Source organism: Oncorhynchus masou, chromosome 20 (genome assembly GCF_036934945.1).
Source record: "Oncorhynchus masou masou isolate Uvic2021 chromosome 20, UVic_Omas_1.1, whole genome shotgun sequence".
NCBI classification, from domain to species: Eukaryota; Metazoa; Chordata; class Actinopteri; order Salmoniformes; family Salmonidae; genus Oncorhynchus; species Oncorhynchus masou.
This window is the reverse complement of record NC_088231.1, coordinates 12,540,395-12,612,483: the sequence shown is the minus strand read 5'-3', so window position 1 is coordinate 12,612,483 and position 72,089 is coordinate 12,540,395. Positions and strand designations below refer to the sequence as shown.

Here is a 72,089-nt window from a genome sequence, read left to right as displayed (position 1 = left end):
GGCGTCGTGATGAGTCCGGTCGGTCCATTTTCTCCCTCAGAGAGGTGGAAACGGCTAGTTAGAGTGCTTAATCTCCAGAGATGCCTCAACACTCCCCTCCCCTGCTTTTAAGTAGAACCTTCTGCCCTGCAGTCAGCCCTCAGAGCTTACATAGCCCTGGAAAGCGTGGACACACACACACACACACACCGCCCTGGAAAGCGGGCAGCACCAGGGGCAGTCATAGGCAGCTGGAGTTTGTCAAGCATGGCCAGGGACATTCTTGTTAGTGTAGTGTAACCTTTTCTCCACTCACACAGATAACACTGGCACCTAGCTGGCCCTCTAATCTCCTACCACTGCCAGTGGGTTGGGAGTTGGGAGCTGGGACTGGGAGCTCCATAACTCCAGGGGCAAGAGGGGGTTAACTTATTCCACAAGCCCAGCAGTGGGCCACCGTGGTTGGGGTAGCAGGGGGTGGCAGAGGGTGGCCTGGGAAGGGGGGGGGGGGCTGGAAGCCTGACGAACTCACGGTTCTGGTGACCTCACTAAGAATGGAAAGTGTCTGGCTGCTGGGATAGGGAGATTATTTATTGCTTATCTTGTGAGATCCTTAGCGTGGCTCTTTGGTGGAAGGACAACATTGGTTACTGTTCCTAGCTAGTTGACTTGACTCTTGTATCTCTGCTGTAGCCCAGTGATTCATGGCTGTAGTGTGTTTCATAATGGGGACAGTGTTTGACCTCATTCTTTTTTAGGGTATCTTATTGCAACTTGTTACAGAAAATAATTATACATTCTGATGTAATTATTAAGTTTAATTTCCTTGATTGTATTAACAATGGAGTTTGATTGACTTTATTTGTGCATTGGCTACTTATGGCATATGAATGTGTGTCTGTTTAAAGAAATGAATCTACATTTTCTGTACCTGAGTTTGTAAATACTAAAGGTAGTAAAGTCAAAGCTGAAAAGACTTCATTCCTGTCACAATCCCAGGAATATTCCTCCACCCTACTCTGGGTTCAAGGGCCTTACTACCGTATGGGGAGAGAGGGTGGAAGGGGGAAGGGGTGTAGGGTGTAAAGGTAGTGGGGAACACAGGGGGTGGTAGTTTGGTGGTGGGGGGGTGGGAGGGCTGTAGGAGAGCCTAACATGTGTAGTCCAGATGCCCAGTGTAGCGGAGGTGGGCGTGAGGCGGTCTAGCGCTAGCTGACAACGTCTGCGTCCCTATTCCCTACATAGTACACTACTTTTGATCAGAGCCCTATTGGCCCGAGTGAATTATATAGGGATTAGGGTACCATTTGGGACTGGGACAATAATGCAGGGGACAGCGGGTGTCAACCAGAGAGAGAGAGGCCTACTACACCTCATCACCCCGCGCCGCCGGCTAATTGATTTCACAATTATACCCCCCTCCCTCCACTCCTCCACCACCTCCCAGACGGTATTTCTGAACAGTAATCTTTAAAGGCGGCCGTAAAAATATCCAGGGATACAGGGTGTGCCAGGCTTTCATCCAACAAAATCTCCTCTCTCTCTTTCTCTTTTGTTCGTTCTCTCGCTCTCGTTTGTTCATTCTCTCTCTCTCTCGTTCGTTTGCTCTCTCTCTTTCTCGTTTTGTTCATTCTCTCTCTCTCGTTTCGTTTTATGCATTCAAAGCTGGCACACCTGAACTTTTGGCATGCGTAATCCTCCCTCACCCACCACCCCCAAACCCTATTTTATCCATCCTTCCTCGCCAACCCACACCCTTGTAAAAAATGTTTTTAATGAACCGAAAAAGAAAAAACTCAAAATAGGAACCATATTGTTAATTCCCTTTTCTCAGTCCCTTCCCTCAGTCCCTTTTCTCAGTCCCTTCCCTCAGTCCCTTCCCTCAGTCCCTTTTCTCAGTCCCTTCCCTCAGTCCCTTTTCTCAGTCCCTTCCCTCAGTCCCTTTTCTCAGTCCCTTCTCTCAGTCCCTTTTCTCAGTCCCTTTTCTCAGTCCCTTCCCTCAGTCCCTTTTCTCAGTCCACATAAGGATTCCAACCTTAACCGTAACTGAACACGGATCGAAGAATTCCGACATTCTGCATCATCATAATCAAATGAGGTGTGTTCACGTGGGTCCCGACCGGAGAGGATAAATCACGGGTTGTGCCGGGCGCCGTGACACGTCCGATCGCTCTGCGCTCCCTGCCTCTCAGGGTCTTCCTTCTCCCAGGGCCCCAGAGTGGAAATCAAAGCCACGGGAAAGAGATGGAGATGACCAGAGAGTCTGGCTGTCTCTGACTACTCAATCGCCTCTCCACTCCTCCACCTTTTGAACCCGAAGGCAGAGTGCAGACTAGAGCCCCTCTAACTGCCGGGAGTCTGGGGGCCTGGCTGGCTGACTTCTGTGTGAGCGAGGACTTACTGACTGAGAAGGAGGAGAGATAAAAGTAATCTGCCATGAATATGAATGGGGTTTGGATGGAATGAAGTTATTCTCAGGATAGAAATAGAATCACAGTGGTCTACGTTTTTTTTCAACTGTTCTAGTGATGATATTTCTATGGTTCTCAGTGTATTTGTGGTGACGAGTGAGTTGAATGCGGAGGTCCTGGTCTGCTCCAGCATGATTGCCTATCTATCTCTGAGAAGACAGGAAGTTATTATCAGTACTGTGTGGAAACAAGACAAACAAACCCAAAAGGGCTGATGATGGGACACAAGCGTTTCCATTGATGTTCTGCATGAGAGCAGAGAGGCTTATGATGCTGAGAAGGAGTCTTTCTTTTATCTTCACATTTTGTGTCATCTGACATTTTAGTGTCTGCTTTTTGATATAGAGATACAGAACAGCACAGTCTGAAACAGATAAGTAAAATTGAAGGAACAATATGAATTGGTTATACACCTTAGCCAAATACATTTAAACTCAGTTGTTCACAATTCCTGACATTTAATCCTAGTAAAAATCCCCTGTCTTAGGTCAGTTAGGACCTAAGACACTTTATTTTAAGAATGTGAAATGTCAGAAAAATAGTAGAGAGAATGATTTATTTCAGCTTTTATTTCTTTCATCACATTCCCAGTGGGTCAGAAGTTTACGAACACTCAATTAGTATTTGGTAGCATTGCCTTTAAATTGTTTAACTTGGGTCAAACATTCTGGGTAGCCTTCCACAAGCTTCCCACAATAAGTTGGGTGAATTTTGGCCCATTCCTCCTGACAAAGCTGGTGTAACTGAGTCAGGTTTGTAGGTCTCCTTGCTCGCATACGCTTTTTCAGTTCTGCCCACAGATTTTCTATGGGATTGAGGTCAGGGCTTTGGGATGGCCACTCCAATACCTTGACTTTGTTGTCCTTAAGCCATTTTGCCACAACTTTGGAAGTATGCTTGGGGTCATTGAAGACCCATTTGCGACCAAGCTTTAACTTCCTGACTGATGTCTTGAGATGTTGCTCCAATACATCCACATAATTTTCCTCCTTCATGGTGCCATCTATTTTGTGAAGTGCACCAGTCCCTCCTGCAGCAAAGCACCCCCACAACATGATTCTGCCACCCCCGTGCTTCACGGTTGGGATGGTGTTGTTCGGCTTGCAAGCCTCCCCCTTTTTCCTCCAAACATAACGATGGTCAATTTGGCCAAACAGATCTATTTTTGTTTCATCAGACCAGAGGACATTTCTCCAAAAATTACGATCTTTGTCCCCATGTGCAGTTGCAAACCGTAGTCTGGCTTTTTAATGGTGGTTTTGGAGCCTTGGCTTCTTTCTTGCTGAGCGGCCTTTTGGGTTATGTCGATATATGACTCGTTTTACTGTGGATATAGATACTTTTGCACTTGTTTCCTCCAGCATCTCCACAAGGTCCTTTGCTGTTGTTCTGGGATTGATTTGCACTTTTCACCCCAAAGTACGTTCATCTCTAGGAGACAAAACACGTCTCCTTCCTGAGCGGTATGACGGCTGCATGGTCCCATGGTGTTTATACTTGCGCACTATTGTTTGTACAGATGAACGTGGTACCTTCAGGCGTTTGGAAATTGTTCCCAAGGATGAACCAGAATTGTGGAGGTCTACAATTGTTTTTCTGAGGTCTTGGCTGATTTCTTTTGATTTTCCCATGATGTCAAGCAATGAGGCACTGAGTTTGAAGGTAGGCCTTGAAATACATCCACAGGTACACCTCCAATTGACTCAAATTATGTCAATTATCCTATCAGAAGCTTCTAAAGCAATGACATCCTTTTCTGGAATTTTCCAAGATGTTTGAAGGCACAGTCAACTTAGTGTATGTAAACTTCTGACCCACTGGAATTGTGAGACAGTGAATTATAAGTTAAATAATCTGTCTGTAAACAATTGTTGGAAACGTGACTTGTGTCAGGCACAAAGTAGATGTCCTAACCGACTTGCCGAAACTATAGTTTGTTAACAAGACATTTGTGGAGTGGTTGAAAAACAGTTTTAATGACTCCAACCTAAGTGTATGTAAACTTCTGACTTCAACTGTAGCTTTAAGCTAAGTTCAAATATGGAGCTTGCCTACCACCACTGTAGTGTTGAATGCAGCAACAGAGCACTTGCCATTGCAGTTGTAAGAACTATCTATCATGATTAGTTAGTGACACATTTTTCTCGCTCCCCGTGGCTAATGCAGGGAAAATGGGCAGGGACCCCCCCCCCCCCCCCCCACACACACACACACACACACACACACAAATACACACAGATGAGCGCCATTTGACCTTGGCACAGTCGATTGGCACAATGCCCCTCTCCATATTAGCCTGGTCCATGTGTAAATATTTCCCCTGGTTACACAGCCTGTTGGTCTTTCCATATTGATATTGTTTTCAAAACGTTTATTATCGGGTCAGGTGCAAGTTGTGAATGGAAAGCAGCGCGACGTGGAATAAAAGTGTTGCACCATTCCATCATCCATTAAATATCGCCATGATTTATCCACATTCTGTGAATCTCAAAACAAACAGTGACAATAGTATTCTCTCCACAATGTACAGGAGTGACTGAATCATTGTAATCAAAGACGTGTGCCCTGGCGCTGTGCATTTCCTGTTTGGTGTGTGTGTCCGCGTGTGTGTGTGTGTGTGACAGGGACGTACACAGTCCAGGCCAGCCCTATGCAGCCACTACCAATAATACGGAGCTCTCTGACGCTCTGGGAGAAACCTCATCAAACAACTCCACCATAAAAAGACAAGAGGAAGAACATTTAAAAAAAGGAAAAGAAGAAAAGAACCCAGAGAATTAGATGAATTAACCGTCAGAGCAGAACCACTGTGCTGTGCAAAACAGAGGAAGTTTAACCCGTGTACAGACATATGAGTGGGAGACTCATTCATCTGCCGCGGTCAACTCTCCTTCTGATTTACGGCCTGTTCGCCTTGATTAAAAGTCATTTCAAAGATCGATTGCAATAGTGCTATTTATTAAATCAATGAAATAATAGCGGTTGCGAGATAGCGTCATAGAGCTCATCACTATAAATCACATTCTTTAACCCTTTAGTTGGATAATGGGCTATGTGCACAACGATTCTGAAGCTATTATAATGTATTGCAGAGACGTATGTTGGTGGCTGTTGTCGGTGGTAACCCTGTTGCTAAGGAAATCATCACCTTAAAACCACAAAATGACCTATGACCTTTCTGCTCCCTTCCCTACACAGAGCAGAGGCCTACACTCGGATACCCCACACCACCGACTTTAATGGAGGCTTCTTTTTCTATCAGTAAAATGATAGATGCCAGAAAAATATTTTCTTAGTAATATATTAGGTAGTCAAAATAGTTTGACAGACGATATGAAAGTAAGATATGACAGGCCAAATGTGTCAGAGTGCTCCATATATTTTGACATTGCAATGCCTTGATACAGCTGACAAAAGACATGCAATATACCGGGTGATCGAATATATTTCTCATGTACCAGTGACTCATTCCCAGTCAGAGCCACGTCGTCCAACGTCAGCTAAATAAATCACAGCGTTAACTACGACAGTGGATCTGTTTCATGTTAGCATGTAAATCAACGATATCCCCGACGTTATAATCTGGATATAACCACGTTATCAAACCCTTCTCTCCATCTCCATGTCCACTTCCAAGAGCAACCATGCACACGAACACACACACACACACACACACACACACACACACACACACACACACACACACACACACACACACACACACACACACACACACACACACACACACACACACACACACACACACACACACACACACGTGCATTAAGCATCAATTACACATCGCTCAAATCCAGTTAACCCTGTGGTAATAAACCCAAACCCTTGCCCAGGGGCGAGTCAGGTCCCAGAACCACATAGGGGACAGGGTTAAGTGAATTAAAGCAGGGCCAGCAAGGTATCTGGTGAGTGTCAGAGGGCCAGGGGGCCGTCTGGTCAGGCAGCGCTGATTTCACTACACAGTGATTTGGCCCCCCTCTAGTGTTGTTGATAGTGATGGTGATAGTCTGCCTTCACTGATATCCTGTCCCGTTCCTGTGTTCCCCCGCCGTTGGCTGGTTGGGGTCAGTTCCATATCAATTCAGTCAGTTCAAGGAATATACTGAACTTCCGATTCTAATTTCAATTTTCCTCAATGTGTTTGAATTTAAAAGGAACTGACCCCAACCCTGCTGGACACAGACGACAGACGGACATACGGACAATGGTCAGATAAGGGTCTGTGTGTTTGTGTGTTTTTGGCCGGGGTGGAAATGGGGTTTGAGAGCCGACTGCACCGAGCAGCACTCTGATTCAATTAACAGCACACAGCAATCAGTCGTTGGCTCTTTTCTGATTTATAGTTTCCTGTTTCCCCCTTCTCTCTCTTTCTCTCTGTCTCTCTCTCTCTCTCTGTGCAGTCTCTTTCTGTCCTTCACTCTCTCCCTGTGCCCTCTCTCTCTTTCTGTGCCCTTTCTGTCTCTCTCTCTTTCTCTGCTCTGCCCGCTGCCTTCTCTGATAATGTGTAAAAAGGTTTCAGAGTCCAACTGACCCAAACAGTCCTAACCCTCCTTATCAGTCAGCAGCCCAGGGCTTATAGGCTGCTAACTGGCAGGTCATTACTAACTGTATTTATTTAAACATGAGAAACACTTCCTTCAGGGCAATTAGGGAAATCCTCAATGGCTCGTTGAAGAGGACTAAGGCTTTGGAACTCTTTGCAGGGAAAAGAAAAGGGGATATTTTGCATTTGAAGAGGATGAGGGTATATGATACCACACACTCTGGGCGGACAAGAAAATCATTTATAACTGAGCAGGCGGGAGACGGGGCAGCATAATGGGGGCCTTTGAGCGGCGGCAGTGCCACCCGCAGTCACAGAGGGTTGCCGTGCTGCTTACATGAAAGCTGGCACGCGGGTAACCCCTGGGTTGCAGAGAGATGCTTCCTCTAATGGCTAATGACTGGTATATGTCCCATATAGAAAAACACAAAGGGGATTCAGAAATAAGTATGGCTATACATGGTGTCGTTTCAATTTCTCTACTGTAGGGACATTCTCTCTCTCTCGTTCTCTCACTCACTCACTCACTCACTCACTCACTCACACACACACACACACACACACACACACACACACACACACACACACACACACACACACACACACACACACGCACACACACACACACACACACACACACACACACACACACACACACACACACACACACACACACACACACACACACACACACTGTAATGGTTCCCTATTCAAATGAAACCTCGAAAGGAGACACAAAGGTAACGAGATGGCAAACGAAATTGTAGTTATCAGTGTGTTTCAGTGTCAGTCTGTATTCGATGGAGTGTGCGCTTGTTGTTTTTGTGGGAGTCTGCGCTCGTTGGAGTGTGTGTGTTGTTTTCGTGGTAGTGTGCACTCGTTGGAGTGAGTCCACCAAACTACCCACGACCAGGATATCCAGCAAGCATCCTCTTGCAGTGTTCTGGCAAACCTCACTTTACCCTAAGCGCTTTACATGAGCCCTTTAAAACAGCTGATGGTAAATGACTTTGTTGTGCTTTCATTAACAGCACATGGGAATATTCAGAATGTATATCACTGTGGCAACTATAGTATTATATTATTATTATATATTATTTTTCATTCTCTCCTTTGGAAAGATACAGATGATTTAGCAGAGACGTGTTTCATTTCCATAACCTTTCCAGAAAAAGAAATGCAGAATGCAGTAGAAATGATTTAATCGTAAGTAATGCATACGCAATTAAACAGTGTGATACTTTCATATGCATTTAACTGGATATTTTCTAGCTGATTATCTTGTGCTTTAGTGAAATCTGAGTCTAACCCTTCTCAAGTCTACCTTTGAAAAAGCTCTTTGTGCAGTTGCAGCAACATTTACAGTATGTTCATTACATGAATCCAATTATGAAACGACATCGGCCTGTTAGGAAACAGTCCTTTCAGACCTCCCTATCAGGAACAGGAACAAGTGCCGGCCAATCGGTGGTCCAGCTGTGACCCCCTGGGGGCCAGGTCATCCTGACAGTCTTGTTAATGTCCCCCCATCAGGCTGGTCAGGCGTCTAGCAGCTGGTCTATACAGCCACCGGCCCCAACCTGGACTCGTCCACTAAAGCAGCTGATTTAAGGCCGTTTGTGACATCAAGGCTACTGCAGTTACCATTCAGGCTCCTAATCATGTTAGCCCCCCTCAACGACCAGACGCCCCTCCATCCTCCTTTCTCTCTGATGACTAATCAAAGGCCAAAGGGGTGACTGGGACCACGGTCTGCGCATGGTTGGCCTGGTCCACGTACTGTCGACTCAGGGATGACCGACCGACCGGCTGGTGTGATCACAGTGATCAGATAAGGGAGCAGAGCTTCTGATAGCAGCAGGCTCAACGAGCCACAATCTCACAGAACCCAGCCAGCCCAACAGTCACTAAATAGGGCCTGGGTTCAATCAATCAGTCACAAGTGGTGGCTCTTAGTTTTCTGCTATCTTGATATTATCTAGAAATCTCCCCTGTGCGTAATGGTGAAACGATTGGACACTTCACTAATGCTGTAAAATGACTGAGTGAAAGCGAGATACAAATTCAGAGGACTTTTTATTGTGTTCTAAAACACCAGTAAATAATCTAGCCTTTGTAGGCTAATCATGTAAATACAGTTTGTAGCCTTGTATATCCATACTGGTAAACGATGTGCATAATTATAATGACATGTAACCTTGGGAGATGTGCTTCAAAATGTTATACAAGACACAACAAACTGTAGCCTTCACATCTTGTATGTATAAAACCCCTGACATTACATGTATTGGGTTACTAAGGAGTTATCCCCCATCACATAAAATTATAACACAATCAACAGAATGAATCTGTGTACACCTTACACATGGCAATGCAGCCATATTATAAACCTCTGAGAGTATAATAAATAAATACATTACAAAAACTCTTAACACACCTCACTCTGAGAGAGACAGGGTCAGAGAAGGAGGGTCAGAGAAGGAGGGTCAGAGAAGGAGGGTCAGAGAAGGTGAAAGGCCTTCCCTCCCATCTCTCCATGGGGAAATCCATCACTACAGATTCTAGCGTCTCTCTCGCACGCACGTACGCACGCACGCACGCACGCACGCACGCACACACACACACACACACACACACACACACACACACACACACACACACACACACACACACACACACACACACACACACACACACACACACACACACACACACACACACACACATATTTACCTGGTACACGTGCGCACATGTTCCTGCGCATGCAATGGAACACGTGCACAAACTGGCATGCACACACACACACGGACCTTTGACATTATAATAGTAATGGACAACACTTTGATATTTAAATATATGAAAAAAATCTCAGGTGAGATGTCTGTTTCCCTGTAAGCTGCTCTGTTCTAGGTTGAATTAAAAGCCTGTCAGACAGACATGGCTCCTTCCTCTCCTTTGGTAGAGAGGATGTCCTACATACACATAAAATGACTAGAATGGATATTCTCATTCAAATCAAATCAAACTGTATTTGCCACATGCGCCGAATACATCAAGTGTGCAGTCGTGGCCAAAAGTTTGGAGAATGACACAAATATACATTTTCACAACGTTTGCTGCTTCAGTGTCTTCAGATATTTTTGTCAGATGTTACTATGGAATACTGAAGTATAATTACAAGCATCTCTGTCACGCCCTGGTCAAAATATATTATGTTTATTCTTCATTTATTCCGTCAGGCCAGGGTGTGACATGGGTTTTTGTGGTGTGTTTTTGTCTTGGGGTTTTGTGGGATGTCTAGCGTTAGTCTATGGCTACCTGAGGCGGTTCTCAATCAGAGTCAGGTGATTATCGTTGTCTCTGATTGGGAACCATATTTAGGCAGCCATATTCTTTGTGTGTTTCGTGGGTGATTGTCCTTAGTGTCCTTGTTCCTGTCTCATGTTAGTTTACACAAGTATAGCCTGTTTCGGTTTTCGTTACGTTCATTACGTTCTGTGTTTTGTAGTATTTGTATTTGATTCGTGTTTACGTTTGTTCATTAAACATGGATCGCAATCTACACGCTGCATTTTGGTCCGACTCTCTTTCACCACATGAAGACCGTTACAATTTCATTGCTGTCAAAGGTCTTTATTGACAATTACATGAAGTTGATGCAAAGAGTCAATATTTGCAGTGTTGACCCTTCTTTTTCAAGACCTCTGCAATCCGCTCTGGCATGCTGTCAATTAACCTCTGGGCCACATCCTGACTGATGGCAGCCCATTCTTGCATAATCAATGCTTGGAGTTTGTCAGAATTTGTGGGTTTTTGTTTGTCCACCCGCCTCTTGAGCATTGACCACAAGTTCTCAATGGGATTAAGGTCTGGGGAGTTTCCTGGCCATGGAGCCAAAATATTGATGTTTTGTTCCCTGAGCCACTTAGTTATCACTTTTGCCTTATGGCAAGGTGCTCCATGCTGGAAAAGGCATTGTTTTTCACCAAACTGTTCCTGGATGGTTGGGAGAATGTAACGGTTTTCTATATGCGAAGGACAGTCGGACCAAAATGCGGCGTGGCTATTGAGATTCATGTTTAATGAAAAAACACACTAAACACAAACACTACAAAACAATAAACGTAATGTGAAAATCGAAACAGCCTAAACTAGTGCAAACTAACACAAGACAGGAACATAAGGACAATCACCCACGAAACACTCAAAGAATATGGCTGCCTAAATATGGTTCCCAATCAGAGACAACGAAAAACACCTGCCTCTGATTGAGAACCACTTCAGACAGCCATAGATTAACCTAGAACACCCCACTAAGCTACCATCCCAATACATGTGAAAAAAAACCAAGAAAAAACACACCACATACAAAAACCCATGTCACACCCTGGCCTGATCAAATAGATAAAGAAAACTCAAAATACTAAGACCAGGGCGTGACAGAGAAGTTGCTCTCGGAGGATGTGTTGGTACCATTTATTCATGGCTGTGTTCTGAGGCAAAATTGTGAGTGAGCCCACTCCCTTGGCTGAGAAGCAACCCCACACATGAATGGTATCATGATGCTTTACTGTTGGCATGACACAGGACTGATGGTAGCTCTCACCTTGTCTTCTCCGGACAAGCTTTTTTCCGGATGCCCTAATCAATCGGAAAGGGGATTCATCAGAGAAAATTACTTTACCCCAGTCCTCAGCAATCCAATCGCTGTACCTTTTGCAGAATATCAGTCTGTCCCTAATGCTTCTCCTGGAGAGAAGTGGCTGCTTTGCTGCCCTTCTTGACACCAGGCCATCCTCCAAAAGTCTTCACCTCGCTGTGCGTGCAGATGCACTCACACCTGCCTGCTACCATTCCTGAGCAAGATCTGTACTGGTGGTGCCCCGATCCTGCAACTGAATCAACTTTAGGAGACGGTCCTGGCACTTGCTGGACTTTCTTGGGTGCCCTAAAGCCTTCTTCACAACAATTGAACCACTCTCCTTGATGATCTGATAAATGGTTGATTTAGGTGCAATCTTACTGGCAGCAATATCCTTGCCTGTGAAGCCCTTTTTGTGCAAATCACGTGTTTCCTTGCAGTTAACCATGATTGACAGAGGAAGAACAATGTTTCCAAGCACCACCCTCCTTTTGAAGCTTCCAGTCTGTTATTCAAACTCAATCAGCATGACAGAGTGATCTCCAGCCTTGTCCTCGTCAACACTCACACCAGTGTTAACGAGAGAATCCCTGACATGATGTCAGCTGGTACTTTTGTGGCAGGGCTGAAATGCAGTGGAAATGTTTTTGGGGATTCCGTTAATTTGCATGGCAAAGAGGGACTGTGCAATTATTTCCAATTCATCTGATCACTCTTCATAACATTCTGAAGTATATGCAAATTGCCATCATACAAACTGAGGCAGCAGACATTGAAAATTAATATTTGTGTCATTCTCAAAACTTTTGGCCACGACTGTACAAACACTGAGTATTCAAAACAGAACACCTGCTCTTTCCATGACATAGACATATTGAGGTCACTTGTTAAATCAACTTCCAATCAGTGTAGATGAAGGGGAGGAGACCGGTTAAAGAAGGATTTTAAGCCCTGAGACAATTGAGTCATGGATTGTGTATTTGTGCCATTCCGAAGGTGAATGGGCAAGACAACATATTTCAGTTCCTTTTAACGGGGTATGTTAGTAGGTGCCAGGCACACCAGTTTTTGTTAAGGGCTGCAACCCTGCTGGGTTGTTTACACTCAACAGTTTCCTGTGTGTATCAAGACAACATGGGCCAGCATCCCTGTGAAATGCTTGACACCTTGTAGAGTCATGCCCCGATGAACTGATGCTCTGAGGGCAACTCATTATTAGGAAGGTGTTCTTAATGTTTGGTATACTCCATGTATACAGCAGACTTTGTGAAAATGAATATCTGTGTCATTCTCAAAACTTTTGGCCACGATGTAGACATTACTGTGAAATGCATGTCAATATTCCGGTGATGAGGGCCAATTCATTTCCAGCAATATGGTCCGTGTCTGTCTGTGTTTTTAAAAATCTGATTTTTTTAGGGCCCACCTTAGAGTTGTTTATTAACCCTTATTTTGCTAGGTATATTTACAGAAAACATAGTGTACAAGAGAATATAGTGCACTAAGGACCCGGGGAAGAGTTGCAAGGTCTATAGCCTTCTGATATAAATGTAATACTAGAGGCACCAGACCTCAGACACACAAATTGGTTGGAATCAGCCCCACAGCGAGGAAGAAATGCTGAATAGAGAAAGAAAATGTGACTTTAAATAGTAAAAAAAATAGAGTAAAAATGAAACACAGGAGGATGGGAAGCAGATACGGTCACAGGAAATTACAAACTCATAGTTTACACACATGCAGAGGTGAGGTAAAAAGAAGGTCTATTTTATCATTTTAACAGGCCTGTAAAAGTTGTCTTTCGACTAACAAGGTGGGTTAACGCGCAAAGTACACTCACTCTGTCATGAAGTTCTCTTTATGAGAGAGAGAGAGAGAGAGAGAGAGAGAGAGAGAGAGAGAGAGAGAGAGAGAGAGAGAGAGAGAGAGAGAGAGAGAGAGAGAGAGAGAGAGAGAGAGAGAGAGAGAGAGAGAGAGAGAGAGAGAGAGAGAGAGAGAGAGAGAGAGAGAGAGACTTTCGTTGGTCTCCGCACAACTATCTCTACCAGGCTGCAACAGGACTAGTTTCACCTTCTTTTGAATTTCTTCATTTTTGTTTGTTTTCGTCCTGCCCTCATCATAATTAATCATTTTCCAATTGACTAATGGTCATTATGTAACCAGAACATAAAGCAATACTTATGCTTTTCTTCACTCAACAGAGATTTTTTTTTTCATTTGAGTGTTTTGTATTTTTTTCTTCTTTTGCTCTAAGGTTACTTTAAATGATGTCTGACAATTCCAACAATGGCTCAGCCATGAAGTGGTAGGCCACAAGCTCACAGAACGGGATTGACAAGTGCAGAAGCACGTAACATGTAAAAATGGTCTATTCTCGATTGCAGCACTCACCACAGAAGCAACGTCAGAACAAGAACTGTTCGTCGGGAGCTTCATGAAATGGATTTCCAATGCCAAGCAGTGGCTGGAGTGGTGTGAAGTTCGCCACCATTGGACTCTGGAGCAGTGGAAACACATTCTCTGGAGTGGTGTGAAGCTCGCCACCATTGGACTCTGGAGCAGTGGAAACACATTCTCTGGAGTGGTGTGAAGCTCGCCACCATTGGTTCGGGAGCAGTGGCAACACATTCTCTGGAGTGGTGTGAAGCTTGCCACCATTGGACTCTGGAGCAGTGGAAACACATTCTCTGGAGTGGTGTGAAGCTCGCCACCATTGGACTCTGGTGCAGTGGAAACACATTCTCTGGAGTGGTGTGAAGCTCGCTACCATTGGACTCTGGAGCAGTGGAAACACATTCTCTGGAGTGGTGTGAAGCTCGCCACCATTGGTTCGGGAGCAGTGGAAACACATTCTCTGGAGTGGTGTGAAGCTTGCCACCATTGGACTCTGGAGCAGTGGAAACACATTCTCTGGAGTGGTGTGAAGCTCGCCACCATTGGACTCTGGTGCAGTGGAAACACATTCTCTGGAGTGGTGTGAAGCTCGCTACCATTGGACTCTGGAGCAGTGGAAACACATTCTCTGGAGTGGTGTGAAGCTCGCCACCATTGAACTCTGGTGCAGTGGAAACACATTCTCTGGAGTGGTGTGAAGCTCGCCACCATTGGACTCTGGAGCAGTGGAAACACATTCTCTGGAGTGGTGTGAAGCTCGCCACCATTGGACTCTGGTGCAGTGGAAACACATTCTCTGGAGTGGTGTGAAGCTCGCTACCATTGGACTCTGGAGCAGTGGAAACACATTCTCTGGAGTGGTGTGAAGCTCGCCACCATTGAACTCTGGTGCAGTGGAAACACATTCTCTGGAGTGGTGTGAAGCTCGCCACCATTGGACTCTGGAGCAGTGGAAACACATTCTCTGGAGTGGTGTGAAGCTCGCCACCATTGGACTCTGGAGCAGTGGAAACACATTCTCTGGAGTGGTGTGAAGCTCGCCACCATTGGACTCTGGAGCAGTGGAAACACATTCTCTGGAGTGGTGTGAAGCTCGCCACCATTGGACTCTGGAGCAGTGGAAACACATTCTCTGGAGTGGTGTAAAGTTCGCCACCATTGGACTCTGGAGCAGTGGAAACACATTCTCTGGAGTGGTGTAAAGTTCGCCACCATTGGACTCTGGAGCAGTGGAAACACATTCTCTGGAGTGGTGTGAAGCTCGCCACCATTGGACTCTGGTGCAGTGGAAACACATTCTCTGGAGTGGTGTGAAGTTCGCCACCATTGGACTCTGGAGCAGTGGAAACACATTCTCTGGAGTGGTGTGAAGCTCGCCACCATTGGACTCTGGAGCAGTGGAAACACATTGTCTGGAGTGATGAATCACGCTTCACCATTTGGCAGTCCGACGGGCGAATCTGGGTTTGGAGGATGCCAGGAGAACGCTACCTGCCCTAATGCATAGTGCCAACCGTAAAGTTTGGCGGAGGAGGAATAATGATCTGGGGCTGTTTTTCATGATTCGGGCTGGGCCGCTTAGTTCCAGTGAAGGGAAATCTTAACACTACAGCATACAAAGACATTCTAGACGATTCTGTGCTTCCAACTTTGTGGCAACAGTTTTGTGGAAGGCCCTTTCCTTTTTCAACATGACAATGCCCCTCTGCACAAAGCGAGGTTCATACAGAAATGGTTTGTCGAGATCAGTGTGGAAGAACTTGACTAGCCTGCACAGAGCCCTGATCTCAACCCCATCGAACACCTTTGCTCTTGTGGCTAAATGTAAGCAAGTCCCTGCAGCAATGTCCCAACATCTAGTGTAAAGTCTTTCCAGAAGAGTGTAGGCTGTTATAGCAGCAAAGTGGGGACCAACTCCATGTTAATGGCCATTATTTTGGAATGAAAATTTCAACAAGCAGGTGTCCATATACTTTTGGTCATTTCATTTACTTCAGGCCCATTCAGAAGGGTTTAGCAAGTGGGTTAGAGGGTTGAATTCTGATGTGTGCGACTGATTTCCATGATTTCAAAATGTCCATACAGGGCACCAGGATAATGTTTAGACGCCTGGGAAAACATCCTCTCCGCAGGCCGTTGAGTAAAGTAGTGTTGTTGTTATGAAGAGGCACCACCTACTTGTCCCTGTCACGTAGGCGTCACGCCACGACACACGGACATGAACGCAAACCCCGGCTATCGCAGAACAGTCGATCTCATTCACATATTCTCACTAATGCGACACTATTTCAAGTATTTTACAGGGCGTGTAATCGCTGTGACAGGAATGGCGAGGGCCGACTTTGACATGGGAAAGTTGCCTGCCCACCCAGGTGCTAACACCATGGGACCAGCTCTGTTTAGTATTGGCCGCTCCTCCACCACAGTTTATGATGAAGCCACTACAGAGGATCATGGGAGGTGTAGTTTCATCAAGTTTGGTGATTGGAAACTCAATCCGGGTTGATTTGCAGTCTGACAAGTAAAAAACAGGAACTTAATTTTCCTTATTTGATTTGATTCCGCAAATATTAGTGTATGTTTTGTCCTTATGGTCAAAAATTTCATGTTTTGTGGCCAACATTTGTTTGTTTTTAAATGCAAGACTCCCAAACACTCAAGACGGTTGTGGCTTAAGCTTCTATTGGATTTTGCGACTGGAGCTGTGAAGAGGAATGATAAAATGCTAGGCTCTCCCTTGCTGTGGCTGAGTGGTGAAGGAGGGCAAGCATCTGTTACGTCTCACTCTATGCCACCGCTAACCCAGAGGGACGTGAGGGAGGCCCGTGATTGGCCGCTGGCATCCTGTTGCTCTGAGGTCATACCAGGTCTGACCCATGTATCTATGGTAATGACCCGTTTCTATGGTAGCCAGCTCGAAGGAGGAAGGGGTGTTTGGTAGTGGTACATGGGCGGCCATTTTGGAGAGAGTAACGGATCAGGACGGGTGGAGATAAAGGGTTCTTTAGGCTCTCTGTTTTACTTCTCTCTCTCTCTCTCTCTCTCTCTCTCTCTGTCTCTCTCTCTCTCTCTCTCTCTCACGTTCTCTCTCTCTCTCTCTCTCTCTCACGTTCTCTCTGTCTCTCTCTCTGGTACAGACAGGGCAACCCAAGCCTATTGTCTCAGAAAAAAAACGAATTAACAGCGGAAAAGTGGATTAAGATCTCCCATTCTATATCGCTTTGAAGCATGTGTCTTTGCGGAGAACGAAAAACAAGACTTCTGCCTTATAAGTGCCCCTTTTCAGTCTCATTTCTACTATTTCGAACTTAAATTGAAACTGGATACTCACTCATCCATTCACATCAGCAGGCAAGGCAAGCACCTAGTAAAAATGGAGTATGGGACTCCTAGGATTTACAACGCATCGAGCCACCCCTGAGGGAAGAAGGCCATTATCCAACTGTTCACTTCCATTGCTGAAATGGTTTCCCAGCTAGCTACTAGCCTACCCCGGCCCCTCAACCCCCTCAGCCCAGCCCCAACCTAGGTCATAAAAGCCGGCCCCAGCCCTGGCTCTCCCTGGCTGTTGGTGGTCCCACTCTAGCCCCTTTAAACTGGGAAGGGGGCCCAATTTGATTATGTCTTTCCACTGAAGGGCCCATCTGAGAGGGAGAAACTTCAAACGGCTACATAATCCAGGTACAGGCCCTCCACTTTTAGCTTCTCCGGCCCCGCACGTCTGTAGCAGCCGTAAAACTGTGGCCGCTGAAACCGGAGGATGATTGATTTTATACCGTGCTTGATTGGAATGGGGGTTCCAGTTCTCTAGCTGACTGTATCAATACAATTTTACGATAAAATAATCAAGATCTTTAATGAGGGAAATGTCTCACTAATAGATTACTCGATGGAGTGTAATCAAAATGCGTGACATGTTGTCGTGTCCTTCCGTCGGTTTATAATTGAATGAATCTTTTGCAAGATGACCTTCTTCCCCCCATTGTTTTGTGTATGGAATGTTATTTTAGATACACTGTTCAATTGACAGTGTTTTCCATACTGTGTGCGGCGTTGCAACCCTCTTACCGTGCATCTCCCTTGCCAGTCAGGCAACAAATATCCACACATGTCTCTGTCTGGGACGGACTAGGTTGTCCAGGCTGGCTTTGGGGTTGACTAGATGTCAGTCAGTTTGGGGTTGAGGAGGAACAACGTGTGGAGGAATGTGGGGAAAGTGCACAGTGTGTCTGGACGGTCTGAGCCAGAGGACTGAGTGTATGCCAACAGCTGTGAGTAAAGGCCTGGAGCCGGGGGCATTCCTGTGGCAGTCCAGGCCAGCCTTATGACCCGCGGCCGCCCACAGGGCCACGCAGGCGGTCGGAGCAGGTGAGAGGGGCACCCTGGGTCACCTCGGGCCCCATGATGAGGGAGAGAGGGAGGGGGGGAGGAGGAGAGGAGATTAGATGAGATGGAGAGAGAGAGAGAGACTAAATAAAATAAGAGAACTGGAGTGAGAGATTGTTTGATGTGACTGGCTCACCATTCTAGAGAAAAGAGGTGTAGAGAGATGGGGAGAGTGAAAGACAGATGAGAGACTGGTAGCGCAGCCAAGAGAGGCACAGAGAGAGAGAGACTCAAGAGCACAACAGTGGGGATTAGAACTGTCTCCCTCACTGTTCAGCTAGATGCGGCCATGTCTAGATGGGATTCAGTTTATGTCAAATTGATGTCAAAAGTAGATTTGTTTTGTATTTTAGCTAACCCTGACCTAATTATCCTAACCTGCTACGTAAATTCTTCTAACCTGCTACGAAAAGTCAACTTGAACATAAACTGTAAGCTTTCTAGTCACTCGCCCCAGGTGTTGATGGGGTTGATGGATGGTTGATATCCCACTGGGCACAGACATCTACTCAATGTCTAGTCCACGTTTGTTCAACATATTTTCATTGAAATGACATGGAAACAACATTGATTCAACCAGTGTGTTCCCAGTGGGATCTGATTGGAGGACCAGGTGGAATAGGCCTGCAAGTTAACTACAGAGCATGAACTCATGTTTTAGAGAAAAACAGTAATTGATGTTGTTTATTAGGGAGGTTGTGTTCTTTCTGAATGCTGCTTACACTTGGGACATGTTTTTGTTTTGGTTGTTTCGACTGAGGCGAAAAGTTGGCAGGTATCTCTGAAACCACGTTGTGTTTTAGTGGGGGTTTCTATCGCCACCTAGTGATCCTGGACAATGCCTTGGTGCAGAGAGACAGAGTGTGGTCAACCTTACGGGTAGCAATGATGGTTTTTCCACATTCGATGAGAAGATGGTCGACTTCAGAAGAAAAAAGTCCCAGTAGTGATTGTATCATTTTGGCATAAACGAAACATACACTCTTTAAAAAAAAATCCGGACAGAACAAAAAAGGGTTATATTGCTTGCTTCATACATGGCGCCATAAAGAACCTTTAAGAGGTGCCCTATATGAAGCCCTAGAAGCATTTTGGATCTATCTGAAACTTTTTTTCCTAAGAATGCATATTGTTCGTTTATGCGAATATGGTGCAATCACTACTGGGACTTTTTTCTAAGAGTGCAGGCCAATTTTACGTGAATCTATTTCTTATTTGAATTATTATTTGGTCTAAAATCGTTGTGACCAGCTCTTGTAATGTGTCCTTGACGCATCGAAGGCTAGAACAGCAAATAGCGTAGAGCATCAATATTGTGTGCAGATTTGCTCTTTATTAAATGAATTCATATGTCAGGCAAGTGTATAATGAAAACATCTGAAAACGAAACACAAAAACTAATGGAGAGAAATTCATGCTCTCATTGAAGAAATGCTTTTTTATTCAATACCAAATGTGATCAGGAATTAATTAAGTAATTCTTCCTGTCTGTTTTGTGTCAAAAGGCCTTGCTCATGGTGTGTAGAATTTCCTTTCGCATGCAAATATGAGATATATAGAGTAAAATATGCTACAATCCATTATTTTCTAAATGAATCAGCCAACCGTTCGTTTTTATTTTACCCTAGTGAAAAATATGTCGTTCATTTATTGAAAATAATAACATGATTCATTATTCGGCCTATAACATCATTTAAAAGATGTGGCATGCATACGTCATCTTATAAGAACACAACTCGAAGCAATGTATAAAGTTCTAGGAATGTTATTGTGTATGACGTATTCTAAGCCTATGTCGTGCCTTTGCTTTGTCTGGCCTTATTGCCAAGTTAAATAAGGGAAAAGAAATAGCCAAAACTGCATACAATTCGCTCACTGAACCTGAATGCAACTGTAAAATGTTTTAATCTAATTGTTGAACCCATCATTGTTGTCTATGTGAATTTATTCCTCATCGTCGTTATTTTGAAAGCATGATTTTTTCACTTTCAATTCTTAATGGACCTATCCACTATCGAATGATTTTGAATCGTTTAATTATTTTTATTATTATTATTTATTATGTATTCATTGGTTTCGTGGCAATGTAATCCTTGTTTGAAAAGAATGCCATACTCATGGTCACTTTGAATCAAATAATTCGCTTTTTCTGGCTATGTAAAGAGGATGCTTGACTGGCCCATATAGCCGATTACTCCTCTTCCAACAACCGGGGGAAGAGTCTGCATTGCACCGATGATTGTGAAGGGACACCTCAATCTTCAATATACGATAGGCCTATAGATTTTCTATTATAGGAAAAGTACAGCATTATACATTACACACACACACACGGAAACTGATACATTCATTCAATCTCTTACAAGCTGTATCTAAAAAAACAACGTAAATGTCTTCATTCCAACGTTTGTTACCCATATTTTTTTTAAACGAAAATCGCCGATCACCCACTATATTGTTTTCTAACAGTCGACCCAAATACATAACGTTCTTGATTTTGACCCACTTCAACATGTAAGAAAAATGTAGCAAAATCTACTTAAGTAAGCCTCGCCCAGGTAAATGAATATGTTTGCTCTGAAGTGAAACGCAATAAGGCTATATTAATATTGCGTATATATATATATATATATATATATATATATATTAAAATATACGTATCGCATTAATCATTACAAAGAATAACTGGATAAATGTCACCTTGTTTAAAAAAAATCTGGCCTAGATTTAGTTCCAATGTCGTCTACAAGATCAATAAAGCCTTATTGCATTGCATTTCAAAGCAAACATTCATTTACCGAGGCTAGGCGTACTTATGTAGAGTTTGCTATATTTTTCTTGCATGTTGAGTTGGTCAAAATCAAGGATGTTTTCATTTCTATGTAAAGGACATAATGATAAACCAGGCGGTCAAATGTTCCTCTAGGCTTTCTTAAAGCACTAATTCATCCCCTCAATGTGATTATTTACCTCTGATTAAGATAATTATGATGAAACGAATCGATTACAAATCAAAACCCGTTACAAATCATTCTGAAAAACAAACATAATCGGTTGTCATAGTAATGATAATTATGTCTCACCGCTTTGATGGCTCGGGAATACAAATGATGTGTGTTTTATAATTACACAGCGCTCACCTCTGCCTTTTATTAACGCACCTAGACTTTTTACAATGTAGTAATGTGTGAAAACAAGGACAGCCCAGTCAATAAAGCAAATCACTCTGCAGTCCGTCACCGATAAGAGGGAAAATTACCCTGGTAATTGCACGATTAATCACGCGCCTTTTTATGTTTTTCAGTAGGCAGACACCGAGCCACTATACCACCAGTGCTCATAGGCACAGCAGCAAAACATGGTACACAGACGACGCTGGACTTGTACAAATCACAAACAAGCAAAACGTCCATGCTTCATTAAGCTATAATGAAGAGGCAGCATGCAGGCACAGCACAGAGCAGCTATAGGCCTACAGAAATGAGGTCATTTGAATGATCTTAAAACCCCACACGTATATAACGGATAGCTTACATCTAAAAACTAGAGCTGAATAATTATTTGACATATAAAAAATATTGATTTATAAGCAACACATCTTGAACACATGCCCATAGTATTTATTTCTTACTAAAAGTGTATAAACATAATGCATGATTATCTGTGCGTGTGTCTCTCTCTCTATGCGTGTAAACGTGCACAGTTGTGTGTGTAGTATGCCTCGCATGTCCCAGTCTGTGATGAAGGTGGATACCTGCAAACAATAGGAACTAGGTAGAAGACAAAAATACATCTCTTCGGCCTTTCCCCTCTCCTCTCTCTCTTGATACGTTTCTCTCAGCAATATTACCCTCAGAGATCAAACAGCTTGACATTGGCGAAATGTGGCTGTTTAGAAGCCTATAGAAGCCCTGCCCTGATTGGTTGGCTGGCAATGGCTGGGGTAATGTTATGACCAGGTAATTGCAGACCTTGGACAGATGCATTAACCAGGCTCAGTGACTGGAGCCACTGGATATTATTTTAGCCTGAGGGCCAAAGGAACCTGGAAGAACTGGGCCCTTAGAGAGGCTGAGGGCTGGACCTTGGAGGCCCCAGGAGGGCCCGGTACCCTGGCTCTGGTGCCCTCCATACCCACAGAGGGCTGCTCCCAACCGAGGTCTCGTTGGATCTCTGGGTCTCCCTCCTGGTGCTTTGAAGCAGGGGAGCATTGGAGTTGATGAGCTCTTGTGGAGAGTGGGAACATTGGCACCCACCCCACTACAACTAACGCCATTCATAACAACTCTCACAACATGTGGTTGACCACTCTGTTGGTCTGTGTTTGACTGTGCCACCCCATCTATGTATTGGATGTACACACCTTATGGTAGCTTTCCCACCCTTGCTTTAATATGCCAGGGTACCCAGCCTTTATACTGCATACTTTGGACGATTCACTGAATGTCACTTCCCCACTTTCCCACCAACCTATTGCCTCTTCATTCAGTACAGAAACTAGACCCTCGCAAGGCCAGAAAACAGCTTTAACCGAAGATTGGGTGTCAATGGTTTCCATCACATTTTCTGTCGGATCTTTTAGGAACCCCTTGCTGGAAACCAGCCCAGCAGATCCTGTTTAGATTTGACGCTTGATACAATGTAACTCTTATGGAATTCACTGGTTTGCGTCCCAAATGTCACCGTATTCCCTACACAGTGTGCTACTTTTATCCAGAGCCCTGTGGGTCCTGGTCAAAAGTAGTGCACTATGTAGGGAATAGGATACATTTTAAGACATAGACACTGAGGTGAGACACAAGGGGGCTTTCTGTAAACGAAACCTTTGTGGGTTATTATATAGATTACGCTCCTACGCCTTGTGGGCTTTTATTGTTCAATAGCATAGCCAGTAAAGCCTGGGCCACACTTCCTGAGATGTACTCAGGATCTAATAACACTGTCATAGTGCTGCTGAATGGTCTGGTGTTGTACAGCAGTATGTCAGAAGAGAGCCTTTGAATAAGTTGACCCTCGCCATCCGGAAAGGAACTGCCTCCTTCCATAAAAGCTTATTGCCAAATTTACAGCAGAGTTCATTTCCAAATGTTGGACATGTACTCCAGTGTGTTATAATGTGTGGGCTACGTTGGACAAATGAGTGAATATTCTGGTGTTTTATTTTCTATCTCCTTCTATCCAATTCTATTCCATTCCATTCCAGCCCATTCTATTCTATTCTCCATCTCTCAGTGCCAATCTAGTAACAGTAGCAGAGCAGCGATATGATGGGGATGTATAAGCAGATAGATTAAAGCAGTAGTTCCACCCAACAGCTCAACAGCCTATAGACTGATCACTGATCTCCCCTCCTTGTAATCTGACAAGTGTCAGACACCCCAGCCTGTCACGTCTGGGCAGGGCGGCTCTCCCTAGTATATCTTTATGTCGTTTGGGGAAGGGGAGGCAGTAATGTAATGTAAGTTGTCAGAGAGATATGGTCTCATGAAAAACAACATCCCATAAAACATATCCCCGGCACTTACGTCACCTAACGGCTTATTCAGGACTCGCCTTAGAATCAGGAACTCACCTTTGAGTATTCGACTCAGAAACGAGAACCATAAGGAGAGAGAACGGACTGCAACAGTCAACTAGGTTATGTACATGGCTATGACAGTACTGTCCTGGTGCTGAAAATTATTGTCATGTCATATCGCGGCCATATTCCTTCCCAATCTGAATTAAAAATAAATCAAATACGAAATATTATATCGTACCGCTGAGCGCCAGACCGAGGTTTTGAAAAGTACCCTGTCCAATAGGATATGAAGTCTCCTTCCTTCTTCTCTGTATGAAACAGAAGACAACTGTTCCCGAACCCCTTCATCAGAGCATAGCCATGACAGGACAGGTATAGAGAATCAGCCTATGGGCCGTGTCTGTGATGGGATGTCTATGATAGGTATAGAGACTTGGTCACTGAACGCTCCCCACAGCTGGACAACAGCTGGCCAGAGCTGTTGGATGTCCAGAAGACTCTCTGTCCACTCCAGAAAATAAGGGACACTTTAGGCTGCAAGATAAGTGTGTGTGTGTGTGTGTGTGTGTGTGTGTGTGTGTGTGTGTGTGTGTGTGTGTGTGTGTGTGTGTGTGTGTGTGTGTGTGTGTGTGTGTGTGTGTGTGTGTGTGTGTGTGTGTGTGTGTGTGTGTGTGTGTGTGTGTGTGTGTGTGTGTGTGTGTGTGTGTGTGTGTGTGTGTGTGTGTGTGTGTGTGTGTGTGTGTGTGTGTAGAGAATGACCCTGTTTGAAGATGGGGCTATGTTTATGGTATATACTGGACTTATATTATACAATTAGTTGCTTCACTGGCTTGGTTTCATTGCCAGTATACTATACAGATGCTATACCTGGACATATTGTAATTCATTATGAGAACATACATTTACATTATCATTAGAAGATTTCAGATTTTTGCTAACTTTTTATACCATTTTGTTTTTAAGATGGACTGTGACAATAGTATCAATTGCGACCAACTTTCTGCTGCTCTGTCAGGTCAGAAAAAGGGTAGGATATTGTTTCAATTTCCCCCACCCAACAACAACATGTATCCATGTAACCCTATAGCAAATGTAGGATTCATTCATTTATATAAATAAACATTCAGTGGATTACAATACTCCTCCATCTTCCTTGAAAGGACTTCCCCATGCATGACTTAACGGCCATAAAAATCAAGTCCTCTTGCGTCTTTCATTTGTTACCTTAATTACAAAATAAGGCAGCCCATTTTCAATTAGAAGGCCATCTGGAGATTACAGTTCTTTTAAACCTCTGACAGAACGAAAGTCCGTTATCTCTTGTACAGTTCCTTGATCAAATCAAATGTGACATTTCAGCGGACTAACAAACAATTATATCAGGTAATCATATCAGTATAATATCGTATCATGATTATTTATGATATGGCCAATAAGGCTACTTGATAAGTGCGAGGGGAAATATTGTTGTGAAAATGTTTCTGCTTTTAATTTATTTACGTGAACTGACGTATTTCATAAGGATAATGGAACGTATTTCTGAAATATTTTCATCATAGAGAATCATGTTGAAAGAATGATCATAAGGACATCTCGTTATGTATCACGTAAATTGCTTTATTCCCTACAACCAATATACGTTGTTTAAGTATTGAGAACTTATTAGATAGATCTTATAAGGATGCTATTGCAAATAATTATATTATTATTAGGCCATGTAACTCCCTAAAATAATCGCAATTCGAGGCTTTTTCGATAGGAAATAGAGTTCTCAAGAGCACCAAAGAAGACCCGGAGACAGAGAGGGCAGCTACAAGCACCATCATTGCGGGACTGCCGATGGGTAATTCATTTCTTTCAAAGGACTACCCCTAGTTAACGTGTTTTCTTGAAATTACGTTCACCATCATTTTCAGTTTTATTAATACGCGTTTAAAACCTTATTGACACATCCCCTTGTGCGCAGGGTTGTTATGGGGCCGAGTGGATCCAACCAAAACTTCCGTAACGTAATCAGTGCACGTTTGCAATCAGATTGAGTTATTGGCATGCTTTTGAAAACTGCAGACAATATAGGCCTATACTCATGGATCAAATCGGTAAACAAAACAAACACTCAAAACTCCTGCCTTTCTATAACTGCTGTCTGTTGACATGTCACATTGATTGAGATCTATTTTAGGACTTAAAAAAGAGCAGAAAATCCTTAAAAACCCAATAATCCTAAACCATAAATTGTAAAATGACACACAAAAAAAGAATAAAGGCTATGGGAACCGAATTTTCAATTTCCAAGAGCGTTGGGTTTGGGCTTTGAATTGGGAGGTGCGGTTTCAGATTGTTAAGAACATCCCCAACTTTGGCATCTGCTTGACATTTGGACCCGAGGAAGCCTTGCGTGAGAGTAACGCCAATAAAGATGCCAAAGCACATTTAAAACCTTGGGCAGAAAACATTATTGGTGGTTCAATACCAAAATAATGAAAGGAGATGCATGCGGTGCATTTCTCCCTCTTGCCTCTTTTCAAACTGTGATGTCATGGATAGCGTTGCAAAAATGCCGGTTGCTGTGTTTCGGATGAACATAATTAGTCCAGCATGATCGCGTTTAGAGTTTGATGGTCAGTTCGCCAAAGTGTACGAGACTAGTGAAAGTAGGCCTATCATGCTGGCGTCAACTAGACGAAATAGTAGATAGGCCTATTTCCAGAATCGAAATATTCTTATCCAACCATATTCTTCTTCTTTTCATTTTATTTTATTTTTCTTGGGGGGGGGGGTGTATTTGACTATAATAATGACAATGATATTTGTATTGCTTTTATTATACCTGTGCAGTATAGGCCTGGCTTCTTTCAGATTAGCTTCCGTTTTTGATTTACACGACCAAAAGTCTGGTAAATGGAACTCAACATTCGCCGTAACCTATCCAGAAAGATATCATACGTTTGCTACAATATTCGTAAACTTAGGTAGATTTTATCTTGAACTCTCAAACTGTATTTTGTATATGGCCTATTCTGAGGGTTAATTTTAGAATAGGCCTACTGTTCCTCAATAATGTACAATATGAATGTTGGTAAATGCTATATTACAATTATTATTGTTGTTATTATTAGTAAAATTACAGCGATAGTTTTATAATATAGGCTTGGCTATGGGATCGAAGCCTACCCAAATTCTCCCTGCTTTCATCCAGAGACCGCGCGTCTCAGCAGCGACAGCGTGGCGTCCCGCTCTCTCAGCAGGTAGTTGTGTTGACAAACTGCAGAATATGGAGAACCGTAAGGACTTCATCAATCATTCCAAATGAAAGGCAACCTCGGTGTCAGCCACCCCGAAAAAAAATGTTACCTGTATAAACAGCATCAACTATCGGAAACCCTGATTAGGCTATGGGAACAGAGCAGAATCAAATACAGCCTGTTTATTGGAAGGTAAGAAAGAAACATCTCATTTCATCATACATTTCAGTTTCAGATGCACCTAGACTAAATTAAATGAACGGTATGGTCCAATAAATGAACATGTATGAGCTAGGCTAATAAGTTATGTGTAATAAAAAAAATTAGTGCAGAATAATAAACATTCACACTTTCCATTTAATGTTGCAAATTACTACAAAGTGCATAAAGAATAATAAGACACCTACATGTAACTATATTAATGTTGCATGTACAATTTGATGGTCAGTGTGTTGAACTAACTGTAATCCTTATTTGTATATCTTATGTCCCATCCTTCCTCCCTATGCGCATAATCGATTGTTTGGCACAAATCTTCATCGACTGATTTACAAGGTCAACTCGTGCGTTCTCGCTTTACTCAAGTTAAGAATATGCCTTATCAGAAAGTAATTGAATGAATGAACTAATGTAACTTGCATGTAGGATTCTCTTAAATAGTATTGCTTTTATATAATAAGAGTAATGGAAGGCGCTTGGAGCACCTTTTGGCACAGTTGTAGTTATAGGTCCTCAATGTAGAATAACCCCGTGGTTGTTGCAACAATGATAGGTAGGCTATTAATCATATCTTAATTAGTACGAACATGTGTTTTACTGAAAAAGCTGGTACTAAATGAATGATTAAGCCAATGGATCGTGTCATCTAAAGTAGGTTACCAACCATTCAATCATGAACCATTTCAGTTCTCCATCCAATTTAGCTTAGTATTTGGCATTGCTATGTTTTTTTTTCCATAGGCCCTGAAAGGAGTCTTTGAGGAAGACAGATAAAGTTGAGTTATATATTCTCCCTTCTTGACATGGTACCTTGTCTCCCTGCGCTATGGAGAGCTAAAAATGGGTCAGGGTACACATTGCATCACCACTCTCTAAACTTTCTCAGATTGACCCCTCTCCCATGCAGCTCCAAGGGCCCTGTATCTCTCTGCTGACGGCCCCTGTGATGCTCTCCCTTTTCATTTACAGCACATAAAGCACACTCCGCTAGAGGTCGAGGGTCATGTTGTGTCTGGAGTCGATTTACTCCTGTCTATCTATACACTGACAGGCTCAGAGGAACTCTATAGTTAATATGTACACTATGGATTGGGGCTTTGAAAATGGGGTTTGGTAGTTTCGAGAGCCGTGTTGAGAGGTTTATATAGGTGACTTAATTCGTAAATATAGTGTACATAGTCGAAGGGTGAATCAGTAAAGGTCACGATCTTGAATATATAAAAACATTATGATCACTGTAGAAATAGTCACAGCTCAACACAAGGGGAATATTTTCTCAGAGTTTAATTTGTATACAATCTAGACAGGTTTTTATTTCCAGTGTTGTCATTCAGCAACCTATCTCAGATGTAAATGGTTTCATTAGGCTGTTGAAAAGGGAATCGTCTATAAAAATCTCAATCCATAAATCCCTACAGGAAACTAAAAAGTACATGGAATTGAAGAAAATAAAAGTCTGTACTGTCATTTGCTGTTGTTAAACTAAGTGTAATTAACATTTCATAAATATTACAATAATAATCTCAATTCACTTAAATTGATCATGGTAGTGGAGAACATGAACTGTGCAAAGACTCAGTTCTCTGCATGCAGTCCAGTGCTGATACAAAATGTCAGTGCAAAAACAGGTCTACTTATGAGGAAAAAAAATCTGTTAAAATACGTCAAAATAAAATGTTTCTTATATAAATCTCTATACTTAAATATATACATGTGCAAATCAAATCTGGGTTTTAATCAATTGTATGCAAACATTTACCACAGTTGTTATTCTGCTCAGGTTCACATGTCAGTGTGGTCGTCATTTTCAACATTTTGTTTATTGGCACTAGAACTAATAATAAAGACTGCATGGCTAAGACAACAGATATAAACCAAACAGTGCTTCAGATATGTGAGAACTAAATAGTGTGATATATATATATATATGAATCAGAAGACAGCAGTGTGGAGAGAAAACACCCCCTGGTTAAAGTGCTCACTAGTTAGTAATCATTAAAAGAAACAATCTGGTAGTCCTGGGTCACGTGCAATACTGAACACTGCATAAAGAAATGTCACGAATAGAGCGGACTTGATTCCTTATTCTACATGTCAGAGGTATGTCTGATCTATATGACATATTTCTGGACATTTGTAGCAAATAGAATCAAGCCCTTCGAGTCACTGGGAAGAGTTAGGGAGAGAAAGAGTGAGAGGTTGCAGTCATAGAATAGAGATTGACAGGAAGATTTAAACATGATAGAGGCATCAGTTCAGTCACACACACAAAACAAATCACAAGATAAAATGTTGTCCGCAAAGGATGGTGGGAAAGATTAACGTTCATATCTGTGGTGTCACTTATGCTGTTTACACAGGCAGCCCAATTCTGATATTTTTCTTCACTAATTGGTCTTTTGACCAATCAGATCTGGACGTGAAAAGATCAGATTTGATTGGTCAAAAGACCAATGAGTGGAAAAAATAATCAGAATTGGGCTGCCTGTGTAAACGCAGGCATCGGTGCTAGAGTCAGTGCCGGAATGTGTCCCAAATGCCACCCTATTCCCTATATAGTGCACTGCTTATGACACGAGCCCTATGGGCCCTGTTCAACTGTAGTGCAACACATAAGGAATAGGATGTCATTTGGGATTCAACCTGTTTTGAAGGGGTAGAATGCTTGTCAACACAAAAGGATAAAGTAACATAGATACCTTCATTTACCAACATTACCTATCCCAGCTTGGGCCGAGGTAAAAACTCACTGAACAATTGTCCTCAACTTTGACACATATTTTTCCATCAACAATCAAGAGCTGTATTACCAGTGTTGTGTTCATTCGGCACCAAATAGAATAAAATGAATTGCAACATTGAGAAACAAATTGGACTTGTCCAATAAGAACCATTTATTTTCGTCTTCCGGAGGCGAAAAACGTCTTCAATTTTGCACACTAATTAATACGACCCAGCCGAGATGCATGCAGATGAGAGTTCACATTACAAACTCAAAATTGGATGCTCTGAGATTCTCATGGACATTCTACTCATCCACATACATCAATTCAGAGTATGACCCATGGCGATTACTTTACAACTCATAAAATACTTGGAATGGACGCAAATAGTCCCTTGAAGTTCTCTGATAAAAATAAAAGGATTCCATGTTGTAAATGTGGTTGGATTAATTATTGTTGTGCCTCTTGGAAATTCATATTAATTCCATCCAATTTAATCCCGCTTACAAAGTTAAGGACAAAAATGCAGTGGAGTTTCTGCCAGCCCATTAGTCATTCTTTTAAGTTCCTCTAATTGTAAAAAAAAACAAACATTCCAACAAAAACATTAATTTAAAAAAGAAAACCAGAATATTAAACTCAAAACTCAAGAGTAAATCACAAAACAAAAACAGAGTATAATGTGAACCACAACTGCTAATTGTTGCTATAATAATATTCAGTCCTTGTTCATGGCATATGTTTAACTTCTTCTTGACTTCGTTAACATACTGGAGCTACACTTCTGCGTGGTTAAGCTGGAAGTAGTTGGTTATATTGTCGTATGCTACTTGTGTGCTGAATATACGTCTAGCCTGTCTGAGGCTATATCTCACACCTTAAGATGCCACTTCATGTGGGCGGGCCAAATCTCTACGCTACTTGGTCTCCATTGGCTCTACAGCCAGAGAACAGATCGCCTCCCACCCAGTATGGAAACAAGCATCATTGCTAGCAGTACAGGACCCTATATTAAGAATGACCAGCAACAACTATTGTCCAAAGTAGTATCTTGCATCAGTGCAATCACTGGTTCATGTATTCACTGACTTCCACTCCTCGTCACTTCCCGGTTAGGCCGCCACGTGGCCGATGAGATAGATGTTGTCGTAAAGATGGCCGACAAAGTCCTCGCTGATGTTCTGGGCAGCGTGGCGCGTGTTGCGGATGAACTCGCGTTTGGACATCTTGTTCTTGACGTGCGGGCTGGTCAAGTCTATAGACAGCAGGATGAGCGAGTAGCAGAGCACATACACCGCATCTGGAGAGGAGAGATGGACAGAATGTGAGAGACGTCAAACAAGTCCCAGCACCAAGCATCCAATGAAGATTAAGTTGTATATGGAGCTGTGAGGTGGCAGCTAGCCTAGCGGTTAAGAGCGTTGGGCCAGTAACCCAAAGGTCGCTGGTTTGAATCCTGGGCCGACAAGGTGAAAAATCTGCCGATGTGACCTTGAGCAAGGCACTTCGTCACCCTGGATAATAGCGTCTGCTAAATTATAAATATATAAATAAATAATAAAAAAAGTGATGGTGTTTACCTAAAAAATGATTTCAGACTCAAGATAAATAATGGCAATGGGGCACACACACCAACAAATTTTTTTTTTTTTAAATCTTGCTTAGTAATATACATGTATTCAATATATTAGCCAGCCCCAATGTTTTAGTTGATGTCTTTCTCAGTCCAGCAATACTTTCTCTGTTCATTGTGTGGTCATCACTTGGCTGAGAGGGTGGGTGGGAGTTTAAGAATAAACGACATGGAGACAGAGCGAAGGGAGGACCAGAACAGAAAAGAGCATCAGAACAAGAGAAGGGCAGATAAAGAAAAATAGCTTCATAATGACGTGTCTACAAAAAAACACATTCTGAAGGGTGAATAATATTCCTTTACAGGACACATAACAGGGAAGGAAAGAGACATGTCGACTCATATTCTCAGACCTTACAGTGTGGGTATCAGCCCTGGTTCTGGGGAGACTAAGAGGGGTTGAACAGGGGGTCTCTTTAGAGTGGGAGAGAGCGAGAGAAAGTGTGAGAGCGTACATCTCCGCTCCTCTTTTACTGCTCTGCCAATTCTATCGCCAGTAAGTTTATAATAAATCAGCCCGGCTTCTCCTCCAGGACGACGCAGAGCGGCCGAGAACCGCGCCAGATGTTATTACAACACCGTTCTGTGATAGGAGAGTGAGGGCAGCGTTCCAGCCAAACACTTTAAACCCGTGGGATTATTGTGGCTTTAGGGACCAATGACAGTGTTAGTACAAAGATTTCTCACACATTTGAATCATGCAACAAGGACAGGACAACTTGGGTCAAAAGTGCAACATCAGAGCCCTTTGTAAATCACAGAGGCATTGTGGGGAGATCGACAAACGAGAGAAGACCTAAAGCCTGTGGGATTTGTTGAGCATGGACCCCGAGTTAGGAGCTGTTCGACTGTGGCAGAAACTGGCAGGTGGTTGCAGGCGCTGTTGACAAGACCAGACAGACGCATGATGTCAGGTGTTTACAGTGACATCACCTATTCCTTTTAGCTCCTAGGGAGTAAAGGGCCTTTTACAGTACTTGGGTCTTCTAGGGCTCGGTCCTCTAAAGCAGACCTACGTCTAGACTGGTTGAATCCATCTGTCACTGCGGCCACAGTCAGCCCAAACCATCTCACTTGGGTTGAGGTCGGGTGATTGTGGAGGCCAGGTCATCTGATGCAGCACTCCATCACTCTCCTTCTTGGTCAAATAGCCCTTACACAGCCTGGAGGTGTGTGTTGGGTCATTGTCCTGTAGAAAAACAAATGATAGTCCCACTAAGCCCAAACCAGATGGGATGGCGTGTTGCTGCAAAATGCTGTGGTAGCCATGCTGGCTAAGTATGCCTTGAATTCTAAAGTGTCACCAGCAAAGCACACCCACCCACCTCCTCCATGCTTCACGCTGGGAACCACACATGCAGAGATCATCCGTTCACCTACTCTGCTTCTCACGGCGGTTGGAACCAAACTCTCAATTTCACGGCGGTTAGAACCAAAAATAAAAAATGTGGATTCAAATGTCCATTGCTCGTGTTTCTTGGCCCAAGCAAGTCTTGTCTTCTTATTGGTGTCCTTTAGTAGTGGTTTCTTTGCAGTGATTAGACCATGAAGGCCTGATTCACACAGTCTCCTCTGAACCGTTGTTGTTGAGATGTGTCTGTTACTTGAACTCTGAAGCATTTATTTGGGCTACAATTTCTGAGGCTGGTAACGCTAATGAACTTATCCTCTGCAGCAGAGGTAATTCTGGGTATTCCTTTCCTGTGGCAGTCCTCATGAAAGCCAGTTTCATCATTGCGCTTGATGGTTTTTGCAATTGCACTTGAAGAAACGTTCAAAGTTAACATTTTCCAGATTTATAAGACCTGAAGGGCAGTCATTCTTGTCAAAATATGGACTTGGTCTTTTACCAAATAGGGCAATCTTTCTGTACACCACACCACCCCTACCTTGTCACAACAACTGATTGGCTCAAACGCATTAAGGAAAGAAATTCCACAAATTAACAAGGCACACCTGATCATTGAAATGCATTCCAGGTGATTACCTCATGAAGCTGGTTGAGAGAATGCCAAGCATGTGCAAAGCTGTCATCAAGGCAAGGGGTGGCTACTTTGAAGAATCTCAAATATATTTATCTGTTTAACACTTTTTCGGTTACTACATGATTCCACATGCCATTTCATAGTTTGGATGTCTTCACTATGTAGAAAATAGTAAAAATAAAGACAAACAATCAAGATGTGCTTTAAGTGTAGATTTATACTTAAATTTAACGGTTTTGTAAAAATTATTGTATGAACCATTTAGGAATTACAACCATTTTTTATACATACTTGGACAAACTGACAATCAAATTAAATTACTTAATACTTGGTTGCAAATCCTTTGCAGTCAACGACTGCCTCAAGTCTGTAACCCATAGACATCACCAGATGCTGGGTTTCTTCCCTGGTGATGCTCTGCCAGGACTTTACTGCAGCAGTCTTCAGTTCCTGCTTGTTCTTGGGGAGTTTTGCCTTCAGCAAGTGAAATGCATTCTCAAATTCGATTCAGGTCAGGTGATTGACTTGATCATTGCAGAATATTCCACTTCTTTGCCTTAAAAAAGTATTGGGTTGCTTTCGCAATATGCTTCGGGTCAATGTCCCTCTCCACTGTGAAACACTGTCCAATGAGTTTTGTAGCATTTGGCTGAATCTGAGCAGATAATATAGCCCTAAACACTTCAGAATTCATCTTGCTGCTTTTGTCAGCAGTCACATCAATAAATACAAGGAAATCAGCCATACATGCCCACGCCATAACACGACCTCCACCATGCTTCACAGATGAGGTGGTATATTTCGGATCACGAGCAGTTCCTTCCCTTCTCCATACGCTTCTAATCATTCTGGTACAAGTTGATCTTTGTCTCATCTGTCCATAGCATGTTGTTCCAGAAATACAGGCTTTTTAAAAATGTGTTTTGGCAAACTCTAAAGCTGTGTTCCTGTTTGAGGCTTACCAATGGTTTACATCTTGTGGTAAACCCTCTGTATTTACTCTGGTGAAGTCTTCTCTTGATTGTTGACTTTTACACAGATACGCCTGCCTCCTGGAGGGTGTTCTTGATCTGGACAACTGTTGTGAAAAGGGTTTTTCTTCACCAGGGAATGAATTCTGTCATCTACCACAGTTGTTTTCGGTGATCTTCCGGACCTTTTGGTGTTCCTGAGCGTTCTTTCTTTCTAAGAATGTACCAAATAGTTGATTTGGCCACACCTAATGTGTTTACACCTGATGGGTTTGTTTTGGGGGATTTTTCATGCCTAATTATGTCTTCCTTCAATGGGAAGGACAGCTCTTTGGATTTCATATTGAGGGTTAACAGCAACAGATTCCAAATGCAAATGTCACACTTGAAATCAACTCTATACCTTTTATCTGCTTACCTGTAAATGAACTAATGAGGAAATAACACACACCTGGCCATGGAACAGCTGAGCAGCCAATTGTCCAATGACTTTTGGTCCCTTAAAAACGGGGGGACCATATAAAAAGTGCTGTAATTCCTACACCATTCACCTGATTTGGATGTAAATACCCTCAAGCTCATATTCATTCTTTCATTTTAACTCCAATATGCTGTGGTAGACAGATAAAACAATAATAACAACATGGTCAATGGCCAAATATGTATGATCTGACTGTATATATTTTTGTATTTTACACCCTTTTTCTCCCCAATTACAATCTTGTCTCGTCGCTGCAACTCCCCAACGGGCTCGGGAGGCAAAGGTCGAGTCATGCGTCCCCCGAAACATGACCCACCTAACCGCACTTCTTAACTCATGCCCCCTTAACCTGGAAGCCAGCCGCACCAATGTTTCAGAGGAAACACCGTTCAACTGACGACCGGGGTCAGCCTGCTGGCACCTGGCCCACCACAAGGAGTCGCTAGAGTGTGATGAGCCAATTAAAGTCACCTCCCCTAACCCGGACGACACTGGGACAATTGTGTGCCGCCCTATGGGACTCCCGATCACGGCCGGTTGTGATAGAGCCCGGGACCGAACCCGGGTCTATAGTGACATATCTAGCACTGCGATGCAGTGCCTTAGACCGCTGTGCCACTTAGGAGGCCCATATTTTTATATACATTTCTCTTACAAAAGTAGTGCGCTGGGCCTTTACTAGTCCTATAATAGCAGACCGATATAGCACTCTATAGCGAGGGCAGACAGCTAGATCGTCGGCAAAAAAAGAAAAACAAACATTGCAGCACCCACACACAACTTGCCTCTAACTCAACATCTGTCAGGTCTACAATTCCCATTAATTAATTTGTTACTACAATTTCCCCCCCACTAAACATCCTGTAGAACTACAACTCCCTCCACTCACATAGGCTGAATTAACATAACACGCACCAGAACTACAATCTCCTCCACACATCCGACTTCCCTAAACACCCTGCAGATTAGAACTACAACTCCCTGCAGTGCACGGACCTGGGCTGAGACCCACGTCCCGGACCAGGACAGGGTTGCAGGCGCAGAAGCGGTGGGAGAACTTGGTGATGAGCGTCTCCAGATATTCACCCCTCTCCTCTGGGGCGTGGATGTGCCTAAAGAAGTCCCTCAGTGCGTTAGGCAGGAACTGGTTACTGAAGTTGTGCAGCGTGACCAGCTCGTCCAACACATCTCTCCTGCAATTAGAGACAAGCCAATAAGAATTTGAAAAAAGCCCAGTGAGAATTCGAGAAAAGCCCAGTGAGAATTCGATGAAGAAAACCCACCTCTCATCTAGGTATACCCTCAGCATCTTCCAGTTGAGCGTGCGAGTGCAGAAGATGAACTTGGCCAGCTCCTTGGGGTGGTCCACCAGTATGCCTTTGGACATGAAGTAACTGATACCCTATTGGGGGGGTAGGAGAAGAGGGAAACAGAGTCAATATAAAACACACACAGAGAGAAAGAGGGATTAGAGGGGGAGAGTAGAGACCCAGCACCATTTCAGTCCATCACACAGCTATCACATGCCCTTTAAGTGGCTGGCCATAGTGAGCCTAATCCACTTAGCGATACAGACAGACCAAATAACGCCATTAGAATGTTCCACAGATTCTAGGGAACCAGGCTTTGACCTGCAGTGACCTTCAAGGCTGATGTCTTTCAGAATGTATGCATCGGCAGTAAACAAGTAATTTAGCTGGTAGTCATTTGTCTTCAAGGTGGGCTGAAGTGTGGTGGGTTTGATGTGTAAAGTGTGGTGGGTTCAATGTGTACTCACTATTTCGAAATCATATTTTTTTTTGTGGTAAAAAAAAACAAGAATCAATAATGTAGTGAAAAAACGCTAATTGGTCCACATAGACAAGACCAGAACAGAACAGAACTATTTCCCGGAAACAGATTAAGCCGGCTTTTATCTACGTCCGGGAAACCGGAGTGTTTCAGTGGGGAAGTGGTGCTTTAAAAAGGTGGACGAGGCATTTGGGATAAAGGTAAAAAAGAGATGACTTACCTCCTGATGGTTAGCGTTGAACGTCAGACTGCCTTCATCTAGCATCATGTAGAGTCTTCTATATGAGAAGCCATAGGGAAGCCTTCTATTGTAGATGGAACAGTGACCCCATGTGGACTTACACAAACTAGGGCACAGCCAGAGAGAGACAGAAAGAGAGAGCAAGTCAGGGAACAAGCGAGCGACAGAGAAAAAGGGAGGACTGCAATTAGAAACATGATCACCCAATCAACTCTTTGAACCATTAAAGAAAAGCACATTGTCACACAGAACCTGGTACATGTTATACCTACTTGTGGCAAGCACCATTTGAATGATTTGTGGACAATTAAAAACATCGATGAATCTGTAATGGTGTATCGGGTCCTGTCGTGCAAGCACACTCTCATTGGCTGCGTTCACACAGGGAGCCCGATTCTGATATTTTGTCCAATAATTGGTCTTTTGACCAATAACATCAGAACTTTTCACATTTTTTTTAAAGCTGATCTTATTTGGTCAAAATACCAATTAGTGACATTAGTTTTGAATAATTAATTCTGAACACCCGCTAACTTTACTCACCCCTGCCTCCCTTCCACAGACCCAGTCAGTCTACTACTCACCCCTGCCACACTTCCACAGACCCTGTCAGTCTACTACTCACCCCTGCCTCCCTTCCACAGACCCTGTCAGTCTACTACTCACCCCTGCCTCCCTTCCACAGACCCAGTCAGTCTACTACTCACCCCTGCCTCCCTTCCACAGACCCTGTCAGTCTACTACTCACCCCTGCCACCCTTCCACAGACCCAGTCAGTCTACTACTCACCCCTGCCTCCCTTCCACAGACCCTGTCAGTCTACTACTCACCCCTGCCACCCTTCCACAGACCCAGTCAGTCTACTACTCACCCCTGCCTCCCTTCCACAGACCCTGTCAGTCTACTACTCACCCCTGCCTCCCTTCCACAGACCCAGTCAGTCTACTACTCACCCCTGCCTCCCTTCCACAGACCCTGTTAGTCTACTACTCACCCCTGCCACCCTTCCACAGACCCTGTCAGTCTACTACTCACCCCTGCCTCCCATCCACAGACCCTGTCAGTCTACTACTCACCCCTGCCAGAGGTACTCGTCGTGGCCCAGGTCCTGCCACACGCAGGATGCCAGACAGAGGTCTGTAGCGTTCAGGTAGGACAGGATGGTGATGCTGAGCTCTGGAGGAAGCATCTCCAGGTCTATGAAACCCTGCTGCTCCTTCCCCCGGCGGGCACGCAGCAGCTGGTAGATGTCTGCCCCTTGGCAGTGCTGGGGGTGGCGCCGCGGGTGGGGGTGAGGTGGCAGGGGACCTCCACCCAGGTCGCCCACCCCGGGGGAGGGGGGAGCCTGGCCTGGGTTAACCCCCATCTCCATCCCCAAATCCTGGGGATCTCCGTCAAGGCCAGGTCCAGCATCCCAGTGCTCTCCGTACTCCTGCTGCAGCTGCTGGTTCCTGGCCACCCTCCACAGCCCCTGACCCATCTGCAGGATCTGGTGTATAGGCAAGACAACACAGGCAGCACAGTCTGCATGTGTCACATAGGGAATAGGTTCCCTCAGGAGGAATATCAAACAGAAGTAGCTCAGTGGTCTAGTTACTAGGCATTAAATTGGGAATTTCCTGGCCATCCAATCTGGCCTTAAATAGCCATGTACTCTTATAATCTCCACCCAGCACAGCCAGAAGAGGAGTGGCCACCCCTCAGAGCCTGATTCCGTTCTAGGTTTCTTCCTAGGTTCCTGCATTTCTAGGGTGTTTTTTCTGTGCACCTACATCTGCATCGGGGCGGCGGGGTAGCCTAGTGGTTAGAGTGTTGGACTAGTAACCGAAAGGTTGCAAGTTCAAATCCCCGAGCTGACAAGGTACACATCTGTCGTTAACCCACTGTTCCTAGGCCGTCATTGTAAATAAGAATTTGTTCTTAACTGACTTGCCTAGTTAAATAAAGGTAAAATAAAAATAAAAATTGCTTGCTGTTTGGGGTTTTAGGCTGGGTTTCTGTATAGCCCTCTGTGACATCTGCTGATGTAAAAAGGGCTTTATAATTACATTTGAGTGATCCAAAGTCCTATTTTAACAATCCAATATAAAAACGGAGGCCATCGTTCTACCTTGTTTAAATGTTTGGACAGCTGGATTACTTCCTGGTTAATTTAGTCACTGGCATGGCAACAGCAGGCTAACTCCAAGATAGCTATGCTGAGTCACTGAAGGGCTCAGCGGTTGTCACAAAATAGAGAAACATCCGTGACGGGTTAATTTAATCTGGATTCAGACCCTAGCTGTTTGTCCTCAGAAACATCTCAACGATTGCCTCTACTTTCATGTGTCATCTCGCATACATTAGCACAATCAAATCAAAGCAATTGCTTCCTGAAAGTGCACTCTGGAACAGTCTCTGTAAGGGGTCGAGGCAGATTCTAATGTGACTTTACACAACAAGCCATTTCGAAATATACTGAACAAAAATATAAATGCAACAATTAATGATTTTACTGAGTTACAGTTCATGAAATTAGTCAAATTTAAATAAATTAGGCCCTAATCTATGGATTTCACATGATTGGGCAGCAGTGCAGCCATCTGTGGGCTTGGGGGGTGGAAAAAGTCCCACCCACTGGGGAGCCAGGCCAGGCCAATCAGAATGTTTTTCCCCACAAAAGGGCTCTATTACAGACAGAAACACTCCAAAGTTTCAATCCCGCAGGTGAAGAAGCCTGGATCTGGAGGTCCTGGGCTGGCGTGGTTACACGTGGTCTGCGATTGTGAGGCCGGATGGACGTACTGCCAAATTCTCTAAAACAACGTTGGAGGTACAGAAAATAACATGAAATTCTCTGACAAAAACTCTGGTGGATATTCCTGCAGTCAGCATGCCAATTGCAAGCTCCCTCAAAACTTGAGACATCTGTGTCATTGAACTGCACATTGTAGAATGGCCTTTTATTGTCCGAAGCACAAGGTGTACCTGTGTAATGATCATGCTGTAAAATCATCATCTTGACATGCCAAATCTGTCAGGTGGATGGATTATCTTGGCAAAGGATAAATGCTCACTAACAGGGATGTAAATACATTTGTGCACAAAATTGAAGAGAAATAAGCTTTTTGTGCAGATGGAAAATGTCTGGGATCTTTTATTTCAGCTCATGAAACATGGGACCAACAATTTACATGTTGCTATTTTGGTTCAGTGTAGTTGCTATATGCATCAAGCCTGCCATCTCCACCTTTACCCTTATAATCCTTGGGCCAGGAACGACTATCTCAACCGTTACCCCATCAGACAGAAGACAGTGCAACTGAGGCAAGGCCTAAACCATTTAGCCTGCTCTCATTTAACCTCCATCATGCCAGTTATGGCCCTGATTTTTCTCCATGAAAAAAAAACACCATCCACAACACAGATTGACGTGGTATTATTTTAAAAACCAGAAGTAGCCTCAGTTAACCCGCTAGGTGACATGCATTCAACTCTCTCCGACTCCCCTGTCAGTCAGTCTCAGTGAGTGGGTTTGTAGCTTAATTTCTAATTCTTGTGTTTTAGTCACACATTTGTCTCCCCTTTTTTCTCCTTTAAGTTAGTTCGGATAGAGCTTGTGAGTAAGCATTTCACTGTAAGGTCTACTACACCTGTTGTAGTTGGCACGTGACAAATAACATGTCAGACAGTTTACACTACAGGCACTCTCTTCTCTCTTGTAATAGCATCTTAGAATGGTTCAGAGCGGAATCATAGCCTGGTCCGAGATTTGTTTGTGCCATCTTAACAATCACCACAGGAGTTGGTGATTGTTAAGACAGCCCAAACACATCTGGGATCAAGCTAGAATCTTCCATCCCTGTCACTACAGCTGAATGTCAATTCCAGCCTATTTAGCCTACCCACTGCTCGGAATTCCTCACGTTCTCAATTCACTGTTTCCCCATGTGATGTGGGCATGTACCTAGGCTTCTCGCCGCTACATTGCACTTGTTATTCAGCATTCCCTGCTTGCTGCTGGAGCATTAAGACTGTAGGCTGCTCAAAAAACACACTTGGGAATGTCTTAAAGCTACAATATGTAACTTTTTGGGCAAGCTGACCAAATTCAAAAGAAATGTGTGTTCTAGATATGTCAGTGTCATTGAAAGCAAGTCTAAGAAGTGCTAGTTATGTTCTTTGTAAGCTATGTTTATTTTTTAGCATCTTTTACTTTTGTACACAAGCTTCAAACTGGAGGTCGACCGATTAATCGGAATGGCCGATTAATTATGGCCGATTTCAAGTCTTCATAACAATCGGAAATTGGTATTTTTGGGCGCCGATTTCCAATTATTTTTTAAATTAAATTTGTATATATTCTTTTATTTTTTATTCATTTTATTTAACTAGGCAAGTCAGTTAAGAACACATTCTTATTTTCAATGACTGCCTAGGAACTGTGGGTTAACTGCCTTGTTCAGGGGAAGAACGGCTGATTTTCACCTTGTCAGCTCAAGGGTTCCAATCTCGCAACCGCACAGTTAACTAGTCCAACGCTCTAACCATTGCACTCCACGAGTAATCTGCCTGTTACGCGAATGCAGTAGAAGCCAAGGTAAATTGCTAGCTAGCATTAAACTTATTTTATAAAAAACAATCAATCATAATCACCAGTTATAACTACTAATCCAGTTTAGCAGGCAATATTAACCAGGTGAAATTGTGTCATTTCTCTTGCGTTCATTGCACGCAGAGTCAGGGTATATGCAAGTTTGGACTGCCTGGCTCATTGCGAACTAATTTGCCAGAATTTTACATAATTATGACATACATTGAAGGTTGTGCAATGTAACAAGAATATTTAGACTTAGGGATGCCACCCGTTAGATAAAATACAGAACGGTTCCGTATTTCACTGAAATAATAAACGTTTTGTTTTCTAAATGATAGTTTCCGGATTCGATCATATTAATGACCAAAGGCTCGTATTTGTGTGTTATTATGTTATAATTAAGTCTGATTTGATAGAGCAGTCTGACTGAGCAGCAGGCCCGTAAGCATTCATTCAAACAGCACTTTCGTGCGTTTTGCCAGCAGCTCTTCGCAAGCACAGCGCTGGTTTATGACTTCAAGCCAATCAGCCTAATGGCTGGTGTAACCAATGTGAAATGGCTAGCTAGTTAGCTGGGAGTGCGCTAATACGGTTTCAAAACGTCACTCGCTTTTAGATTTGGAGTAGTTATTCCCCTTGCGCTGCAAGGGCCACGGCTTTTGTGGAGAGATGGGTAACAATGCTTCGAGTGTGGCTGTTGTCGATGTGTTCCTGATTCGAGCGAGGAGGGGGACGGAAGCTATACTGTTACACTGGCAATACTATAGTGCCTATAAAAACATCCAATAGTCAAAGGTATATGAAATACAAATGGTATAGAGAGAAATAGTCCTATAAATACTATATTAACTACAACCTAAAACTTCTTACCTGGGAATATTGAAGTCTCATGTTAAAAGGAACCACCGGCTTTCATATGTTCTCATGTTCTGTGCAAGGAACTTAAAATGTTAGCTTTTTTACATGGCACATATTACTTTCTTCTCCAACACTTTGTTTTTGAATATATTTAAACCAAATTGAACATGTTTCATTATTTATTTGAGGCTAAATTGATTTTATTGATGTTTTATATTAAGTTAAAATAAGTGTTCATTCAGTATTGTTGTAATTGTCGTTATTACAAATAAAAAACATGTTTTTTTTTTTCTTTTTAAAATCATCCGATTAATCAGTTTCGGCTTTTTTGGTCCTCCAATAATCGGTATCGGCGTTAAAATCATAATCGGTTGACCTCTACTTTAAACAGCTGAAAATACAAAAAAATGTGGATATGGAAAACATATTTCACAGCGGTTTAGATGGTACAATAATTCTCTACACTGACTGATTATTTTGTCAAACGGAAAATAGGAAAACTATTAGAATTTTAGCAACCAGGAAAAGGCAGAGCTATTTCTGCATGTTGCATCTTTAAAGATGACATGAGTCTGTCTACTGGTTATATGGTGAGAGGGTTACTGTAGGTCATAGATGGTCCTAGACATGTAGGCCTAGACTAGGTCTAGATACATAGCCTAAACTGTTTGGATTAGTTCAACTGACCTAAGGATGCATTTGTTCAAATGTGGATTGATGTCTTACTGTCATACTTATGACGGCCTGGCTTGCTAGCCAATTATTTTAATCATTTTCTGAACAAATAATTCAGTAGAAAGAGCAAACTTGCACAGTGTATGGTGTGATCACATTGGCTGAACTGATGTATTGCGAATGCACAGGACAGGCATATGTTTGGTCTAAATTGGTAGTTGGTTCATGGGGTGGGGCATTCAAATTAGTTGGGTTTGGGGGTGTTTTAACTTGAATCTGGTGGTTGCAAAAATATCATTTGAGTTTAAAATGAGCAACTATCTACAGTGGGTTTTGACTTATTAGTGATGGAAAAACAGGTGGTAGTCTACCTGTACATATGTGTATGGAGAACGTTGTACCCAATGGTCTGTGTACAGTCGATAAAGTGTGTCCAGTGTACAGTCGACAATACAGATTCTGAGAAATCATTCTGATCAGCTGCCTACTGAATGTACAATCTTTAACAAACTAATGCAAATGTTTCGCTAGTGAGAAGAACATTCATTCATACCTGTAGTCATGTAATAAGAACTGTCTCTTGGTGAACAGAGGGACCATACTCTGTCAAGCACTAGAGTTATGTGCCCCATCGTCTGTTGACGTTTGCATAATTCGATAATTGGATAAACTGTCATACAAAGTCAGACAGTAGTGGGCTGGAAACACGTTCAGTGTCTTGCTGTAAACAAAATCAACATTGAAGTTTTGTTCAGAAGCTGATATATAATAATTTCACTATCAAGCCAAAATGACCTAAAGCCCTCGCCTTTCTTAAATATAATTATTACAAGCCAACCAGCCATCGTTTTGTCAATGACAGACCATTGTAACCAGCGCCACCTACCTGACTTGTATGGAAGATTGTACCGCCGCCGCGACGTATACACAGTCCAGAACGTAAACAACTTCGGTGGGAATAGTTTTGGGTCTTCTACCGGTAACCAGATGTTCCCATCTCCGCTGAATGCTGGCCAAAAACACCCACTATCGTCGCTGTTGTAGAGAAAAACTGCTCACAAAGTGACAACAGGCCTAATCTGCCCCTATCACTCAATATAGGGCTTCCTCAACTCCTCCTTTCTCCATCCTCTTTTCACACGCACAGTTGTCTGGTTTGACGTTTCGCTTGTTATTGGTGGAAATGACGTAACTGTAACTGGGTAAATCCATCTAACGATTGTGAATGGTACTTAACTATGATATATACAATATTTCAATTGTTTTGTTTTGTTTAAAAATGTCGGCCTACACTGAAATCCATTGGACTTTTTACAAAAAAAATCTGCAGTGCATTGCTTTGTTTCTTCTAACACATTAAAGGTAGCTAACCAGAATACTTTTGTTTTCCTTTCAACTACAGACAGGAAAGACGGCGTTTTACATGGATTTAGTAAGTTCAGCTTGTTTCATAAGTCGTCGTCAGTTTACCATCGACATTAAAACCAGAAGTCTATAAACAAAAATTTTACCGACATGTAGCTACGAATGTGCTCTTTTGAATCTTCCTTCTAGTTTTTTGATTCACTTATGGCAACCAATCGCGGCAGTTATGTTATTTACCCGGGCAAAACAAACTAAATACATGTCCAGTTAGCGAGCTAATTTGGCAAACCCTTCTACTTAAATACAGGGTAATTTATTATATTTTGTTATGGTATGTTTCAGTAGCTGCTACAACGTGTCACCTCAACAAAATCTAACGTCATCAAGTAACTTGCTGGAAAGCTGTGTTGGTAGCTAGCCAACATTTAACGTTACATAGCTAACGTTATATTGTTTGTTAGTTAGTTGGTGTTTTATCCATTCGTTGCAAAATTTGTTAAATGGGAGAATTGTTGTGGTAACGTTACCTGTCTGTCATTTGCATCTTCAAGGTCCACAATGATGTCAACCGGTGATTTGAAAGGTTGTCTTCGGAAGCTGGATGTTCAACTGCGGGCATTGAAGTACCCAAGAGAGGTCGACTATAATGGGTATGTTAGCTAGGTCATGGATTTAAAAAAATGGTGCCAGTGCTAACTAAACAATTGTGCCACGTTCCCAATTTTTTTGAGGGAAGGAGCCAGCTTTACAATCTGTTGTGGTTGTTCAGTTGATGGCCACATGATGGCTCCACTATTCAGTCTCTTAGTTGCAGTGTAGGAGATGTTTGAACATTTGTGTCATTTTTACTTGCTTACATTGGAGAAATAAACCCCCCATATATTTATTAATTCATTCTGATATCTAGTGAGCTCCAAACATATTGAGGCAGTGACCATTTTTGTTGTTTGGCTCTGTACTCCAGCACCTGATTTGACCATCAGGTGTTCCAAGACTGGTGGACAGTGGGTTGACACTTTGGATTTGAGTTTAAAGTGCAGAATGTCAGCTTTCATTTGAGGGTATGAACCGTTTAAAAATGACATTTTTGTACATAGTCCCTCCATTTTTGCTATCATTATTAGATAGATCTGAATGAATCATGAATAATGATGAGTGAGAAAGTTCAATGCACAAATATCATACACCCCAAATGCTAATCTCCCCTGTTATTATATTGGGAGAGGTTAGTATGTCTTGGGGTATGATATTTGTGAGTAACTTTCTCACTCATCATTATTTACAATTCATTCAGGACTATCTGTAATCATTGTAGCATCCCCATGAATGTATAAGTGTTTAGAAGCACATTATATTCTTACTTAAAGGGAAAGTGACTCAAATGACACAATACCTTATTTACCATTCATTTCTATTGGGCATAAAATAATCTGAAACGCAACCAAAACAAACAGCAAATGCATCCAACAAGTTTGTAGAGTCACAAGCTTGATGTAATCATTGCATGCTAGGAATATGGGATCGAATACTGAACTTTTGACAACTTTAATACACATGTTAATTTGTCTCAATACTTTTGGTCCCCTAAAATGGGTCTATTTGACAATACCCTCAAATTAAAACTGAGTCAGTATTTGACTATGAAGTTAAAATGCAAAGTACTGGAGTACAGAGCCAAAACAACACAACATGTGTCACTGTCCCAATACTTTTGGAGCTCACTGTATACTGTATACATGGAGTATACCAAACATTAAGAACACCTTCCTAATAATGAGTTGCCCTCAGAGCATCAGTTCATCCTGGCATGACTCTACAAGGTGTCAAGCATTTCACAGGGATGCTGGCCCATGTTGACTCCAATGCTTCCCACATTTTCTTCAAGTTGGCTGGATGTCCCTTGTGTGGAGGACCTTGATAGACACAGGAAACTGTTGTGTGTGTGTGTGAAAAACCCAGCAGTGTTGCAGCCCTTAACATAAACTGGTGCCTCTGGCACCTACTAACATACCCCGTTAAAAGGAACCAAAATATGTTGTCTTGCCCATTCACCTTCGGAATAGCACAAATACGGGATCGGGGCACCACCAGTACAGAGCTTGCTCAGGAATGGCAGCAGGCAGGTGTGAGTGCATCTGCACACACAGTGAGGCGAAGACTTTTGGAGGATGGCCTGGTGTCAAGAAGGGCAGCAAAGAAGCCACTTCTCTCCAGGAAAAACATCGGGGACAGACTGATATTCTGCAAAAGGTACAGGGATTGGACTGCTGAGGACTGGGGTAAAGTCATTTTCTCTGAAGAATCCCCTTTCCGATTGTTTGGAGCATCTGGAAAAAATCTTGTCCGGAGAAGACAAGGTGAGCGCTACCATCAGTCCTGCGTCATGCCAACAGTAAAACATCCTAAGACCATTCATGTGTGGGGTTGCTTCTCAGCCAAGGGAGTGGGCTCACTCACAATTTTGTCTCAGAAACAGCCATGAATATAGAATGGTACCAACACATCCTTCAAGAGCAACTTCTCCCAACCATCCAGGAGCCGTTTTGATGAACAATGCCTTTCCAGCATGATGGAGCACCTTGCCACAAGGCAAAAGTGATAACTAAGTGGCTCGGGGAGCAAACATCGATAGTTTGGGTCCATGGCCAGGAAACTCCCCAGACCTTAATCCCATTGGTCAATCCTGAAGTGGCGGGTGGTCAAACAAAACCCCACAAATTCTGACAAACTCCAAGAATTGATTATGCAAGAATGCGTTGCCATCCGTCACGGTGTGGCCCAGAAGTTAATTGACAGCATGTCAGGGCGGATTGCAGAGGTCTTGAAAAGAAGGGTCAACACTACAAATATTGACTCTTTGCATCTTCATGTAATTGTCAAAGACCTTTGACACTTATGAAATGCTTGTAATTATACTTCAGTATTGCATAGTAACATCTGACAAAAATATCTAAAGACACTGAAGCAGCAAACTGAAAATTAATTAGTCATTCAACGTTTTGCCATCACCTTCAGAAAGTATTCAGACCCCTTGACTTTTTTCCACATTTTGCCTTATTCTGAAATTTGATATTGTTCCCCCTCCTCAAATCTACACACAATACCCAATAATGACAAAGCAAAAACATTTTTGCTAATTTATTTTTAAAAGTATGTTTACATAAGTATTCAGACCTTTTACTTAGTACTTTGTTGAAGCATCTTTGGCAGCAATTACAGCCTCAAGTCTTCTTGGCTATGACGCTACAAGCTTGGTACACCTGGATTTGGGGAGTTTCTCCCATTCTTCTCTGCAGATCCTCTCTACCTCTGTCAGGTTGGATGGGGAGCTTCACTCCACAGCTATTTTCTGGTCTCTCCAGAGATGTTCGATCAGGTTCAAGCCTGGGCTCTGGCTGGGCCATTCAAGGACATTCAGAGACTCATCCCGAAGCCACTCTTGTGTTGTCTTGGCTGTGTGCTTTGGGTCATTTTCCTGTTGGAAGATGAACCCTCGCCCCAGTCTGAGGTCCTGTCCACTTTGGAGCAGGTTTTCATCAAGGATCTTTCTGTACCTTGCTTCGTTCATCTTTGCCTCGATCCTGACTAGTCTCCCAGTCCCCACAGCATGATGCTGCCACCGCCATGCTTCACCTTAGGGATGGTGCCATGTTTCCTCCAGACTTGACGCTTGGCATTTAGGCCAAAGTGTTCAATCTTGGTTTCATCAGATCAGAGAATCTTGTTTCTCATGGTTGGAGAGTCTCTGGGTGCCTTTTGGCAAACTCCAAGCGGGCTGTCATGTCACTTACTGATGAGGGGCTTCCGTCTGACCACTCTACCATAAAGGCCTGATTGGTGGAGTGCTGCGAGATGGTTGTCCTTCTGGCAGGTTCTCCCAGCTCCACAGAGGAGCTCTGTAAGAGTGACCATTGGGTTCTTTGTCACCTCCCTGACCAAGGCCCTTCTCCACAAATTTCTCAGTTTGGCTTGACGGCCAGCTCTAGGAAGAGTCTTGGTGATTCTAAACTTCTTCCATTTAAGAATGATGGAGGCCATTGTGTTCTTGTGGACCTTAAATGCTGCAGACATTTTTTGGTACCCTTCCCCAGATCTGTGCCTCGACACAATCTTGTCTCGGAGCTCTAAGGAAAATTCCTTCGACCTCATCGCTTCGTTTTTGCTCTGACATGCACTGTCAACTGTGGGACCGTATATAGACAGGTGTGTGTGCCTTTCCAAATCATCTCAAGGATGATCAATGGAAACAGGATGCACCTGAGCTCAATTTCAGGTATCATAGCATTTATAGTATGTAAATAAGGTATGTTTTTTTATTTTGAATAAATTTGCAAACATTTCTACATTTTGCTTTGTCATTATGGGGTATTGTGTGTAGATTGTTGAGGAAAATGTTTTATTTGACCAAGAAGGAGAGTGATTGAGTGCTGCATCAGATGAGCTGGCCGCCACAATCACCTGACCTCAACCCAATTGAGATGGTTTGGGATGAGTTGGACCGCAGAGTGAAGGAAAAGCAGCCAACAAGTTCTCGGCATATTTGGGAACTCCTTCAAGACTGTTGGAAAAGCATTCCAGGTGAAGCTGGTTGAGAGAATGCCAAGAGTGTGCAAAGCTGTCATCAAGGCAAAGGGTGGCTACTTTGAAGAATCTCAAATATACATTTTTCTGGGGGGGTTACTACATGGTTCCATATGTGTTATGTCATAGTTTTGATGTTTTCACTATTATTCTACAAATATTTTAAATATCAACCATCCATGCAGTATCTAAGTATATTTTGGGCAGACGAGACCTTGAAGGAGAGGCAGGTGTGCATATGGTAGCATTTCTCATGATTTAATATTTTGTTCCACCATGAGCCTAATTTCCAATGATCCCATTGCTATGATGAGCATATCTGACCAGCTCTTTATCCAGGTTGTGGGGTCACTGATTTCTATGGCCTTTGTCCATTACACTCAGTATTTGTCTTGAAAGTGCCAACACATTCCAAGTATGATGACATATGGAACTTGTGATGAACTAAGAATGAAAATTTAGGCTAGAATGAATATTATCAACAGTCTGTATGATGTTCTTGCGTGCTATAGGCTAACCTCTGTAGTGTAGGATAATGTCACGAGACGGGATGTTTCCCATATGGGACCCTATTCCCCAGATAGTGCACTACTTTTGACTACGGGCCCATAAGGCTTTGTTTAAAAAAATGTGCACTTTATTGGGTGCTATTTGCGACAAAGACTAAATGATTTGGCTGGAAGACAGACTAAACATCTGTAGTCCTATAAACATCCAGATTGGGGCTGTAGCCACGGGTGCAGTTCATGGTCTGGGTTTGTTTTGAAGTCTCCGGCAGGTGGACGGAGCCCTGCCCGACTAGAACTCTGTTTGTAAACATGCCTTACATTAACCAGTCGTGGGTCCCCCTCTGACGAGGACCCCAGTCTGATGAGCAGGGAAGCAGGAATTCCTTTTGAAGTGAAGAGCGTCAAACACAATATGCTTGGAATTTAAAAAATTATGTGGCTCAAATACAATTTTCTGTGCATGTGAGATCATTTTAAAACAGGAGACAAAAGGTTGGCTACTTTTCAAATGTATATATTTTTTTCTAGTTTTTATCAAACTCGTTTTGGTTCCATTGATGTCAAAATGTGTGTTGGGCTGCGTTTAGACAGGCAGGTCATTTCTTATTTTTTCCACTAATTGGTATTTTGACCAATTACATCAGATCTTTATGAGAGCTGATCTGATTGGTCAAAACTTTTTGTTATTAAAATCTGTCTACCTGTCTGAACAGAGCATTATTGTCATATTTTTAGGCCTCAATGATACTAATGCATATGAAAACAGTAGTACACATTGTAAAACACAATCTATGCTTTATCTCTACAGCCTGGCCAAAGGGGATCCTTCTGCCTTTCTCCCCATAGTGAGTTATGCATTCATCTCCTATTCACCACACCTTGCTGAACACCTGGTGGGCTTCGGAGTGGAACTCACTGGGAAGAACGACCTACGTTTTATCGAATGCATCTACAAGGTAAATCCACACATTGATTCTATTGTGTTCTTTAAAAATAATCTATTAAGGGTAATAGTGTACAGTACCTGTCAAAAGTTTGGACAAGGGTTTCTTTATTTTCCACATTGTAGAATAATAGTGAAGACATCAAAACTATGAAACAACACACATGGAATCATGTAGTAACCAAAATATATTTTCGATTTTTCAAAGTAGCCACCCTTTGCCTTGATGACAGCTTTGCACACTCTTGACATTCTCTCAACCAGCTTCATGAGGAATGCAATATCCAATTGTTAGTTATAGTCTTGTCTCATTTCTGCAACTCCCGTATAGACTCGGGAGTGGCGATGGTCAAGAGCCGTGCGTCCTCCGAAACACAACCCAACCATTTTTTTTTTTAAACTATCATCATGCACAGTGGAGGGATTTTACTCCATAGGTCTCCATTAGTATGGTAGGTCAAAGACGCAGAGCGTCTGTGTTCTAATGACTAACATCTTTCGTGATGAAATCATGTTTTCGAATGTATCCCCCCCTGCAGCAATCCCACATCTAGACCTACCCGTTTGAGAAACACATTGGCATCACTCCCCAGTTGACTGTTATCTCCCAGGCTCGTTCCTTCATGCCCTCCCTATGATTTAATGCTCTGTTCATTCACTGTGTGCTGGGATCTTTCCTGGGTCCTACTTTTCCAGTAAGCTCCCAACCACCGCTCTCCCCATGTGGCCCCATGCAGTGTCGTCTCCCTAACACTGAACAGTTTCTCCCAATAGCAGGGACTCCCCTCTAGATCCCCTCTCTCATACATCACAGTTATCGTCGTAATGGTTCAACATGGCAAAGTGTTTCCAGTTGTTTCCTCACAGGCAACGGACACACACACTCGCACACTGTGACTTCAGTTTATTCCTGGGGGTCTCCTGAGGCCAACGGCTGTCTACCCAGACGCTCTGCTGTGGTTTAACCCCTCCAAGCTTGAGCTGAACTGCAATATCTCCCCCTAATACACACACATGGAAGACATTTCTATTGCATCACTCACCACCAATAAAGTCCTTTTGAAACAGTGCAGGATTTCCCCTGTAGAAGTTAAAGGTAGGCTACATGTGGGATTCCTTTTCATTCCTGTGGTGTTCAAATGACATGGAGTCTTAAAGTAGTCTAGAAATTCCATTCATTCTTACCTATGGGAAATGTCCCACTGTCGGAATTCCCTTTTTCACGATATTGTGCTTGGTCAGGTCAAGGCTAAGCCATTTCCTTCATCACACGTTCTAATATTACAGCTCCTCTCTCATCACAACCAACCGAGGACGTGGAAGGAATGACTTGTGTACATGCATCAGGGGTTTTCCAGTCTTTTTGTTGAGGCTGTACTGTAGCCTCTTAACCCTGCTATGAGAACCAGAAGGGTTTTCACTGAGCGGGCCCTGATCTGCAGCATCTGTATTTAACACACTCTCTGGTGGTGTTTCCTTCCATCTGGCAACCAACCGGTGGTTAGCAGCACAGTGTCCTTGAGCAATTATTTTATAAAGGCTCCCATGAAATCCTGATTCCTGCGGTGAACACAGGGACTCCATGTTGGTCCAAGTTCTCATCTCGGATCAGAATCCCCTCTTCTGTTCTCTGAGCGCTGAGGCCGCAGGCCAGCTATCTGCCTCTCACAGCATCGGTTCATTTTGGCAAGAGGAGATGGAGAAGGAAGAGCGAGACCCTCTGGCTGGCGCCCAGTCACTGCTTCGCCTGGCCTGCACACACACACAAAAATATGGGAGACAGATTGGGCTGACACACCAGCAGCATTTCATACAGAAGACGGTTGCAAAGAGGAGACAAGCCATTTGCTCTGCATTATAGTCGGTGTAACAGGGAAGCACTCATTTAGCCCTCCTGTCATACCTACTGCCATCTTTCCCTGAACTCATGTCAACTATAGTGAGTTTTACAATTATCAGTAGAATGTTTGGATTTGTCATGTTTTCCAGCTCCTATTATTCCCTTTTCATGTGTATCCTTTGCCCCGATACACTTAATTCACATCATTTTTTGGAAGGGAAAACAAACTCTATATACTTAAAAAAAAAAAATGATTACAACCAAATGGAAACTGTAGAAAATATAATGGATCTACATTTATACTGTTTCTTGACTGTGTCCAGCTCACTAATAATCATTCAAATGAAACCGAGTCGGGTAGCATCAAATTCCAAAAGCATTGGATACAGGACAATTTCTTTGCATGTTTTGATGGTGAAGAAATGAACACATTTTCAGTGTGACCCTCTGGACCTTCTTGAAGAACGAATGTGGCCCCCGGTGCAAAATGAGTTTAAAACCCCTGTACCAGATACTTTGCAATGTCATTTTCAGTTATCTTCAATGACAATTCAATGAATATGGTTTTGCTCTTTGCATTTTTTTACTGTTTGAATGAAAACAACCATGGTGTATTTTTGATTTGAAACAATTTTTCAGCAGGGCAAATTCAGCCGTGTGTGTGTGTGTGTGTGTGTGTGTCATACTGTCTATTGTTCACCCACATCTAGGTACTGCGGGATCACTTCCACTACAAACCCATCCTGACCAAGCAGCAGTTCCTCCAGTTTGGCTATGCAGAAAGAAAGACCTGCATCCTCTGTGATGTCATCGCCTTCGCCCTGCAGAAACACAAAGAGCTCAGCAAAGGCAACAAGGTCAGTCTGTCTCCCTCAGCTTTGGCGAGCCTAGAGCAAAGCATATCATCAACGACATGATAATGATGATACGGTATTCATGGTTCAATTAACTATTGCACCCTCTTGATCAGACCATGTCTGTATTGTAATAGAGAATGTGTTCTCAATAGCCTACCTGGTAAAATAAAAGGCCCATGTATTGCATCTGTGTGTGTTGCAGCCAAAGCTGAGAGCTCGTTTTCAGGCCTCGAGTTCAGACTCCAAAAGTGAGGCTCTCCCATTTCAGGCTGAAACAATGAACCCCATGGCCACCACAGTAAGTCTTTGCCAAGGACATGACCGTGTAGCCCAACAGACCTGTTCAACTCTCTACACTTTAACTAGGATAGCTCAGGCCTTTTTGATAAAGATTAAATAAAATATTTTAAAATAATAAAATTGTCCATTCTAGTGCTGCATGAGTACATGGCCCGACCTTAACATGACTAGGTGAGATGGTTCTTTCCCACAGTTGTCCCTAAGCAGGCCACTAGTGGAGAGACACATTGGGGGTGACTCCTGGGTCTCCTCTAGTAGAACCTCCGATAATGAAGAGTCTGAGGAAGAGGAGGAGGGGCTGGGACTGGAGGAAGTCCAGAACCAAGCACCTACAGTCCCTCAAACAGTGAGTACCAGCATACTTCTCCACAATTATAAAGCACAGACACACACACAGCCCTTCTCTCTGTAACACACAGCACCAAAGTGACACACACAGAATGGATTGTGACCACCCTTCCAGGACCTGGTGGTGGAGGGGAGGCTGGCAGCGCTGGAGGCCCAGCTGCCGCAGATCCAGACTAGGCTGGGGAGGCTCACGGCCCTGGAGCAGAGGCTGGAGCTTCTAGAGAAGGCCTCGGCCGGGAGGATCACTATAGACAAGCACCAGTGGGAGAACCTGGAGAGCAGAGTGCTACTGCTGGAGACCAGACTGACCCTCTCCACAGCCATGGCCCAGGTGTGTGTGTGTGTGTGTGTGTGCCTATCCACTGCAAAGGGATTCTTGGATACTGTGTCAGCCATGGCCCAGGTAGGAAGGGATCTTTACACCACATCTGTCCGATCTGGAGACTCTTCTAAAGAACTATGTACCTCTATCTAATGACAAGTAGAAGCAGATGTTGAACTAATGATGTCAGTCCATTCCAGAATGTCTACTGTATCTCTGTTTGCTGGTTAAAGATGGAAAAATTTACAGCTTTCAAGTTTTTTTTTTTTCCCCTTTAGGAGTCGTCGTCACTTATCAATGGAGGTTGGAGTCATCACATGGCGGATAATGCAACAGATGTCACTGGTTGGAACTGATTTGGACAAAAGTATCTTAGATATTGATGAGGCCATCGTATACAACAACTGAAATACAGTAATAGAAAGATCAAATTCCCAGTGTGATAAAAGTTAAACTGATGCTCACATACCCTTAGAGTCAAGACCCAGTCCTCCAGAGAGCCTCCTACACAACTCTGGCTGTGAGCGTCCTCAGTCTTCCACCCCTTCTGCTAGCTATCCCATCAGCCCCTGTGTGACAACGGCACCCCCAGAGGTAATGGCAGATATTACAAGTAAATATAATGGAAACAGACTATTTGGGCTGGATTCAATCTGTAGTATTGTGAAAGAGCCACGTTATAGGTTGATTTTGAAAATTTAAAGGCAACGTTCGAGGAGACTTAATTCACGGTAAACTCTGCATATGCCGACTCAATTGGAAATTACCTTTGAATTTTTACGCGGATCTTCCGCAATACGGATTAAATCAAGCCCTTTGTTTTTCATTCTGTCTTGACTCATTTTCTTTAGGAGAATATGAAAGAGAGATTGGAAAGGATAGCCAACATGTAAGTACTCTAGATCGATGTTGTATTCCCTCTGTTAACCAAGGCTAATACACCATCTACTGTATATAAAATACTGCATTTGTTTAACTTCATTTCATTATTTACTTAGTTTTGTTTGTCTCCTGTGTTTTAGGATGAAAGACACGTCCAGCCTTTTAAGAAGTATAGAACCCTCAATGTAAATTCAGACTTTAAAAAGATATGTATTTTTGTAATTGATCTCCGGATTAGTATGTGAGTGATGAATAAAGGTATCATGGATAAATAGACTTGTGTTCACAATCCATTATATACAGTACCAGTCAAAAGTTTGGAGACACCTACTCATTCAAGGGTTTTTCTTATTTTTACATTGTAGAATAATAGTGAAGACATCAAAACTAAGAAATAACATAAAGGAATCATGTAGTAACTAAAAAAAGTGTTAAACAAATCAATTTATTTTAGATTCTTCAAAGTAGCCACTCTTTGTCTTGACAGCTTTGCACACTCTTGGCATTCTCTCAACCAGCTTCATGAGGAATGCTTTTCCAACAGTCTTGAAGGAATTCCCACATATCCTGAGCACTTGTTGGTTGCTTTTCCTTCTCTGCGGTCCAACTCATCCCAAACCATCTCAATTGGTTTGAGGTCGGGTGATTGTGGAGGCCAGGTCAGCTGATGCAGCACTCCATCACTCTCCTGCTTGGTTAAATAGCCCTTACACAGCCTGGAGGTGTGTTTTGGGTTATTGTACTGTTGAAAAATAAATTATAGTCCCACTAAACGCAAACCAGATGGGATGGCTTAGCGCCATGATGGTTAAGTGTGCCTTGAATTCTAAATTAATCACTGACTGTGTCGCCAGCAAAGCAACCCCACACCATTTGTTTTTAAAACTTTTTTTTATTTAACTAGGCAAGTCAGTTAAGAACAAATTCTAATTTGCAATGACGGCCTACAGGGGAACAATGGGTTAACTGCATTGTCAGCTCGGGGACTCGATCCTGCAACCTTTCAGTTACTGGCTCAATGCTCTAACCACTAGGCTACCCGCCACACCATCACACCACCTTCATGCTTCACGGTGGGAACCACACATTCAGTGATCATCCGTTCACCAACTCTGTCTCACAAAGACATGGCGGTTGGAACCAAAAATCTCACATTTTGACTCAGACCAAAAGGACAGATTTCCACCAGTCTAATGTCCATTGGTTGTGTTTCTTGGCCCAAGCAAGTCTCTTCTTCTTATTGATGTCCTTTAGTAGTGGTTTCTTTGCAGCAATTTGACCATTAAGGCCTGATTCACTCACTCCTCTGAACAGTTGATGTTGAGATTTGAGGCTGGTAACTCGAATGAACTTCTTCTCTACAGCTGAGGTAACTCTGGGTCTTCCTTTCCTGTGGCGTTCCTCATGAGAGCCAGTTTCATCGTAGCGCTTGGTTTTTACGACTGCACTTTTCCGGATTGACTGACCTCAAACGCATTAATAAAAAAAAAAATTCCACAAATGAACTTAAGGCACACCTGCTAATTGAAATGCATTCCAGGTGACTGCCTCATGAAGCTGGTTGAGAGAAGGCCAAGAGTGCAAAGCTGTCATCAAGACAAACAGTGGCTACATTGAAGAATCTCATATTTGGATTTTACTACATGATTCCATAGTTTTGTCTTCACTAGTATTCTACAATGTTTAAATTAGTAAAAATAAAGGAAATCCTTGAATGAGAATGTCCAAACTTTAGACTGGTACTGTAATTATCTATTTTATTTGCACTAACAACTTTACATACAATACCTGGTCTTGTGTAACTTTACTTTGACTATGGACCTGACCAGTAGAGGTCACCAACAGACCTCTGAGATGTCTTCTCTGGCTATACTGGACAATACTCCAGCTCCCGTTCAATCATCCTCACAGTAGAGCTCCCCCAGGCCCTGTACGAACTGAAATGTATGAAGAAGATCAATTGCATTTTGAAAAGAAGGCTAGGAGAAAGGACAATTTGAGAAAGTCTTCCTCACTCAGTTTTCCTCATTCAGGCTGAGATTCAATTCAAGGCATGTTATAAAATAGTGGTTTCTCAAACCTCTCATGGAGATCCCCAGACCTTTTCATGTACTTGATATATTCCAGAGCTAGCACACCTTATTCAATTTGTCAACTATACTGAACAAAACTATAAATGCAACAATCAGTTTTTATTTATTTTTACTAAGTTTTACAGTTCATACAAGGAAATCAGTCAATTGAAATAAATTCATTAGGCCCTAATCTATGGATTTCAAATGACTGGACAGGAGCACAGCCATGGGTCGGAATAGGCCCACCCACTAGAGAGCCAGGCCCAGCCAATCAGAATGAGTTTCTTCTCACTAAAGGGCTTTATTACAGACAGAAATAACCCTCAGTTTCATCAGCTGTTTGGGTGACAGGTCTCAGATGATCCCGCAGGTGAAGAAGCCGGATGTGGAGGTCCTGGGCTGGCGTGGTTACACGTGGTCTGCGGTTGTGAGGCTGGTTGGGCGTACTGCCAAATTCTCAAAAAAATACATTGGAGGTGGCTTATGGTCGAGAAATGAACATTAAATTATCTGGCAACAGCTCTTTTGGGCATTCCTGCAGTCAGCATGCCAATAGCACGATCCTTCAACCTGAGAACTGCACATTTTAGAGTGGCCTTTTCTTGTCCCCAGCACAAGGTGCACCTGTGTATAATCATGCTATTTAATCAGCTTCTTGATATGCAGCGTTGTACTGTGAATGAGGTCTTTGCTGACAAAAGTGCTCTTTCATTGAATCCTGGCCTAAAATATAAAAATGCATAATAAAAAACAATGACCAAGGAGAGTTGTGGATCCAAAGAAATGGACAACCCAGTGTGCTGGAGCATGGTGCTTGCAACACCAGAGATTTGGCTTTGATTCCTGTAAGCGCCACATAAGCTGTGGCGTAATCGAGGATTGGCTACAGTACAAACACTCAAGAGGCAGGTTAAAGGCAAAATATAGACTTTTAATGACAAACTTAGCTGGGGACTGGGATCAAAAGCCAGGACCTCCCTGGGGCTAAACAACCACCAAATTGGTCGCCGGAGGGATGGTCACTTTCTGAGGCTTAGAACCATGGTTCTGAGTGGCCCAGAACATGAGCAAACTAATTCAATAGGCCTAGCTCTGTCAGAGCATAACTTACTCAATCAAACTGAACCAAAGACCTTCATTCAAACAAAGGTCCATGGAGCTTGGACAGTCTTCAGCAGCTCCTGCTGCTCTCTAAGTGGCAAACCGCCAATCAGTGGTGTAAAGTACTTAAGTAAAAATATTTTGGGGGGGTATCTGTACTTTACATTAAAAGCAAAATTTGTCAAAATTATAAATAGTAATGTACTTTTTACTCTACATTTTCTCTGACACCCAAAAGGGCTAGTTACATTTTTAATGCTTAGCGGGACAGGAAGATGGTCCAATTCACACACTTATCAAGAGAAAATCTGACAGACTACAAACACAAATGCTTCGTTTGTAAATTATGTCTGGGTGTTGGAGTGTGCCCCTGGCTATTAGTAAAAAATAAATGTAATGGTGCCTTCTGGTTTGCTTAATATAAGTAATTTGAAATTACTTATACATTTACTTTTGGTACTAAAGTATATTTCAAACCAAATACCTTTACTCAAGTAGTATTTTACTGGATGACTTTTACTTGAGTCATGTACTATTAAGGTATCTTTACAGTTGGGTGCTTATTCCACCACTGCCCCCAAAGCATCTTCTTCGATAAAGGTATCCAATAAATGTTGCATTACCAAATTTATTAACGGAGTCAGAAAACAAATGTGTTCGATGTGTTCAAATGCCTCTTGATGTTCATGCTTGTATATTTCACAGACAAAATCTTTATATTTCACCAATTAAGCACATACAAAAATGCAGTGCTTTTGCCAATCCTTTATTTCGTTGACCACAATGTGATGTTTGGATTTGACCACTGGAGTTCACTAACAGACAGCTATTCAGTATATTCCAGCTGACATTATTAATTCATGCTTCCTTGTTGCCCTCTAGTGGTCATTCTATGTATAAGAGAACAATTATCCTTCACTGCTACTTAGAATATTTGCCAAGTGCTCTGTGAGATGGAATGTTTCCAGAGCAAATTGCCATTCTAAATCTGAATGGTCATTCCTAGAGGGTCCATTCCTTGACCCCTTGTTCTAGAGACAGCAAGTTAGAACAGAGCTAGCCTAACCTCTGACCTTTCTCCCTCCGTCTCTCCTTCCCTCTTACCTGTTGTTTAGCTCAGCTCCCAGGCCTCTAGCTGGCTGAAGCTGTTGGAGAGGTGAAACATCCAGGTCATGTGTCTGGACCTGTCTGGAAGGATGTACACATTAGTATTCTGGAACAGAGTCTGCTATTGCAAATCCAAGGCACTGTTCCTGAACATTGTTATTGACTTTCAGTGTGAGTCAGGAGTAAGTGTGACGCAGCTCAGCAAAAACATGGGTAGATCAGAGGTGAGCCCTGGCAGTGGAGGTGGTGTGTGTGTGTCTGTCTCTAGTTATTTGTGAATATGTGCATGTTTCCCCTCTCTCTCTCTCCGTGTGTGTGTGTGTGTGCGTGTAGCAGCTTACCTTGATGCTGGGAGCTCAGCAGGTGCCAGCTGGCAGAGTGAGACCACACAGTTTCTGTAGTAAAGTCTGATCATAGACCTAGAGAGCGAGCACCAAAAGTAGCAGATCTGAGACCTGCCCTACCCAGATGTGGCTAAGCCGGGGGAGAAGTCCTTAACCACTTCTTCTCCACTGCTACGTTTCCTCAAGATAGTTCCCTAAACCCTCCTTGTTTTTACTGGCTGTGTGTGAGGGTTTTGATTTTATGTTCTGTACTGTGTATTCTGTGTGTGTTGATTGTTGTTGGGATTCTGTGGCTGTGTCTTGCTGTATGTAGTCTATCAAGAGAAATTCCTCTCCCAAGAAAAATAATGTTCTATGAATTGAATACAGCACACAACTAAAGAGTACAATGAAGCACTGTTGTGATCTCCTGCCTGAACAAACACACCTCTTGCATTGTGTGGAGTTGAAGAGCCACTCCATTTCAGCTTAAAGTAATTACCCAGGGCTGTCTGGCTTTTGGAAGGGGAGGAAGTGTATTCACTAGAAACATACACCCTCCCTCCCTAATGTTGATATGTATTGAATAAAGGGAACTGCTCCAAGGCTAATGAATGTTGAATGAAGCCAATTGATTCCATTAATAATTTTCTTTGCAATTGTCTTCTCAGTCATCAGTTTAGTTCATTATGAATTGCAGTACAACAGTCAACCCTCCAAGGCATTAGATTGGATTATTAGAAAAAAAAAACATTTTGCTGTCACAATTTGAATGTTTTCTTGTTTTATGGACTTGACTGTAAACCGATATGCTTCTTCAACCCGAAAGGAAATGTGTCTTTTACAGCAGAAAGGCCTACTACTGTCCAACAAGGAATAAACAAACCATGCCATCTGTTCACTCCAAAGTGTATTTCTGATAAAAGGCTCTAATATTACATTGTCTTATTGCTACAACATACCTATTATACTGTAAGTCAAACACCATCTGCTCAAGTAGCTGTTTCAATAGAAAATCCCTTCCCTCCACATATACAAAAATATAAAACACAACATGCAACAATTTCAATGATTTTACTGAGTTGTAGTTCACATAAGGAAATCAGTCAATTGAAATAAATTCATTGGGCCCTAATCTATGGATTTCACATGACTGGGAATACAGATGTGCATCTGTTGGTCACAGACACTGTACCTTAAAAAAAGGTAGGGTGTGGATCAGAAAACCAGTCCGTATCTGGTGAGATAATCATTTGCCTCATGCAGCGCAACACATCTCCTTCACATAGAGTTGATTGTGGCCGGTGGAATATTGTCCCACTCCTCTTCAATGGCTTTGCGAAATTGCTGGTTATTGGCGGGAACTGGAACACGCTGTCGTACACGTCGATCCAGAGCATCCCAAACATGCTCAATGGATGAAATGTCTGGTGAGTCGGTAGGCCATGGATAAACTGGGCCATTTTCAGGAATTGTGTACAGATCCTTGAGATGTGGGGCCATGCATTATCAGGCTGAAACATGAGGTGATGGCGGTGGATGAAGGTATGAAAATGGGCCTCAGGATCTCGTCACAGTATCTCTGTGCATTCAAATTGCCATCGATAAAATTCAAATGTGTTTGTTGTCCGTAGCTTCTTCAGTTGTGTAAACCCACAGTTTCATTAGGTCTGGCAACAGTTCTCATGGACATTCCTGCAGTCAGCATGCCTATTGCACACACCCTCAAAACGTGAGACATCTGTGGCATTCTGTTGTGACAAAACTGCACATTTTAAAGTGGCCTTTTATTGTCCCCCAGCACAAGGTGCACATGTGTAATGATCATGCTCTTTAATCAGTTTCTTGATATGCCACACCTGTCAGATGGATGAATTATCTTGGCAAAGGCGAAATGCTCACCAACAGGGATGTAAACAAATTTGAGAGAAATTAGCTTTTTGTACGTATTAAACATTTCTTGGATCTTTTATTTCAGCTCATGAAACACGGGACCAACACTTTACATGTTGCGTTTATATTTTTGTTCAGTATCTATGCCATTCAGCATATCCAAAGCAATTTAGTCATACATTTTATATATGGGTGGTCCCAGGAATCAAACCCACTATCCTGGCTTTGTTAGCACCATGCTCTACCAATTGAGCTACAGTTTTTAACTGAAAGCCAGAAACCATCAGCGTCCCAATTCACTCTGCTCTAAAAACAAATACGCTAGCCACAGCTATGATTCATAATGTAATCACAATGTGTCTCAAGACTAAGAGCCCCCAGAGGCTGATATGAAGACAGAGTGAGAGAGAGGAAAACAAGTTAATAGTGAATGTGTCATTATCTTTTGTTGATTAGCCTTGCCTGGAACACACGGCTCTGTCTGTCACTACCCCACGTCTACCTTAATCTGCATCTCCACTCCAGCCTTCATCAGTCACAGCAGTACTGAGAAAACAGACAGAACGAGAGAAAGAAAGAGAGAGGGATAATCTAAGGGAGCTGGCACTCGGCACATTCCTTCAGGGTCCTGAGTGTGTGTGTGTGTGTGTGCTATATGCCTCTGTGTGCGCCCCGCCACTCCTCCCTCCTCTCACAACAGTCCACATTCAAGTTCATTCTCACCCTAATTAGCTGGATCTCAAGCATGCCCATGCTTGGTTAGCCCCATAGCAGACAGACATGGCAGGCACCATGCTAGGCTAATTGGAGTAATCAGTCATTGCAATGACTGCTGCGGGTATAGATGACTGAAATGTACAGGCCCAAGCTGAGTAGTGAAGACTGAAATGTATGGGCCCAAACCGGGCAGTGAAGACTGATATGTATGGGCCCAAACCGGGCAGTGAAGACTGAAATGTATGGGCCCAAACCGGGCAGTGAAGACTGAAATGTATGGGCCCAAACCGGGCAGTGAAGACTGAAATGTATGGGCCCAAACCGGGCAGTGAAGACTGAAATGTATGGGCCCAAACCGGGCAGTGAAGACCGAAATGTATGGGCCCAAACCGGGCAGTGAAGACCGAAATGTATGGGCCCAAACCAGGCAGTGAAGACTGAAATGTATGGGCCCAAACCGGGCAGTGAAGTGCACTCAAGCTCTTGCTTGAGCTCACGAGTAAAGTGACTGATGTTTTTGTTATCTGCCTATATTCAGACTTTGCGCTGCAGGTAGGGCCCTGTGGCCGCTAGGGGGACTATTTGGGGGGGACCTCAGTCGGGGGTTCTCAACTTACTGTTGAAAGATAGCATAGAAGAATACACCACATGCAATTTTGAAATTTGGTAGCTAGTGCATCAGCAGTTTTTCTTGTGTTATGTCAGTCACTGAAAGTCACTCATGTCGATAAGATTGCTAGGTAAGTTAGTCCAGCCAGCTATCTAAACGTTCATGGACGAACCATATCCCGCTTAGGGCCCCTGTGTAAAAACATCCAGTCTTTGTTGATTTGATTCACATTAAGTTTCCGTTATTATCTTACCTAACATATGTCTCGGTTCCAAACCGGTCATCCTGCGGACAATTGACCTACTTCACGCTGAGGATTGTTCTTCTAACACTCCAATTTAACTCCACTATTTCTCCTCGTTGTTTTGTTCCGAAAATAATTTCCTCCTCTCCATCTAATGATTGATTGCAAATGTACTCTTATTTCTCACTCTCTCGGCCAATAGAAGCCAAGTTGTTTTAGTTGGATCAGGGCCAAAAGCCCTTTGGGTTCCCAATCAAAACAGTTTCCATAGGGCTATGGGAAGTCCTACAATAACATCTTATCATTGTGAGCGAGCACACTAGGCGAGCTGTGGAGGTCACTCAGACATGGAGTTGAAAAATAAACACTGCGACTCTCTCACACTGTGAATGTGCTGCTGAGGTCACTGCACGAGCAGACGCTACAAACGACAGTGGACTGTTGGCAGGACCTGCATCAGAGTCTGGGTAAAGAAGGCTATAGAATGGAAAGAGGCACATTGGCCCACAACACACCACAAATCAGTGGTGAAAACATACAGTTGATGTCAGAAGTTTACATACACCTTCACCAGATACATTTAAACTCAGTTTTTCACAATTCCTGACATTTAATCCTAGTAAAAATGCCCCGTTAGGATCACCACTTTATTTTAAGAATGTGAAATGTCAGAATAATAGTAGAGAGAATGATTTATTTCAGCTTTTATTTCTTTCATCACATTCCCAGTTGGTCAGAAGTTTACATACACTCAATTAGTATTTGGTAGCATTGCCTTTAAATTGTTTAACTTGGGTCAAATGTTTTGTTTCATCAGATCAGAGGACATTTCTCCAAAAAGTATGATCTTTGTCCCCATGTGCAGTTGCAAACCATAGTCTGGCTTTTTTATGGCGGTTTTGAAGCAGTGGCTTCTTCCTTGCTGTCAATATCGGACTCGTTTTACTGTGGATATAGATACTTTTGTACCGGTTTCCTCCAGCATCTTCACAATGTCCTTTGCAGTTGTTCGGGATTGATTTGCACTTTTCGCACCAAAGTACATTCATCTCTAGGAGACAGACCGAGTCTCCTTCCTGAGTTTGTACAGATGAACGTGGTACCTTCAGGTGTTTGGAAATTGCTCCCAAGGATGAGGTCTTGGCTGATTTCTTTAGATTTTTCAATGTCAAGCAAAGAGGCACTGAGTGTGAAGGTAGGCCTTGAAATACATCCACTCCAATTTACTCAAATGATGTCAATTAGCCTATCCGAAGCTTCTAAAGCCATGACATCATTTTCTGGAGTTCTCCAAGCTGTTTCAAGGTACAATCAACTTACTGTATGTAAACGTCTGACCCACTGGAATTGTGATACATTATTTCACTTATAATTCACTGTATTTGTAAACAATTGTTGGAAAAATTACTTGTGTCATGCACAATGTAGATGTCCTAACCGACTTGCCAAAACTATAGCTTGTTAACAAGAAATTTGTGGAGTGGTTGAAAAACGAGTTTTAATGACTCCAACCTAAGTGTATGTAAACTTCCGACTTCAACTGTATTTGTCCAGAAAAAATGAATCAAATATATCTGTTCTATCATGACCGTTATGAAACAGAAACAGCATCTGCTGCAAAGGCCAGCCGGATTGTCAGACCTTGTGGCAACAGGCCAGTCATCATGGTTGAAAAACATGGCTGGGATAAAGGCTGTTTAGAGAATAAATAACACAAGACTATCTCGCCGAGCTAAGGGTTTGCAGAGTTTTTATAGAGTGCTGAGCCAATGTAAGCCCTTCTGCATCTGTTTACATTGAAGATATCTCAACCCTGTGCAACGCTGGGAGTTGGCAGGGAGTTGTACTCTCTCTTTCGTTCCCACCATAGTTTGTAAAGAACATATTAACTAACCTCTTGTAGTTCTTATCTTAAATCGGTTCCGAACCCCTCCAAAACAATAACTACATCCTGTGGTCGATAACCAATCAACCACAGCAGAGGATAGGACGAGGTCACACACGTTTCCGTAAACATCTTGACATTTCTGAAGCAAGGCGTCATGTAATGCAGTTTAAATGATAAACAGAGGGTAAAGGAGGAAACTTCCATGAACGAATAAGAATGTCTCTCACACTCTTTCTAAGGGGTAGCCAGTAATTAGAGCCTAAGGGTATTTTCAATGGATGCATGCTCTTTAAAATTGGTCAGTTATCTTTGAGTGACTTATTTTAACCCTGGCTGTCAATCATCATTGCTACATGTGCTCCATGTTGTCATATCATTCTTGCGAAAGCAACAATGCTGGGAAAGTTGACAGCTCGACTTACAGACATATATACTCATATTGTTTCTCTACGCCCTTTGACCTTTTGGTTGCTTTTCAGTTCTCTAAAGCAGAGGCACTAATACCACACCATCCTCAGAGTCAACTTAATTACTATGCAACAGGAATTTGATAATTTTCTGCTTTACATGCTCCATAGGAATACTGACAACATATTGTGTTGGCATATATGGGTTAAATGGGTGTTCTATTCAGACCGTGAAGGGAGTTTGTTGACTGACTGCCAATCAGATTAATTGGCAGCCAGTCAGTGACCTTCTAGTCTGGTAAGTACTGTCTGTGTTTGCAGCCTAACCTTCTCACACTGGCACCATCCCTCCACCACCAATTAGCAGCCTATCTTACACAGCACAAGGCAACAGTTTGCTTCATGAGTTTGCTGTAGTCCTGCTGATATCAATGTGTGTAAATCACTTTTTGAACACATGCTGCCAGAACATGCTGCTTTGACCTTACAGTAACAGTAGTTGGTTGAAATGAAGAGAATCATCATCATAGTCAAAAATAGAATAGGGAAATCAATTTTGGCAGCGGTGACTCAACCATAAGCAATTTCCACTGTGCCATTTTCTCCTCAGACAACATAAGCAATGAGTCACAGGAGTTCACGAGAACCTTACGGGAGAGAAAATCCCCATGTTGTTGTGTGCTAGTTCTATGTGTCCAGAAGAGTGGGATCCAACTGGGCACACACTGGTTGAATCAACGTTGTTTTCACGTCATTTAAATTAAATTACATTGAACCAACGTGAATAGGCGTTGAATTGACATCTGTGCCAATGGGATACCACTTTTCCTTAGTGGTGGAAAAAGTACCAATTTTCATACTTGAATGAAAGTAAATATACCTTCATAGAAAATGACTCAAGTAAAAGAGTCACCCATTAAAGTCCTACTTGAGTAAAAGTCTAAAAGTATTTGATTTTAAATGTACTTAAGTATGAAACGTAAATTTAATTTTTCATACTTAAGTACCAAAGTAAACATATACATTATTCCACATTTCTTGTATTAAGCAAACCAGACGACACCATTTTAGCCAGGGGCACACTCCAACACTCAGACATCATTTTTCAAATGAAGCATGTGTGTTTAGTGACTTTGCCAGATCAGAGGCAGTAGGGATGACCAGGGATGTTCTCTTGATAAATGTGTGAATTGGACAGATTTCCTGTCATGCTAAGCATTCAAAATGTGACAAGTACCTTTGAGAGCCACGGAAAATGAATGGAGTAAAAAGTACATTTTCTTCTTGAGGAATGTACTGAAGTAAATGTAAAAGTTGTCAAAAATATTAAAAGTAAAAACCCCACAAAATACAGACCCCAAAAATGACTTAAGTAGTACTTTAAAGTATTTTTTACTTAAGTACTTTACACCACTGATTTTTCTGCTGTGTTCTACCCATCTGTCTCCTCTTTCCACTGCACCACACATTAAGGCTAGTCACAGTACTTTACACAAGGTCAAGCTGATGCACCTATTTCACAGTAATAGAACAAAGACATGCACACACACCACACTGCATTACAAGGCCCAGACATTAAAAGAGAAATCACTAAATGACGGAGGGAAATCTCAAAATAATGTGCAGACAAAACGTTTTAATACATCACGTGTTGAACTGCCAGTGTCACTACTGTAAAGTAATCATCACAGTGCTTACACAAGACTAACATACTGCTAAAGTTGGCATAAGCATTATGCATTTTGTTTATGCGGACATTGTGCTGCGTGATACAATATTGAAAGAAACACTATGGCTAAATGTATGAAGGGTGGTTGAAAGGTTCCTGGTCTTTCTTACTGCCTGTTATCAAATGTATCGATTACTGTATTCTCTGGCATGTTGTGGGGTTACCCTACAAGATGGCAGTCATTGTGTCACTGGTTTTCACCAGGATTCCCTAGATGAAACGAGATTTCTGATCCTCAAGGTCTTTACCCATAGAGAATGATAGAGGTCTCTCGATGCCAAAAGGCCAGTTGCTTTTTGGGTTGTAGCCTCAATGGCGCTGCCCATGCTGTCACAGATTCTATAATGGCGCAGACAAAGATGAGTCCTCTATCTAGCTCTATGGGTTTACCCTTCCCATGAGTTTCTTCATAGACATTAGTCATCTTGTTGCTCAATATTTGTCGATGAACCAGATCTAATAAAAGCATTTCCAGAGTATAAAAAGTCAACACAAATCACTAAGAATAACAAAGAGTCTATGGGTAAACAAGAACTTAAAACTCACCTTTGACTCAGGTAAAGAGGCTTGGTTCTTCATGTGATGAAAAGTCTTCGCTGTGGATCCATGCAGGTGCAGAGCCTAGTGAAGATCACTAGAGGGCTCTGTCTCCTACTTCCTACAATGGGCGCGTTCCTCTGCCCAAGCGTTGTCGATGCATGCCAGATCTTACAACGTCTGGATAGGTATTTTATGTATCAGCTAAACACATCATGTGTTATAGCAAACTGGTGCCCGACTGCACAGTTGATTACATGGCACTCGGCCATCAGAGGATGCATGCAACGTCTGAGCAGGGGAACACGACGAGAATCACTGTGAGGCTTTAGCTCTTTCTGCATAGTCTGAAAGGCCTGTCCTCTCTCCTCATTCATTTCACTGATCTGAAAGAACTGACCAGAGGGGTACACTACAAAGCTGGATCAATGAGTTAGCCTGCAAACCTTGATAAACAACCAGAAATAACTTTATTTTCTGGTTCATTTAAGAAATCTGAACTTGGATATGTGTTATTGGTTGTCGAGTCAATTAGACCATGCCAATTCCAAGTTTTATTTTAGAATTAAAATCATTTTCCAGAAGATTTAGGCAAATTAGCTAGCTGGCTAACTCATTGATGCTGCTTTATAGCATATCCCTCTGATGAAAGGCTGCCTAACGATGGGCTTCCACCATTTTGTTCACACCTGTCAAGGCTTTTCCAATCAGTGTATCTGAGTAAACTGAGGTGAAACTTTTGCTTTCGTCTGTCCAATTGTCTTGCCAACCTTAAAAAAGGTCCCGTCTGGTTCAGTGGGTAAGAGTGTGGAGCTACCACCAACAACATCGTTGTGAGTTCAATTCCCACTGGTGCATGTTGAAAGGGCCATGTTCCCATCAAGGGCTGCTCTGTGGAAAGAAAACTATCTCTAAATATTGAATTAATCATTGAGCCATACTTCTCAAAAGCCCTGTTTATACCTGGTTCTAACCTTTGTCCCGATCTTGTCCACATTCTGACTATGCCCACAGTTGTAGATGATTAAAATATTGTGATCAGATCTTCCAGAGGTAGTCAGGGACCCATTGTGTCTTACAAGTGTAGACGGATCTGCACAGTGAAATCATCATTATGTCGGCAGGTGGCACCATTGACTTATGGCGTCAATGTGTTTGTTAAAATAGATAATTAAATATTATTTTGAAAGAATATCTGTCAAATAATGTGCATACAGGCAGAGACCAGGAAATCTGGTCACAATGTGGACACAGTAGACGGATAAAAGACACATTTGTCTTTTATCAGAATGTGGATGAGTTCAGGACAAAGGACGCATGTTTGTACCTGGGACAGAGCGAGGCAATGGTATTTGAACGAACCCTTTCACCAGGAGGTGAAAACCTGGAGGTGTATGCATTTCTCAAAGCAGGTTGGGAAATTCAGTTTTTACACCTTTGACTTTGAGCCAACATTTAATGACATTTCTAAATCACTGTGCTTATTTACATAAACTCCTAAATATATTTGGAATAATTTACTTCCCTGAACCTCTGTTGACACTTGAAATGCTCAGTCTGATCGTGTGGACATTATGAAGCAAAATAAAAATATATTTACATACATAGCCCTGATTGGCTGACAGGATGGTCTAGGACCCACCCCCTTAACCAGATGATTTTTTTTATAATAATGATGTGGGCCAAATGTTCCATCCCACCTTAACAGGCTGAAATTTCAGGCATTTATTTCAAACAGGTCTTACACAAAAACGGTATTATCATAATTTTCACAATTTCACAGTGTTATTTTTACCTCCTAGTGTGGAAATATCATTTAAAAAAATTGCTTTTAACTGAACTGACCCCTTTAAGCCGTGGTTGCTGTGCGTGACATCACCATCACGAAAAGGAAACTTCAGCAACCATATTAGGATGTGTAACTTTCTCTCGTACAAATTACTCTCATCAACATTCTTCAACACCCTGACACATGGGAATACCATATTATCACATGCACTTTAGTCATTGTGTAATTTGCATTTAACAGTGTGATGAATACATCATGGGTACATGCCATTCTGACTGAACGGCAACGTGCGTCATCTGAGCACAATGTGAGTTTTGAACAGGAGAGAGAACATCCTGTCTAATTCACAGCAGTTGGGAGATAGATGTAAATATAGGGTTATGACCAGTGTTGCTATCTTAATTATATGATTTAAACTATAAAGTTCACACCCAGCTCCTAGTCAATGTAGCCACCCTATCATTACATATGGCCTAGAAGCCCAACAACAGCAGAGAGAACATTTACACACACTCACACATTCCATCACTATACCATTCCACCCATCTCTCCATTTAATAAGGAGCTATGACATAATTAGGCAGACACATTATCGTACTTAGCATGGGTGTGTTGTATTGTATCACATTGTATAAGTAGTCTTGCACGAGCCTTGGCTTATGCTTGCCAGAATGGCTCATAGGAGCAGGAGTCTATCTGTTCTGCACCGTGAGGCAGGTTGATGTACAAGTACACCCCCTGGTCAGGACTATCGCAGGGCCTTTACCACCAATCTCTCTCTTTAAAGCTGCAATATGTAACGTTTTGGGCAACCTGACCACATTCACATAGAAATGTGAGTTATATTCTGTCATTCTCACTGAAAGGAAGTCTAAGAAGTGGTAGATATGTTCTGTGTGCATTATTTCTATGCTTCCATTCCTAAGTTTCGTTCTTGCATCTTTTACTTTCAGTTTTGTACACCAGCTTCAAACAGCTGAAAATACCAAATTTTGGGTTATTGAAAATATATTTTACAGCGGTTTAGATGTTACAATGACTCTCCCCAGTATTGCTTGTTTTGTCACATAAACTGAAATTAGGCAAGCTATTACAATTTTAGTGAGTGATTTCTGCTTATTGCAACTTTAATGCTGAGTGCCAGGGAAACTCTAACCATAAGGCCACTAAGTTTGTCTGTATCAGATGTATGGATGCAAAATTCTGGTAACTTTCCCAAGGATTCCAGATTTCTGGCTCATTTCCTTCTGATTCCGGGAATCTTCCAACCGAAATTGATGGAAAACCTGGGAATTTATAAATAGTTTGGCATTTTTGCAACCCTGGTGTCATGGGCAACGTTGAAGTAATTCTATATTTTTTATCTCAAGAAATTTTATTCCACTACTGCTAGATATATATCATTGCCATTTATAGCTAATAGGTTGAAATGTTCATGAAGATCCTTTGATGTATACACTGCCGTTCAAAAGTTTGGGGTCACTTAGAAATGCTCTTGTTTTTGAAAGAGAAACACATTTTCTGTCCATTAAAATTACATCAAATTGATCAGAAATACAGTGTAGACATTGTTAATGTTGTAAATGACTATTGTAGCTGGAAACGACAGATTTTTTAATGGAACATCTGCATAGGAGTACAGAGGCCCATTATCAGCAACATTCACTCCTGTGTTCCAATGGCACGTTATGTTAGCCAATCCAAGTTTATCATTTTAAAAGGCTAATTGATCATTAGAAAACCATTTTCAAATATGTTAGCACAGCTAAAAACTGTTGTTCTGATTAAAGAAGCAATAAAACTGGTCTTCTTTAGACTAGTTGAGTATCTGGAGCATCAGCATTTATGAGGTTGATTCAGGCTCAAAATGGCCAGAAACAAAGAACTTTCTTTTGAAACTCGTCAGTCTATTCTTGTTCTGAGAAATGAAGGCTCTTCCATGCGAGAAATTGCCAAGAAACTGAATATCGCGTACAACGCTGTGTACTACTCCCTTCACAGAACAGCGCAAACTGGCTCTAACCAGAATAGAAAGAGGAGTGGGAGGCCCCGGTGCACAACTGAACAAGAGGACAAGTACATTAGAGTGTCTAGCTTGAGAAACAGGCGCCTCTCAAGTCCTCAACTGGCAGCTTCATTAAATAGTACCTGCAAAACACCAGTCTCAACGTCAACAGTGTAGAGGCAATTCCGGGATGCTGGTCTTCTAGGTAGAGTTCCTCTGTCCAGTGTCTGTGTTCTTTTGCCCATCTTTAATTTTTATTGGCCAGTCTGAGATATGGCAACTCTGCCTAAATATTGTAATCTAATTGGTGAAACTATTGACTCTTCTATAGCATGGCAAGGAACAGAAGCCTCTGGGTTTAATCA

General features: G+C 42.6%; 2 protein-coding genes across 3 annotated transcripts; one reads left to right on the top strand and one right to left on the bottom strand.

Annotated features, from left to right (window-relative positions):
• Nucleotides 1–28,685: 28,685 nt before the first annotated feature.
• Nucleotides 28,686–44,539, bottom strand: LOC135506984 (F-box only protein 8-like). Its single transcript, XM_064926430.1, has 6 exons — nucleotides 44,239–44,539; nucleotides 38,320–38,732; nucleotides 37,223–37,349; nucleotides 36,495–36,613; nucleotides 36,208–36,404; nucleotides 28,686–31,441 (listed from the first exon to the last, which is right to left on the bottom strand). The coding sequence occupies exons 2-6, from the start codon at nucleotides 38,721–38,723 to the stop codon at nucleotides 31,254–31,256; spliced, it is 1,035 nt and encodes a 344-aa protein (XP_064782502.1). The 5' UTR covers nucleotides 38,724–38,732; nucleotides 44,239–44,539; the 3' UTR covers nucleotides 28,686–31,253.
• On the top strand, nucleotides 44,517–55,570 carry LOC135506983 (centrosomal protein of 44 kDa-like). 2 transcript variants are annotated; one of them, XM_064926429.1, is made up of 12 exons: nucleotides 44,517–44,580; nucleotides 44,755–44,784; nucleotides 45,269–45,367; nucleotides 50,616–50,763; nucleotides 53,301–53,447; nucleotides 53,650–53,745; nucleotides 53,941–54,093; nucleotides 54,211–54,426; nucleotides 54,696–54,762; nucleotides 54,893–55,011; nucleotides 55,269–55,306; nucleotides 55,440–55,570. In XM_064926429.1, the coding sequence occupies exons 3-12, from the start codon at nucleotides 45,276–45,278 to the stop codon at nucleotides 55,486–55,488; spliced, it is 1,125 nt and encodes a 374-aa protein (XP_064782501.1). In that variant the 5' UTR covers nucleotides 44,517–44,580; nucleotides 44,755–44,784; nucleotides 45,269–45,275; the 3' UTR covers nucleotides 55,489–55,570. The 2 variants fall into 2 exon arrangements, with proteins under 2 accessions (XP_064782501.1, XP_064782500.1); XM_064926428.1 differs by lacking the exons at nucleotides 44,517–44,580; nucleotides 44,755–44,784 and adding an exon at nucleotides 44,913–45,025.
• Nucleotides 55,571–72,089: the final 16,519 nt, after the last annotated feature.

Bases quoted from the DNA above. Each gene is read 5' to 3' on its own strand.
- LOC135506984 (XM_064926430.1), bottom strand. From the start codon at position 38,723: ATGGGTCAGGGGCTGTGGAGGGTGGCCAGGAACCAGCAGCTGCAGCAG. The intron at 36,405-36,494 runs GTGGGTTTTCTT...CTCTAATTGCAG, and splicing joins AGGGTATACCTAGATGAGAG to GAGAGATGTGTTGGACGAGC. The intron at 31,442-36,207 runs GTCCGTGCACTG...TCTCCTCTCCAG, and splicing joins GGACGTGGGTCTCAGCCCAG to ATGCGGTGTATGTGCTCTGC.
- LOC135506983 (XM_064926429.1), top strand. From the start codon at position 45,276: ATGATGTCAACCGGTGATTTGAAAGGTTGTCTTCGGAAGCTGGATGTT. The intron at 55,012-55,268 runs GTAATGGCAGAT...CATTTTCTTTAG, and splicing joins TGACAACGGCACCCCCAGAG to GAGAATATGAAAGAGAGATT. The intron at 55,307-55,439 runs GTAAGTACTCTA...CCTGTGTTTTAG, and splicing joins TTGGAAAGGATAGCCAACAT to GATGAAAGACACGTCCAGCC.